This window comes from Rattus norvegicus, chromosome 2 (genome assembly GCF_021556685.1).
Source record: "Rattus norvegicus strain SHRSP/BbbUtx chromosome 2, alternate assembly SHRSP_T2T, whole genome shotgun sequence".
Classification (NCBI taxonomy): Eukaryota; Metazoa; Chordata; class Mammalia; order Rodentia; family Muridae; genus Rattus; species Rattus norvegicus.
This window is the reverse complement of record NC_141535.1, coordinates 145,783,132-145,855,220: the sequence shown is the minus strand read 5'-3', so window position 1 is coordinate 145,855,220 and position 72,089 is coordinate 145,783,132. Positions and strand designations below refer to the sequence as shown.

General features: G+C 37.8%; 1 pseudogene; it reads left to right on the top strand.

Moving 5' to 3' along the window:
• Window positions 1-14,540: 14,540 nt before the first annotated feature.
• Window positions 14,541-22,901, top strand: Tgif1-ps1 (TGFB-induced factor homeobox 1, pseudogene 1; annotated as a pseudogene).
• Window positions 22,902-72,089: the final 49,188 nt, after the last annotated feature.

The following is a 72,089-nucleotide window of genomic DNA, read 5'->3' as shown; positions in this document are numbered from 1 at the left end:
TTCCACCAGCAATGGAATAATGTTCCTCTTTCGTCACATTCTTGCCAGCATCTGCTGTCACCTGAGTTTTTGATCTTAGCCATTCAGACTGGTGTGAGGTGGAATCTCAGGGTTGTTTTGATTTTCATTTCCCTGATTACTAAGGTTGTTGAACATTTCTCTAAGTGCTTCCTCTCAGCCATCCAGTATTCCTCAGTTGAGAATTCTTTGTTTGCCTCTGTACCCCATTTTTAATAGAGTTATTTGATTATCTGGAGTCTAACTTCTTGAGTTTTTGTAGATATTTTATATTAGCCCTCTATCAGATAGAGGGATGGTAAAGATCTTTTCCTAATCTGTAGTTTGCTGTTTTGTCCTATTGACAGTGTCCTTTGCCTTACAGAAGCTTTGCAATTTTATGAAGCCCCCTTTGTTGATTTTTGATCTTAGAGCATAAGCCATTAGTGATCTATTCAGGAAATTTTCCATTGTGCCTACCTGTTTGAGGCACTTCTCCAGTTTTGCTTCTATTAGTTTGAGTGTATCTTATTTTACATAGAGGTCCTTGATCCACTTGGACTTCAGCTTTGTACAAGGAGATAAGAATGGGTCAATTTGCATTCTTCTACTTGCTGACCTCCAGTTGAACCAGCACCATTTGTTGAAAATTCTTTTTTTCCACTGGATGGTTTTAGCTCCTTTGTCAAAGGTCAAGTAACCATAGGTTTGTGGGTTCATTTCTGGGTCTTCAATTCTATTCCATTGATTTACCTGCATCTCTCCCTAGCAATACCATGCAGTTTTTATCACAATAATATAGTATGTAGTATATTATTATTATATAATATAATATAGTTGAGGTCAGAGATGGTGATTCCCCTGGAATTTTCTTTTCCTGTTGGGAATAGTTTTTGCTATCGTTGTTTTATTGTTTTGTTTTGTTTTGTTTTTTTGTTATTCCAAATGAATTTGAAAATTGCTTTTTCTTACTCTATGAAGAATTGAGTTGGAATTTTGATGAGAATTGCATTGAATCTGTAGTTGCTTTCCTCAAGATGGTTATTTTTGCTATGTTAATCCTGAAAAATCCATGAGATGGAGGTCTTTCCATCTTCTGAGATCTTTGATTTTTTTCTTCAGAGACTTGACATTCTTATCATACAGAATTTTTACATGTTTGGTTAAAGTCAAACCAATGTATTTTGTATTGTGTATGACAATTGCTATAGTGTCGTTTCTCTAATTTCTTTCTCAGCCTGTTTATCCTTTTTTTCTGTTAACCAAAAGTTTGCTAATTCTTTTTTTTTAATCTTTATTAACTTGGGTATTTCTTATTCACATTTCGATTGTTATTCCCTTTCCTGGTTTCTGGGCCAACACCCCCCTAATCCCTCCCCTCCCCTTCTCTATGACTGTTCCCCTCCCCACCCTCCCCCTATTACCACCCTCCCCCCAACAATCACATTCACTGGGGGTTCAGTCTTGGCAGGACCAAGGGCTTCCCCTTCCACTGGTGCTCTTACTAGGCTATTGATTGCTACCTATGAGGTTGGAGCCCAGGGTCAGTCCATGTATAATCTTTGGGTAGTGGCTTAGTCCTTGGAAGCTCTGGTTGGTTGGCATTGTTGTTCATATGGGGTCTCAAGCCCCTTCAAGCTTTTTCAGTACTTTCTAAGATTCCTTAGATTTCCTGTGTACAGTAAATACAACTTAGTGACCAAGACAGTCACTAACTCAGAGTAAAAGGCTGAAAAAAAATTTCCAAGCAAATTGTTCCAAGAAACAAGCTTGAGTAGCCATTATAATATCAAATAAAATTGACTTGAAGCTATCAAAAAGAGAAGAGAGAACACTTCATACTCATTAAAGAAAAAAATCTAACAAGATGGGACAAAGAGAAAGCAGTGCTAAGAGGAAAACTCATAGCTCCGAATGCCTCTAAAAAAACAAAAACAAAACAAAACAAAACAAAAAACAAACAAACAAAAACTGGAGACAGCATACACTAGCAACTTGAGAACACATCTGAAAGTATAGAAAAAAAAGAAGCAAATATACCAAAGAGGAGTAGATGGCAGAAAATAATCAAATTCATGGTTGAAATTAACCAAGTAGAAACAAAAGGAACGATACAAAAATCGATAAAAACGGGAGCTGGTCTTTGAGAAAGCCAACAAGATAGATAAACCCTTAGCTAGTCTAATCAGAGGGCACAGAGACAGTAACCAAATTAACAAAAGCAGAAATGAAAAATAACAACAAATAATAACAAAAGCTGAGGATTCAAAAAAATCACGAGATTCTACCTTAAAAGGGGGAAAAAAAACCCACATACTTAACAAAACTGGAAAATCTGGATGAAATGGACAATTTTCTAGACAGATACCAGGTACCAAATCACAATAAGATAAACCATCTAAACAGTCCATAACCCCTGAAGAAAGAGAAACAGTCAGTAAAATCGCCCAACCTCAAACAGCCCAGGACCAGATGGGTTTAGTGCAGAATTTTATCAGACTATTAAAGAAGACCTAATTCCAATATTGTTCAAACTATTCCACAAAACAGATACAGAAGGAACACTACTCAATTCAGTCTATGAAGCCACAGTTATACTCATACCTAAATGACACAGATACTCAACAAAGGAAGAGAACATCAGACCAACACCCTGTATGAATATTAATGCAGAAATATTCAGTAATATTCCCACAAACTGAATCTAAGGACACCTCAAAAGGATCATCCATCATGATTGTTGTTATCAGGAACCACATTAGCCTCCAGCAGTGATGTCAATTGGTCACCATACATTCCCAGCATACATTTGGTTCAGCTCCCACCTTCACATGGGAGCAGTTATGTCACAGTTCAAATAAAAGGCAGACACTTTCTGCCCCCCTCCTCTTCTCTTTTACTGCTCTTCTCCCTCTTTTGACCCCCTCTTGACACAATTGTTCCCAATGAACCTTTCAAAGTGGAACAATTATTGGCCTGGTATGGTGTCGCAAGCCACAAGTCTAACATAACAATAACCAAGTACACTTGATCCCAGGGATGGAGGGATGGTTCAATATAAGAACATCCATCAAACTAATCCACTATATAAACAAACTGAAAGGGGAAAAAAAACCACATGATGAGAAATCATTTGACAAAATTCAATAACCTTCATGATAAAAGTCTTGGAAAGATAGAAATTCAAGGCCCATACATAAACATAGTATAGCAATATACAGCAAACCATTAGCCAACATCAAACTAAATGGTGAGAAACTTTAAGCAACCCCACTAAAATCAGGGACTAGACAAGGCTTCCCACTCTCTCCCTACCTATTCAATATAGTACTTTAAGACCTAGCCAGAGCAATTAGACAACAAAAGGAGGTCAAAGGGACACACATTGGAAAGGAAGAAGTCAAAATATCACTATTTGTAGATGACATGATAGTACACTTCAGTGATCCCAAAAATTCCACCAGAAAACTTCTAAACCTGATAAATAACTTCGGAGAAGTGGCTGGATATAAAATTAACTACAAAAAATCAGTAGCCTTCCTGTTATCAAAGGATAAACAGGGGTTTTTAGCTGGAGCTCGAACCTCTCTGATCCCAACCCACAGCTCCCTGCTCCCAAACCCCAGGGGAGAGAGAGCTCACCACCTGGACAGGTAGGCATTCCTAATACTGCATAATGGGAGAGAACACCAATCCTGCCCACCCCTGAGCACATCCCTGGCTCCTCCCAAGAGGAAACTGTATAAGGCCTCTGGGAACAGGAAGATAGAGGCACTCAAGAGGCAGGTCCCCTGCAGTCGAGACACCTCCTGGACCTAAAGGGACCTGCTCAACAGCTCCCTGCAACCAAATCCCATGGGAGGGAGAGCTAAACTTTCAGAGTGGCAGACATGCCTGGGAAGCCAGAAGAGACTACACTCTGCCCACATTTCTGACTCCAGAGGAAAACACCTAAAGCCATCTGGAACCCCAGTGCACCGGGGCCCCAGGAAAAGGGGGCCCAGGTCCTCCTGGTTGCTACCCTCAGGGAGAACTCAAAAGCAGCCCCCCAGGAGCAACTTCAGCCTCAGGACCACAGGGAAGACCAACTTTTCTGCTCTAAGCGACCTGCCTGGTGGACTCAGGACACACGCCCACAGAAACAGCTGGACCATTAGACAGGAAAGACTACACCCCTGAAAGCAGAACACTGTTCCCATAACTGGCTGCAAAAAAACAGGAAAGCAGATCTACAGCACTCCTGACACACAGGCCCATAGGATGGTCTAGCCACTGTCAGAAATAGCAGAACAAGGTAACACCAGAGACAACCTGACAGCGAGAGGCAAGCGCAGAAACCCAAGCAACAGAAACCAAGACTATATGGCATCACCGGAGCCCAATTCTCCCACCAAAGCAAACACAGAATATCCAAACACACCACAAAAGCAAGATCTAGATTTAAAAAAATATTTGATCATGATGATGGAGGACTTCAAGAACGACATGAAGAACTTCCTTAGAGAAATTCAGGAAAACATAAATAAACAAGTAGAAGCCTATAGAGAGGAATCACAAAAATCCCTGAAAGAATTCCAGGAAAACACAATCAAACAGGTGAAGGAATTAAAAATGGAAATAGAAGCAATAAAGAAAGCACAAAGGGAGACAAACCTGGATATAGAAAACCAAAGGAAGAGACAAGGAGCTGTAGAAACAAGCATCACCAACAGAAAACAAGAGATAGAAGAGAGAATCTCAGGAGCAGAAGATTCCATAGAAATCATCGACTCAACTGTCAAAGAAAATGTAAAACAGAAAAATCTCTGGCCCAAAACATACAGGAAATCCAGAACTCAATGAGAAGATCAAACCAAATAATAGGTATAGAAGAGAGTGAAGACTGCCAGCTCAAAGGATCAGTAAATATCTTCAACAAAATCATAGAAGAAAACTTCCCTAACCTAAAGAAAGAGATGCCCATAAACACACAAGAAGCCTACAGAACTCCAAATAGATTGGACCAGAAAAGAAACTCCTCCCATCACATAATAGTCAAAACACCAAATGCACAAAACAAAGAATATTAAAAGCAGTAAAGGAAAAAGGTCAAGTAACATATAAAGGCAGAACTATCAGAATCACACAAGATTTCTCACCAGAGACTATGGAAGCCAGAAGATCCTGGACAGATGTCATACAGACCCTAAAAGAACACAAATGCCAGCCCAGGTTACTGTATCCAGCAAAACTCTCAATTAACATAGATGGAGAAACCAAGATATTCCATGACAAAACCAAATTTACACAATATTTTTCGACAAATCCAGCCCTACAAAGGATAATAAATGGTAAAGCCCAACATAAGGAGGCAAGCTACATCCTAGAAAAAGCAAGAAACTAATCGTCTTGGCAGCAAAACAAAGAGAAGAAAAGCACACAAACATAATCTCACATCCAAATACGAATATAACAGGAAGCAGCAATCACTATTCCTTAATATCTCTCAATATCAATGGACTCAACTCACCAATAAAAAGACATAGATTAACAATCTGGATACACAATGAGTACCCTGCATTCTGCTGCCTACAGGAAACACACCTCAGAGACAAAGACAGAAACTACCTCAGAGTGAAAGGCTGGAAAACAACTTTCCAAGCAAATGGTCTGAAGAAGCAAGCTGGAGTAGCCATTCTAATATCAAATAAAATCAATTTTCAACTAAAAGTCATCAAAAAAGATAAGGAAGGACACTTCATTTTCATCAAAGGAAAAATCCACCAAGTTGAACTCTTTTTTTTTCTGTATGAATTTCTTTCTTTCTTTTCTTTTTTATTAACTTGAGTATTTCTTATTTACATTTCGAGTGTTATTCCCTTTCCCGGTTTCCGGACAAACATCCCCCTAATCCCTCCCCTTCCTTATGGGTGTTCCACTCCCCATCCTCCCCCCATTGCTGCCTCCCCCCAACAATCACTTTCACTGGGGGTTCAGTCTTAGCAGGACCAAGCTTAGCTTCCCCTACCACTGGTGATCTTACTAGGATATTCATTGCTACCTATGAGGTCAGAGTCCAGGGTCAGTCCATGTATCATCTTTAGGTAGTGGCTTAGTCCCTAGAAGCTCTGGTTGCTTGGCATTGTTGTTCATATGGGGTCTCGAGCCCCTTCAAGCTCTTCCAGTTCTTTCTCTGATTCCTTCAACGGGGTCCTATTCTCAGCTCAGTGGTTGGCTGCTGGCATTTGCCTCTGTATTTGCTGTATTCTGGCTGTGTATCTCAGGAGAGATCTACATCCGGCTCCTGTCAGCCTGCACTTCTTTGCTTCATCCATCTTGTCTAATTGGATGGCTGTATATGTATGGGCCACATGTGGGGCAGGCTCTGAATGGGTGTTCCTTCAGTCTCTGTTTTAATCTTTGCCTCTCCCTTCCCTGCCAAGGGTATTCTTTTTCCTCATTTAAAGAAGGAGTGAAGCATTCACATTTTGATCATCAGTCTTGAGTTTCATGTGTTCTACGCATCTAGGGTAATTCAAGCATTTGGGCTAATAGCCACTTATCAATGAGTGCATACCATGTATGTTTTTCTGTGATTGGGTTACCTCACTCAGGATGATATTTTCCAGTTCCAACCATTTGTCTATGAATTTCATAAAGGCATTGTTTTTTTTTCTTTTCTTTTTTTTTTTTTTTTTTTTGGAGCTGGGGACCGAACCCATTGCCTTGCGGTTGCTAGGCAAGCGCTCTACCACTGAGCCAAATCCCCAACTCCAAGGCGTAGTTTTTGATAGCTGAGTAATATTCCATTGTGTAGATGTACCACATTTTCTGTATCCATTCCTCTGTTGAAGGGCATCTGGGTTCTTTCCAGCTTCTGGCTATTATAAATAAGGCTGTGTAATCCTAAATATCTATTCTCAAAATGCAAGGACACGTACATACATAAAAGAAACCTTACTAAAGCTCAAAGCACACATTGCACCTCACAATAATAGTAGATTTCAACACCCCACTCTCATCAATGGATAGATCATGGAAACAGAAATTAGAGACATAGACAGACTAAGAGAAGTCAAGAACCAAATGGACTTAACATATTTATAGAACATTCTATCCTAAAACAAAAGGATATACCTTCTTCTCACCACATCATGGTACTTTCTCCAAAAATGACCACATAATTGGTCATATAACAGGCCTCAATAGATTCAGAAAGATAGAAATAATCCCATCTGTCCTATCAGACCACCATGTGTTAAAGCTGGTCTTCAACAACAATAAGGGAAGTACGCCCCCATATACATGGAAATTGAACAATGCTTTACTCAATGATAACATGGTCAAGGATGAAATAAAGAAGGAAATTAAAGACTTCTTAGAATTTAATGAAAATGAAGGTACAACATACCCAAACTTTTGGGACACAATAAAAGCTGTGCTAAGAGGAAAACTCATAGCTCTGAGTGCCTACATAAAGAAATAGGAGAGAGCATATATAAGCAGCTTGACAGCACACCTAAAAGCTCTAGAACAAAAGGAAGCAAATGCACCCAGGAGGAGTAGAAGACAGGAAATAATCAAACTCAGAGCTGAAATCAACCAAGTAGAAACAAAAAGAATCAACAGAACCAAAAGTTGGTTCTTTGAGAAAATCAACAAGATAGATAAACCCTTAGCCAGACTAACGAGAGGACACAGAGAATGTGTCCAAATTAACAAAATCAGAAATGAAAAGGGAGACATAACTACAGAATCAGAGGAAATTCAAAAATCATCAGATCTTACAATAAAACCTATATTCAACAAAACTTGAAAATCTGCAGGAAATGGACAATTTCCTAGACAGATACAAGGTACCAAAATTAAATCAGGAACAGATAAACCATTTAAACAACCCCATAACTCCTAAAGAAGCAGAAGATGTCATTAAAGGTCTCCCAAACAAAAAGAGGCCAGGTCCAGATGGGTTCAATGCAGAATTCTGTCCGACCTTCATAGAAGACCGCATACCAATACTATTCAAATTATTCCACAAAATTGAAACAGATGGAGTGCGACTGAATTCCTTCTTTGAAGCCACAATTACTCTTATACATAAACCACACAAAGACACAACAAGAAAGAGAACCTCAGACCAATTTCCCTTATGAATATTGATGCAAAAATACTCAATAAAATTCTGGCAAACTGAATCCAAGAACACATCAAAACAATCATCCATCATGATCAAGTAGGCTTCATCCCAGGCATGCAGGGATGGTTTAATATACGGAAAACCATCAACGTAATCCATTATATAAACAAACTGAAAGAACAAAACCATGTTATCATTTTGTTAGATGCTGAGAAAGCATTTGACAAAATTCAACACCCCTTCATGATAAAAGTCCTGGAAAGAATAGGAATTCTAACCATAGTAAAAGCCATATACAGCATACCAGTAGCTAATGGTTAAACTAAATGGAGAGAAACTTGAAGCAATCCCACTGAAATCAGGGGCTAGAAAAGACTGCCCACTCTCTCTCTACTTATTCAATATAATCCTCAAAGTCTTAGTCAGAGCAATCAGACAAAAAAAGGAGATCAAAGGGATACAGATTGGAAAGGAAGAGGTCAAAATATCACTTTTTGCAGATGATATGATTGTATACTTAAGTGATCCCAAAAGTTCCACCAGAGAACTACTAAAGCTGATGAGCACCTTAAGCAAAGTGGCTGGGTATAAAATTAACTCAAATAAATCAGTAGCCTTCCTCTACACAAAAGAGAAAGAAGCCGAGAAAGAAATTAGGGAAACAACACCCTTCATAATAGACCCAAGCGATATAAAGTATCTCGGTGTGACTTTAACCAAGCAAGTGAAAGGTCTGTATGATAAGAACTTCAAGCCACTGAAGAAAGAAATTGAAGAAGATCTCTGAAGATGGAAAGATCTCCCATGCTCATAGATTGGCAGGATTAATATAGTAAAAATGGCCATTTTACCAAAAGCAATCTACAGATTCAATGCAATCCCCATCAAACTATCAATTCAATTCTTCAGAGAGTTAGACAGAACAATTTGCCAATTCACCTGGAATAACAAAAATCCCAGGATAGCTAAAACTATCCTCAACAATAAAAGGGCTTCCGGGGCAATCACTATCCCTGAACTCAATCAGTATTACAGAGCAGTAGTGATAAAAACTGCATGGTATTGGTACAGAGACAGACAGATAGATCAGTGGAATAGAATTGAAGACTCAGAAATGAACCTACAAACCTGGTCACTTGATTTTTGACAAAGGAGCCAAAACCATCCAATGGAAAACAGATAGCATTTTCAGCAAATGGTGCTGGTTCAACTGGAGGTCAGCATGTAGAAGAATGCAGATCGATCCATTCTTATCACCCCGTACAAACCTTAAGTCCAAGTAGATCAAAGACCTCCACATCAAACCAGATACACTGAAAGTAATCGAAGAAAAAGTGGGGAAGCATCTCGAACACTTGGGCACTGGAGAAAATTTCCCGAACAAAACACCAATGGCTTATGCTCTAAGATCAAGAATCGACAAATGAGATCTCACAAAACTGCAAAGCTTCTGTAAGGAAAAGGACACTGTTGTTAGGACAAAACGGCAACCAACAGATTGGGAAAAGATCCTTACCAATCCTACAACTGATAGAGGGCTTATATCCAAAATATACAAAGGACTCAAGAAGTTAGACCGCAGGGAGACAAATAACCCTATTTAAAGAAATGGTGTTCACAGCTAAACACAGAATTCACAGTTGAGGAATGCCAAATGGCTGAGAAACACCTAAAGAAATGTTCAACATCTTTAGTCATAAGGGAAATGCAAATCAAAACAACCCTGAGATTCCACCTCACACCAGTCAGAAAGGCTAAGATCAAAAACTCAGGTGACAGCAAATGGTGGTGAGGATTCAGAGGAAGAGGAAGACTCCTCCATTGTTGGTGGGATTACAGACTGGTACAACCATTCTGGAAATCAGTCTGCGGGTTCCTCAGAAAATTGGACATTGAACTACCTGAGGAACCAGCTATACCTCTCTTCGGCATATACCCAAAAAATGCCCCAACATATAACAAAGACACATGCTCCACTATGTTCACAGCAGCCTTATTTATAATAGCCAGAAGCTGGAAAGAACCCAGATGACTTCAAAGGAGGAATAGATACAGGAAATATGGTACATCGACACAGTGGAATATTACTCAGCTATCAAAAACAATGACTTTACGAAATTCATAGGCAAATGAATGGAACTGGACAATATCATCCTGAGTGAGGTAACCCAATCACAGAAAAACACACATGTTATGCACTCATTGATAAGTGGATATTAGCCCAAATGCTCAAATTACCCTAGATGCACAGAACCAATGAAACTCAAGAAAGATGACCTAAATGCGAATGCTTCACTCCTTCTTTAAAAGGGGAACAAGAATACCATTGGCAGGGGATAGGGAGACAAAGTTTAGAACAGAGGTAGAAGAAACACCCATTCAGAGCCTGCCCCACATGTGGCCCATACATATACAGTCACCAAACTAGATAAGATGGATGAAGCAAAGAGTGCAGGCTGACAGGCACCAGATGTAGGTCTCTCCTGAAAGACATAGCCAGAATACAGCAAATATATAGGCCAATGCCAACAGCAAACCACTGAACTGAGAATGGGACCCCTGTTGAAGGAATCAGAGAAAGGACTGGAAGAGCTTGAAGGGGCTCAAGACCCCTTATGAACAACAATGCCAACCAACCAGAGCTTCCAGAGACTAAGCCACTACCCAAAGACTATACATGGATTGACCCTGGGCTCCAACCTCATAGGTAGCAATGAATAGCCTATTAAGAGCACCAGTGGAAGGGGAAGCCCTTGGTCCTGCCATGACTGAACCCCCAGTGAATGTGATTGTTGGGGGGAGGGAGGTAATGAGGGGAGTATGGGGAGAGGAACACCCATAGAGAAGGGGAGGGGGAGGAGTTGGGGAAATATTGGCCTGGAAACTGGGAAAGGGAATAACAATCGAAATGTAAATAAGAAATACTCAAGTTAATAAAGATGGAAATAAAGAGATAATCAGAAACAGTGATTGTTGCTTCCTAGTATTTTTGTTGTTAGAGGTGAAATTATGTTTGTGTGGGTATCTTCCTTTGGGTATGTGGAATGAAGGGTGTAGTTTCCTTCCTTGTGTTGGAGTTTTCCACATATTATCCTTTGTAGGTCTGGTTTTGGGGAAAGATATTGTGTACATTTGGTTTTGTCATGGAATATCTTGTTTTCTCCATCTATGTTAATCGAGAGTTTTGCTGGGTCTAGTGACCAGGGGTGGTATTTTTGTTCTCTTGTGGTCTGTATGGCATATGCCCAGGACCTTCTGGCTTTCAGTCTCTTGTGAGAAGTCTGGTGTGAATCTGAGAGTTCTGCCTTTATATGTTACTTGACCTTTTCCCCTTACTGCTTTTAATATTCTTTCTTTGTTTTGTGCATTTTGTGTTTTGATTATATTGTGTTAGGAGGAATTTCTTTTCTGGTCCAATCTATTTGGAGTTCTGTAGGCTTCTTGTGTGTTTATGGGCATCTCTTTCTTTAGGTTAGGGAAGTTTCCTTCTATGATTTTGTTGAAGATATTTACTGGTCCTTTGAGCTGGGAGTCTTCACTCTCTTCTATACCTATTATCCTTAGGTTTGATCTTCTCATTGTGTTTGAATTTCCTCGTTGTTTTGGGTTAGGAGGTTTTTGCATTTTTCATTTTCTTTGACTGTTGTTTCAATGTTTTCTGTGGCATCTTCTGCACTTGAGATTCTCTCTGCTATCTCTTGTATTCTGTTGGTGATGCTTGCATCTATGACTCCTGATCTTTTTCCCAGGTTTTCTATTTCCGTGGTTGCCTCTCTTTGTGATTTCTTTATTGTTTCTACTTCCATTTTTAGATCCTCAGTGGTTTTGTCAATTCCTTCACCTGTTTGTTTGTGTTTTCCTGTAATTCTTCAGGAGATTTTTATGTTTCCTTTGTGAGAGCTGCTACCTGTTTACCTGTGTTGTCCTTTATTTCTTTAATGGAGTTATTTATGTCCTTCTTAAAGTCCTCTATGATCATCATGAGATGTGATTTTTAAATCCAAATCTTGCCTTTCCTGTGTGTTGTGGCACACAGTACTTGCTGCAGTGGTAGAACTGGTTTTTGACAACACCAAGTAGTCATAATTCCTGTTGCTTAGGTTCTTGGACTTGCCTCTTGCCATCTGGTTATCTCTGGTGTTGGTTAATCTTGCTGTCTCTAACTGGAGCCTGTCAGCCCTGTGAGCCCGTGAGCCTATGATCTTAGGTGTGTCATCACTCCTGGAAACCAGCTTTCTCCAGGTGGTATTTGATTCTGGAGAACTGTGCCACTGAGTTAATTCTGAGGTGTGGACTGAAACAGGAAGGATCCTTTCCCCAGTTGCTCTGCAGTTGTTGAACCCAGTAGTCTCCTGGCAGGTCCCCTTTTGGCCAGATTTTGGATCAAAATTGTTTGTCTTAACTGTGGACTTAGGGGTGACAGAACTCCTGGAAGACGAGCTCTCTCCAGGCTGGATTTTGGTCCAGAAAGCTGTCAACATTCTGCATTTTAATCTCTTCTCTTTGAGGCAGAATGCTTCATCTTTGAGGAAATGGCTATACAATATCCTTTGACATATGGGATTGATTTTCGATCAAGGCAAACTGGAAGAAATGTGTAGTTGTGTGCCATATTGTCTCTCTACAATTTTGTTTTCTTATTTATTGCTCTGTACTCATGAAGATCTTTCATCCCTATACAAATTAAGGTTTTAATTTGTTAAAGTGTAGACTTAGATACTATTAAATTATTAAACCATCCAGAATTAAGGGTCTCAAAAAGGATGTACATTTTTTTCTCTGTTATGCAACATACCAGAAACAAGAGCTATACATGACAATCAGGTATAGTCATGAAGATATCTTTCAGTATCACACATATATTTTATTTTGAACATTCAAATCTTCACAGACTTCATGTTTATGCTGTTCCACATTTCTATCAGGAAAGAAAAGAGGGAAAAGAGTGACTTTGATCATAGAAAACTGGTGGCAGAGCTGAATATAGCTGCAAAGGAAGCTGAGAAATAGAGTTTCTACATGAGAAGTGATTTTCCTGCTGACATTTATGAAAGTAGATAGTGAGAAAAATTTAAAAAATTTAAAAGTGACTGAAAATAATGTCTCTTTTATATGTATGTATTTACTTTATATAATATATATGTATATATATATATGTGAATCATGTTTAAAAGCAGCTAATAGTAGTGATTGATCTGTTTTGAATAGGTTATCTACACTAGAATATAATGAAAATGGAGAGTATAAATAGTTGTCTTATATAATGAATTGTTTGTTATATTTTCAAGATCTTCTTGTTAGTAATATATGAGATATATAGGTCCACAAAAATTTGAATTTTAGAAATTTGAGTAAATTCTATTACTTGTTTCAAATGCTGTGAATTTTTATCCAGTGTATAATTTGATGATTGTAAGAAGAGTTTAATTCCAAGTAATTGTTTTTTCTCTCCCCGTAGGTTATTGTAACATAGTCATTCCTATATTTAGCTTTTATAAGGCTCTTTGTATAAGAATAGTCGTGCATAATTTATAATATTCTAGTCTTTATTATTTGTCAAATATAAATATATGCTGACAACTTCTACTCCTATGTTTGGCTGTTCTGTCACTGCTAGCAAAAAAAGTGGGCAGAGTGCAAAATATAAAAAGATGCTACATTCAGTTTTCTGAGGCTGTTGTAAAAACAATAATACTACCACAAATTCAGTAACTAACAATACAGAAATTTATTCTCTCCATCTGGAGGCTAGAAAAGCTGGAGTCTCTGTGGCCATTTTCTCTCTGAAGGACCATCTGCCTTTTGCCTCTTCAGCTTCTGGTGACTGTCTTCACATTTCTGGGCTTGGAAGCTGCTCTCAGATCACATGTGCTTTTCCGTGTTTGTGTCTTTATGGTTTCTATCAAAACATCATAATGACACTTTCATTGTTTTGATGGTCTACCAAGATGACTCAGGATTATCTGCTTATTTTAATATCCTTAGCTGTATTATATTTGAAAAGGTCTTCCTGTCCAAATAGGGTAATGGTTATAGTTTCTATAGACTATGTGAATTTTCATTTTCTTTTATGGACAGGAAGACTTTCCACAATACATTCTCTGTGCTATCATCCATTTCACATGGGGAATTCACTCACCTCATCCTAACATCCAGCAAAATATCAACACATTACAGGTCAGTTCAACTTAGCTTCTTATGTAAATATCAAAAGCTCAAAAATCTCAAATACCATTAACTCAATCAAAAAATAATTATGTTCTCACTGTGATTCATCCTAGATCAAAATGTCTCTCCATCTTGGAACCTTTAAAAACTAGAGGAACAAAGTATCCTGCTGAAATAAAAATGAGAATTTCAGAATCTGGATCAGTGAGGAAATATTCAGAGGACCAAGAAATAACTATGGCTTGGCACAGTGTGCACTATGAAGAATCTAAAGAAAGGTAATGCTGACCATTCAATAACCAGTTCTTACATGTCCATACCAAAATCCCTTGAATGTTCATCAAAAGTTATGAACTGGAAATATTTGGCAAAATAGAGAATGGTCAGAGACATTCTTGGGATGCAATGTGAAGAGAGGATAGTAATTAAGACACCCTGGAAAGAGACAATTGATAAATAAATTAGAAATGCAAGCTATAGAAATGTTGTAACTATTAAAAAAATAAAGATTAAAAGACCTGGAATAAATCTCAAAATATTTACCTCAAATATCAGTAGCCTAAATTGTTCCTAATTCTTTTTAGGATTTCCTTGGTTGCCCTTTTCTAGGAATAATTATGTGTTTACACACTCAAATCTTTCTGCCAGAAATGTGTATCTCAAGGTATAAAGTGAATGTCAAATATTAATTTACACTCTTTACACATTTCTAAGATTCTAAGACATTGGAGAGAAATAATGTTTTTAGTAGTCATAGGCATTACTTAACAAAACTGTATCATAAGAGTAACAGAAAATTACTTTTCCATTCTTCTCTGGTCCTTTTATAATGACTCTTCCCAGATATATCCAAAATTTGGTTCTTAATCGTACTTTTATAAAAATAGTGAAATCAACTTTTTTTTTTATCCAGGCCCATAGCTCCCTCCCAAATTCCGTGGGAGAGAGAGCTGAACAACCAAAAGTGCGGGCAATCCTGAGACTGCAGGACAGACTGCCACTTTTGCCCACCTTTGCCCACATTCCTGGCACAAGAGGAAACTGCATAGTGCCTCTGGACACAGTAATATAGGAGCAGTCAGCTGTAGGAGCCCTGAATTCCAGGTCTGCGCCCAGATCTGAACTGTACTGGTCAAACAGCTCCCTGTATCCAAATCCCGTTGTGGGGGAGGGGGAGTGCTGGACCCTCAGAAGGGCGAACACTCCTGAGAAACCAGAGAAGACTACCCTCTGCCCACATTCACAACTCAAGAGGAAAACTCCTAGTGCCATCTGTGCCCCCTGCGCACAGGGACTTAGGAGCAGTAGGGATCGAACCCTGCTGGTTGCTGCCCTTGTCAAGAACTGAAAGTCAGCAGCCAGAAGTGACTACACACCTGAGAACCAAATACCAAAAGCAATCTACAGATTCTACAGACCAGGATCAGATACTGGGTCTTGTTACCCTGTGACTTTCTATTTAAGCATTGCTCGAAATCCCAGTACAGTCCTTCAGTAGAATATAATCCCCACCCTACTCAATTTCCTAGTTGTATGATAAGAACCTTTGTAGAGACTATCTTTATCAGCAGAATGTCTTTACCCTTAGCCGTTGCATTTCTTTATATTCTGGGAGTTGTTTTGAGGAGCTAGCCTTTTGTGGTACAATTGTTTTGTGTAATTTCTATTAATTTGGGATTGTCCAGTATTTCATGGCTGGTTTCAGATTGGCTTTGACTGAATTTGAGGGATATGATTGAACTGACTGTGTCATCCTATAAGATCAGTTTGTGTTCTCTATGCAATTATAAAGCACACATTTTTTTGACCTTGTACATACAGTTACCACAATAAGTTTGAGATATATCCATTGTAGTTTGCATATTAACATTTCAATATTTTTATTGTTAAGGAAATCTATGCTCTAAGACATTATTGTACTTTATTGATGCATTGCTGGTGAATATCTGATTTCCATCTAGGTTTAGGGTATTCTAATGAAGCTTCCACGAACATGTTGTGTGTCTTTGATTGGACTTACCTTTTCAAATTTCTTGGGTAAATATAAAAGGAGTTAAAGATATATTACTACTAACTAGTTGATGAAATTATTGTCAAAGTAATTGTGTCATTTTCTGTTGCTCTGAGAGGTATACAAGAGTTCTGAATGTGCTACACTCTCCCTAGTACTTGAATGTGTAAGATGTTTGAAATGTTGAGCCATTCCAGTGGCATTTTACTGGGTGTAATTAAGGCATTCAATATACACTAAGCTATAATTAAGTAGCTTTGCCTTTTCCTATATACTATGTTTACCATCCATATATCTTTTAATTAGAAAAGTATGTATTTCTGACTATTTTGCCTGTTTTTTGGAACTCTTTTCCTCCTATTGGGTTGCTTTGTTCAGCCTCAGTATGAGGCCTTTGCCTCGTCTTAATGTACTTTGTGTTGTAGAGTTTGGTTCTGTCTCTTGGAAGTCTGCTCTTTTCTGAAGGGAAACAGATGGGAAATGAATATTGGGGAGAAGAGTGATGGGAAAGGGAGCTGAGAGGAGTGGAAAGATATCAAGCTGTGGTCGATATATATATTGAATAAGAGAAGAATCTATTTTCAATAAAAAATGAAAAAGAAAAAAAGATTTTTCTGGTGAATTTGGGTTATTTTCTTATTAAGTTCTAAGGTTCATTCTCTACTTGAAATATAAATTCTTTTAAAAAGCATGAAGACCATTTTTTTGTAAAGTATAGCTTTTAAAAGGTACTTTAAAGAACTAAAACTCTTTTTTAAAAATTGTATCTATTGTTGTATAAATGGAAAGTTTCTAAGGTCCGACCTTTGCTTATCTCCGGAACTAGGTTTCACAGAGTAGTCTGTACCCCGCCCACCATGACTCAGCTTTATCTGTTGTACTTTTCCACTTCTGTGTCCACATGTTTCTCTTCACCTTATACAAATTGCTCTCTTGGCTTGATGTGATGCTATCTCTGACACTCAGGGGTAGCCAGATTTTTGTCTTGGCTTAATAAATTTCTCAAGAGAGACCTTGCTTTGTGTATGGCTCCCTGATAACTCTTTGTCTTAGTTTGGTTCTCCATGGCAATTAAGAGACACCATACCATGGCAATTCTTATAAGAGAAAGTGTTTAACAGTAGCTCACTTACAGTTTTAGAGGTTTATTCCACTATCATCATTGTGGGGTGCATATCAATGTACAGGCAGACATGGAACTGGAGGACCTGAGAGTTCTACATCTTGATCCATAGGCAGCAGAAGGGGACTGTCCCACTGGGCATGGATTGACCATAGAGAAGGCCTCGAAGCATGCCTCCACAGTGACACATTTCCTCCACCAAGGCCACACCTACTCCAACAAAGCCACACATTTTAATACTGTCACTCTCTATAGACCTATGAAGGCCAGTAACATTTAAACTACCACATTCTCACTCTCCTGAAATGCCTAGGTAACCTTTCATTTATTATTTGTATATGTGCGTGGGCCTGCATATGCCAGACCCTCATGTAGAGGCCAAAGGATAAGTTGGAGTCAGTTCTCTCTTTCCACTCTGTGGACACTGGGGATATAACTTGTTCTGGTGGCTTGAGAGCAGGTCCCTCTATCTGCTGAGCCATTTATCTGGCTCAGGATTACTATGGTTTAAATTTAATATAACATTAACTAAATTTGCTGAGTTTATTCTGTGTCCTTGAAGTGATTTTATAAACTTTGAGCCTACATTTACCTCTATGTTGATTCCTCCAGATTGAAACATTCCATCTGGCACGGAAACACCTTAAGGTCAACAACTCAAAATAGCTTCAGGTAATCTCTCAAACTCATCAGATTCCCTAGGCCTCTGAGTCCCCAAGATTATGCAAACAACAACAACAACAACAACAACAAAAGACCACTGAGAATCACTCTTATACAAACCAAGTATCAAAAAAGATTCTGAGATAATATCAGCTGCCTGAGAGAAGCAGAGACTGCAGGAGTTGCCTGGAAGAGGATAGCCCAAGTGAGTCACTTGGGAAGAATGCTGTCCAACCTGCTGAGCTGCCTGCAGCTGTGCAGTAGTTTCCAGGTTCACAGCTTTTGTGAACCTACACTCATTCTGGGAGGGACTTTGTTGATCCAACTGTCTTTTAGTTATTTTGGATCATGTAAGTAACTAGTCTATATTGTTTCAAGTAACCCCCCAAAAAATCTCCTTGGTTGACCAGGCTGAACTGGTAGTATCCTTACTTTGGTCTGCCAAGGAATCCCTATCTGGAATATGTAGATGTATGTGTATTGCATCTTCCCAAAAAAGTCTTGTCCCACAACATTCTGTGATTAATTTACATTACATCCATTACAATTATATTATATCAATATACATACACATATACATACCTAAACACACACACACACACACACATATATGTGTGTGTGTGTGTGTGTGTGCATGTGCATGTGCATATATATGTAAGTGATAAAGGTTTGAGCCATTTTCCACATGGTACTTTATTTAAACATTAACTGACCATCAACATATGCTTTCTGTTTTAGAGTTTTGTTTTTTATAGTTGCTTAGCATTCTTTTACAAAAGAAAACTGTCTAGTGTTAGCTTACATATATTTGCTTATTTAGTTCATACTTCTTTATGTGATGAGCCTCTCTGGTGACTACTGACATTGATCTCTGTATGAAAACTCTTCTCACCTGACTAGACCTCATGTTTGACATGATCTGCTCTTCTCCTGGAAGAATATCACACTCCCCCTCCCCCCTCTTATACTGAAGCAAGGCAGAGCAAAGCTATGCAAAGGACTCTCTTTCTCTCCTACACCTTTGCAAATATGTTCTTTGTCCTCATGTCTTTGGGATTGAATTGTCTTGCAAAAAAAAAAAGGTAGATGAAAAAGATGAAGTAGGAAATAAGAAAGAGGAATAATGGAATCGAATAAAAGTAATAATATTTTGTTTTTATCTTAAATAATATTTGGATCATGGTTGGACTTTACTGTTTTTATAGTAGAAAATTATCCTCAGGGCATGAGTAGCCTTATAGTTAAAATAATTATCAATAATCAGGGCATTAGTGATTTATACAATGATGGTTAATGCTAATTATTAAGGGAACAAAACTTAGAATCAGTTGAGAGAGCCCTGAGCATGCCTGTGAGGGATTTTCTTCATTACATTAATTGATGTGGAAAGGCCCGTAGGGGATCTTGACATGAACAGAAATGGAGATGGTGCATGGACTGTCTGAGAGTGGAGAATGCTAGTTGAACACCACCATAAATGCATTCCCCTATCTTCACTTCTCCCTAGAGACATACTGTGACAAACTCCTTAAGTGCCTTCTACTGTGCCTCAAGTGCCTCTTTCTTGAATGAGGGACTGAGGGACTGAACTTGGAAATGTGAGCTAAATAAAACCTTTCTCTTTCTTTCTTTCTTTCTTTATTTCTTTCTTTCTTTCTTTCTTTCTTCCTTCCTTCCTTCCTTTCTTTCTTTCTTTCATTTTTAATTTTACTTTCTATTTCCCCCAACTAAATCATCTATTTGTCCCTAAAGAAATGATTGAAAAAGACAACTCTAGACAAAGAAGACTTAAAACAGTATTTTTCATGTTACATAACAAAACCGACCCTATAGGAAACATAACAATAATGCTCATGGTTGGGTCTAGCTGTAGAGATGTGAAAATCATTTGTACAAATTTCTCTTTTTTAGAGATTTATTTATATTATGTATAAGTACACTGTAGCTGTCTTCAGACACACCAGAAGGAGGGTATCAAATCTCATTACAGATGGTTGTGAGCCACCATGTGGTTGCTGGGATTTGAACTCAGGTCCTCTGGAAGAGCAGTAAGTGCTCTTAGCCACTGAGCTCTCTCACTAGCCCCCAAATTTCATAACCTAAAAGAAAGAAGGAGAAAAAGGCAAAGACAGAATTCCAAACACCTTTAGAAAGGGGATGTAATGACAATCCAGAAATATCCCAGAGTCCTTCAATAAACCAGGGAAAAGTCTTGAAGATGACCTTGTCCTGGAATGTCAGACCTTAGACGTCACCAGTTGCAGGCAACAGTCCTGAGGTTGATTTTACCTGCAAGCTGTCTTCACTTCCTTTAGCTTATGGGTGTCCTGTTAGGACTGGGGCAGAGGGCTCCTATGTGATCTGCTCATGCAAACAAACAGCACGATTGGAGGTCTGGTGGTTTCTTTAGTTGGAATATTTTGTCACAGCCAAGGAAAAGAAACTAAGACAGAAGTGAGGCCACTGCTATCATACTATCATATTCTGATTTGAATTTTAAAGTTTTGGGCTGGAAAAGCCATTGAATGAGAGATGCTGAGTTTAATAGGCGTTTCTCATGGGAACTTGGAAGACAGTATTGCTGAGAGAAATGTAGACTGTGGAGATTTAGCTCCTGCGAGTCTGGAGGAGACCTAGGACCCTATTTGGAACTGAGCTGGGGTCATTATGTACTATTTTGATGAAGAATCTGGCTTCATTCTGCAATGTCCCATCATGTCCTGAATAACTCAAGTGAAGTTACATATAAAGATAATGGACTAATTTGTTTGATGATGATAGGTATATAGATAGGGCTAAAGTTGTGTACCAACCATGCAGACAACAAAACAACTGTAACTGTTAATGAGCTTATTGTTGTCATTAAGACCAACAAGATGCTCTGCATTTGGACAACAGGAAGGAAGTTATTTCCTTAGAGCAAGCACATGGAAGTTTACATAACTAATCCAAGTCAGGATTCGACAGCATTGTCCACATGGCCTTGGTTTCAAAAGCCTTAAAGATGAAGAATTGAGGAGGTCATGGGGAACAAGTGATGCCAGGCAATGTGGCAGGGCTGAAAGTCCTGTGGAGAGGCTCTAAGAGGCCATGGAGCAAAACTGTCAATGAAGCTTAAATGGCAGTGGAGAGACGGGTGGACTATTGGAGCTCACAGGACCACAGGCATGCAATAAAGGTAGTTTACAGGTTTGGAGTGGAGCCTGCCCCCCAGAGTCTTCACTGCTGAAAGCAGGAAAACTGAAGGGTGGAACCAGGAGATTAGTTTATGACCTCCTGGTAACGGAAATGAAATAGCAGATTTTTTTTCATTTCCTACTGGCTTTTTGGTTTTGTTCTAGTTTGATAATTCCTTTAGATCCCAAAATTCCCCCTTCTGGGAATAAGGACATTTACTCTGTCATGAAATATTGGAAGTATAGATCTTGATTTTGAGGTTTAGGAGCTCACAGGTGAGGGATTTTGGATTTTTAAAGTGTTGACTGTTAATGAATATATAGACTGTTAAACTTGAATTGTGTTTTATATTACGAGAAAAACATGAGATCATTATTAATAAAGGGTGGAGGGTTAGAGCTTAAAAATCAAGTCTTTAGGGATCGAATGACAGGTACAAAGTTGTGATGGGTAGTGATAATTATAAATCTGATAAAGTCCATAGTTATCTGGGAGATAGGCTTCTGAGCATGCCTGTGAAGGAGTGATTGTCTTGAATACACTAGTGTGTGTGGAATAATGACCGTAACTACATCAAAGGATCCTGGACTGTGTGAGAAAGAAAGTGGTGTAGTCACCCACTGTTCTTTAGTTCTGACAGCAAATGAAGTGCGACTAGTTCTCTAAGTTTCTTTTTCTGTGATTTCTCTGCCTCAAAACACTGTAGTCAGGAATTGTGAGAAGAGTAAATTCTTTTTGAGACCCAGACCTTGGCTGTATTTTCCAATGGAATAAGGTTACCGCAGCCACCTCCTAACACACACCCCACTGGATTTCTCCCTGTTTTCTACTTTATAGAGTTTTGTGTATGTAGTTCCATGGGAGAACTTGAAATATACAGAATTCTTGACGACTCCAGGTACTTGGCATTGCTGCAGCATCCAGCAGTGACCTGGAAGATAAAGACAGCCTGGACATTCCTCTGCACCTTTCCTCTTTAGTGGCCTCTGGCAACAGGAGAGGCAGTCCACCCAAGGAGTCTGTCCATATTCTGCGAAGCTGGTGTATGAACAGAGCAAGAGAAAACACTGAAGACACACCTGTCCACACCCGTTCATCAATGCGTGCTGAAGGCTCCTCCCTGACTTGCTGAGAAAGGATGGCAAAGATCGAAATCAGTTCATGATTTCCTGCCATAGGGACAAGACTTCAGAAGCTAGCTCTATGGAAACTAAAACAGGTATCAAAAACTTCATGGCAGCTCTTGAAGAAAGCCCGTTTCATTCCTGCCCTGCTGGACTCAACTCGACACTAGGGAGTGTCTCCTAAACCTTCCTCTCCGGGATCTATTTTGGCTAACCTTACATTAGAGATCTGCCATACCATCTTGACTGCATTGAAAAATGGGTCTCTCTCTCTCTCTCTCTCTCTCTCTCTCTCTCTCTCTCTCTCTCTCTCTCTCTCTCTCTCTCTCTCTCTGCCAGATGGCTAGCATGGGAGAGAACATAGATACAAGCATGCTTGCAAACCCAAGAGTGGTCTTTTCAACTCTCCTACCTGCTACTCTGTCAAACTTCAACTAGAATTTTACCAGATTCCAGGTTCTAGTGGATGTTGCATTCAAACAGGCAGCTAAGGTGAATCTTCAGGTCAAATTCACAGCTTAACTGTTTTTTCCCCCAAACAAAACCCTTCTCCCAACACAGTCCTGATTGTTGCCGGGGGTGATGGCAAGAGACATTTTTCTATTAATATTTGCACATGGGATTGCTCAAACGAAGCTTCCAGTTATTAAGATGTCTTTAATGGAATACAGTCACTCTAAGAACTGCAGACTAAAGCTACTGTAGAAACAAAGGGTTTTCTTTTTAAAAGGTTTCTTGGTAGATCTTTCATAATATGAGATGGTTCTCATTATCATTTTATCTTCTCTCCACTTATTTTAAAGGATTTTTTCAGAAGTTCTAGCATCTTTCTCTCCTCATATAGAACAAGATGCCAACATACAATCTAATGAATAAACTTTTAGGGGTTTTGCTTGTTTGTTTTTTAGATTCAACAAATCTAAAGTCTGCAAGTATGAAAATAGTTGTGGATTTCTCTTTTCAAGACACAATAAAGTGTTTTCTTAAAAAAAAATCCTCTTCCCTTATAATGCTTTTGTCAGAGTATTTTCTCAAAGCAATCAGAAAATAATATTATTCACACTGTATATTTAAATTAGTTGGCACCTACAGAAGTCAAAACACCCCAGCTTGTCTCATTTATTTATTCCATTTATTCTTTACTAGTTGGTTTGCTCTCATTTCTTGACCATAGTTTTTAACCACAAATCAACATTCATGATGCAGAAAATGTGCTAGAAGTAATGTCTCACAGTCAAGTTTAAAGTTGATTTGCCTAGGAACTCTTAGCAAAATTTTGAGGCCCTTTTCAGCGAAGTAAAAAGACTTTTATAAATGCTTGGACAAAGAGCTACAGAGGTCAGTAGTGTGGCTATGTTTGTCCGTAGAGGCTGATGTCCGAACACATCGCACGAATTTGTATTCAGATAAACCTCAATATCTGAGGGTAGAAGAGACCTGGAAAACTTTAGCAAAAACATAAAGTTTCCTTCAAGTTGAGTATTGCTTCTTGTTACAATGTAGACATATGGGTTCTAAATAAGTTTAAACATTACGACAAGGACTAAAAAGAAAGCAAAAAGAATCCCATTGTAAACATTTTATTTTGCCATTTTTATGTTTACTGTCATAGAAACATGGCACAAATTACCATTAAATTATTTTAACAATTTCCAAAGGTCCCGAGGAATAATTTTATTTATTTTGGCTTCTACAATATAACTTCTAGTCTATAAACAATGCCATAAAATTTTAAAGCCAAGGACTATAGAATTCCAGATGAAGAACAATATGCATGTAAATAGAGATATTAAGTATAAACGGGTGAGAAAATAAGTAAGAATTTTCACATTTCAATGAATACTTTAATACTCAAAAAAATTATGTCCCCTTTCACTGAAATTCCCAAGTATGAAAACTTGCTTAATTTCACAAAGACAGACTCATATACAGAAAGTTTTCTTTAAAAATAACTCAGACTATGGAAAACAGAGCTTTCACTTCTGTGGTAGGACAATAAGACTCAGGTCTTTGTGCATGGTCAGAAAACGTCCTGCCATTGAGCTCCACTCACTCCAAGAAAGAAGTATTCATTTTTAATAAGATGAATGCGAAAGTCTGTGCTCTCAGGACTAATAAGCAGTGTGGATTATTTTTACAGCTGTCCACACATTTAGTCGGTTATTTACTTACAGATAACACAGAGATCACATGCATTGATTAGACAATCTTTAATTTTCAGGTGCATTTTATGACAGAGTTATGAAATACGGGTTTAAACAGTGACCGATTATTCTCAGAGGGGAATTTTCCTATGGTCAGCCCATGACTTTGTTGTCTTTCTCCACTGACCATCAGCGCAGCAGGAGCTGGACACGAGCAGTGAGTGAGACCAGTTGCTGTACTGACCGACTTCCTAATAGGATGTTTAAAACTTTGTTCGAGAGAGAGGATTTTATAAACAAAAGTTTCCCCGTTTTCCTCTGTTTAGAACTAGATCAAATCACTCCATTATAGTGTTATTTAATATGTAAATTACATTACTAGGTATAAAATAAAGTGCTAATACTTTTTAAAAGAATATAATAGGTCATGGGAAATCACTTATAAAATTCCCAATGTGTGACTATTAGAACATACTTCTTGTAAAGAAGTTCTGAATGTGGATTATTAATGAAGGGCTGTGGAAGTATGACCTCAAACAAATCTTTTAGTACTCCTTTTATATCATTTCAATCACTATGTTACCTCAGAGTTAAATCTCCCAGAACCTCAATTTTCTTAAAATTAAAAAACTCCCCCCTCCTCCGCCACACACACTACATATAAACATACTTTTATATACACTCATGCATACATCTCACCTCAACACACAATACACACTACTTGTATACATATTTACATGTACACACATGCATACATACATGTACATAAATACATATGTGGTTACAGCTAAGATTATAGTTTTTCTGTTATGATTGGCACAGTAGTAAGTTGTTAATGCCTAAGAAACTCTTAAGTAATATTTCAATGGAAAACGTTTTGGAAGAACTCTGAAGAATCTGTAACATTGACCTGATGAAAGAGAGAGGCAATCCAGTCAAAGAGACATTTCTAATGAAAAGAGGCAATGAGAAAGCATTCTGGGCCATGCAAGTTCACTAATGGTCTATTTACAGAAAATAAGCAAAGTCTCAGAGATGAAGGCTGAAAGGTAGTTATTAGAAAGTTTAAAATGCTACCTAGCATGTGATATGCTGATTACTTTATTATGTATAAAAGGTTGTTAAATATTTTCACTGGATAAAAATGTTAAGAGGACTTCTGATAAAATAGCAGATGTATATATTACTTTGGGGTTGTGAAGGAGAAAGTCAGAACCTAAAAATACATGTCTAGCTGTGCTTATGTCTTTCTATCATATAAATCTAATTATGCTATCCCAAAGAGGCTGTTTCTTGATGGGAACAAAGGATACTACGAAACAACGGAGACAAAGGCTCCTGACAGAAAGAAAAGCTGACAGAGCACAGCTGTGCAGGAGAAGGGGAGCAGATGGGAATTCCAAAGCAGAGAGAACTTCCTTTTGTTACACCGTGAGACGCAGAGGTCAGTGGTGTGGCACCATCTTAAGAGCAAACCTATTGTTAAAAAGATTTTATATAGAACTGGGTAAATCACTGGCCTTGTGTATTCACTTAAAAGTTCCGTTACTTTGTACAGAACGACAGCATTTCCTACTCTTCCCTGACATTTGGTGGCACGTGCTTATCCCATGATAGAGTTGTCTATGCACCTCATAGGGTGGACTTTGCTCCTTAAAAAAGTGCTTGCTTTAGTTTTTATGGTGTGAGAGAATCAGAACCTCACCTAGATGTTATTTAAGTAATATGCTGAGTGAACAAGGTGGGGAAACAGAGGATTCTGTGCTTTAATACACCCACCAGTAAGTTCTTGGGACAGCTTTTTACTAAATGGTCTGAATCAGAGCATCTTTTTGTCTTAAGGATTTTCACAGAGAGATACTTGCTATGATAACAAAATTGTGGTTTCCCATTCATCTGACAAGTATCCTAAACATACTTATGACTTGTGAGCTATCTTTAGTTCTATTTTAAAGTTTATTATGGTTCTGACCTTAAACTCCTCACAGTTAGGAGATGCTGGACTGTATAAACAGAGATAGGGAACTTGGTAGCACCATGAGTCCTAACTCTCTGTTCTGGATTGTGCATGAGAAACTTTGAATTGCAACCCAGAACAAACCTTTACTCCCAGAAGTTGTTCTTGTCAGGATATTTTATCAGAGAAATAAAAAAAGAAACTAAGACAATAATACACCTTAATAAAATTCCAACCAAAAGAATTATTTAACAAACATTTAGAGTAGTATCTCTGACAATATTCTAAAATTTGGTAATATAAAATTATTTATTCCTCATGTTTCCTTATTAAAAAGGAGGATTTAATGCTCAGGTTTTTTTTTCTCAATGAGCCTTTGTAAGGAGGCTTGACTGCACACCCTAGTCACACTTTCACTGTCTGGACTCCAAGACAGTCTCCAAAAGGAAGGGTCTGAATTATGTTGGAACCTATAAAGAACAACAACCTTTAAAGAAAATTAAAAGCCTGCTTCTTTGGTTCTGTAACCAATTTTGGAATGTTCTTCTGAGTTCTTCTAAGTCAATCTAATTTATGGCTAGAAGCATCATGGTTACTTCAGTATGCAGTTAATTCATTTAAACAGCTTTGGCTTCCCTCTCAGATTTGGATACATCCAAAGATGGTATAAAATACATTCTCTTTTAGAAGAGTCATTGACCTTGGCCTCTCTGACTGTTAGCCCTTAAAAATGAGAGTCCTTGCTATTATAAAGCTAGGAAAGAAATGTGTTTAACAAACAACAAAACGAAATGCTTAAATGGGATCTCAGCAGAGTCTGAGTAAGGAAAACAAAGCAGAATAACGTGGTTGTTTATTAATTGGCTTTTTTACTTCTTGCAACCCACAGCACTCTTACTTGCTGGGGAGGGATTTCATGTTTGACATGAGCCTTTCGTATTGTAGATACAGTTTAGTCATATAGTAACAGAGACATCATCTGAGATGTGCCCTATACATTTATGGTGCAGATGCCATCAATTTATGTGCTGTAGTTTCATGCAGTAGCTGCACAGCAGGGATACTCACACAACATCACAAAATCATGTGAATAATGGATTCTACCACAACACCATGTTAGCCATCAAATCCACACAAAGGAATTGATTAGTTCTCTTGTAAAATTTTGGGGAAATTATGTAGAAGATCAAACCCAAGACCTTGGACAATACTTGACAAATACTATACCACTGAGCTACATCCTTAGCCCTCAGCTCCACCGTAAATGTATGGTGCAACTTCTGTCTATATGGTTGTGCTTTTTCATCAGCCAAACTGCCAATATGTGACATACATAATTTGACGGTAAGATGGTTAGATGGAAAACGTGGACTGGAAATAGACTGAGATTTTAAAACACTGCAGGGAGTCTAAAATATTTTATTATTTATAATAGCCAGAAGCTGGAAAGAACCCAGATGCCCTTCAACAGAGGAATGGATACAGAAAATGTGGTACATCTACACAATGGAATATTACTCAGCTATCAAAAACAACGAGTTTATGAAATTCGTAGGCAAATGGTTGGAACTGGAAAATATCATCCTGAGTGAGCTAACCCAATCACAGAAAGACATACATGGTATGCACTCATTGATAAGTGGCTATTAGCCCAAATGCTTGAATTACCCTAGATCCCTAGAACAAACGAAACTCAAGACGGATGATCAAAATGTGAATGCTTCACTCCTTCTTTAAATGAGGAAAAAGAATACCCTTGGCAGGGAAGGGAGAGGCAAAGATTAAAACAGAGACTGAAGGAACACCCATTCAGAGCCTGCCCCACATGTGGCCAATACATATACAGCCACCCAATTAGACAAGATGGATGAAGCAAAGAAGTGCAGACCAACAGGAGCCGGATGTAGATTGCTCCTGAGAGACACAGCCAGAATACAGCAAATACAGAGGCGAATGCCAGCAGCAAACCACTGAACTGAGAATAGGTCCCCCGTTGAAGGAATCAGAGAAAGAACTGGAAGAGCTTGAAGGGGCTCGAGACCCCAAAAGTACAACAATGTCAAGCAACCAGAGCTTCCAGGGACTAAGCCACTACCTAAAGACTATACATGGACTGACCCTGGACTCTGACCCCATAGGTAGGAATGAATATCCTAGTAAGAGCACCAGTGGAAGGGGAAGCCCTGGGTCCTGCTAAGACTGAACCCCCAGTGAACTAGACTATGGGGGAAGGGTGGCAATGGGGGGAGGGTTGGGAGGGGAACACCCATAAGGAAGGGGAGGGGGGAGGGAGATGTTTGCCCGGAAACCGGGAAAGGGAATAACACTTGAAATGTATATAAGAAATACTCAAGTTAATAAAAAAAAAAGAAATACTCAAGTTAATAAAAAAATATTTTTGATATCCTATTGATCAATGGTAATTACCTGATTTTGTTACAAGGTGCTGAACTGTGGCCTAGTATTTTGAGCTAGTAAAATTACTTCTTTGTACTGAAGTACAAGATTGTCCCCATACAGACTTTCAGTGTCATAGGGGAGAGTGCCTACTGAGGACTGGCAAATCTAGGATGGCCTCAGGGTCACTCATAGAATGAACCAATAGTATGAGCACACTGCTGTATCCAACTAAAAGAAGAGTGATACCAGGTATAGAATGAAATTCAACCGCAGACATTGTGGCATGTTATAACATGACCAGTCAGTCATTCCTAGCTCCATATATGGTGAAAACTTCTTGTGGCATGAGTAGTATAATTTGCTCTTCAATGTCACAATGAGCAAAATGTAAAATCTCCTCTTTGTCTTTGTATGTGCAAATTAGATGAGGATAATAACCACAGATCACATCTTCATATAATTTTAACTTATTCCTATTCTTAACCAGCTCAATAGTCTTTCTTTCAACTCACACAACCGACGGTGTCATATTCATTTCATTTTAAAATATCCCCTTTCTGTTGATGGGACCTGGTTTTCCAGGTTTCCTTTATAGAAGATTTGGCAGAACCAAGGGCTTCTCCTCCCTTTGGTGCCCAACAAGGCCATCTTCTGCTACATATGCAGCTGGAGCCATGGGTCTCTCCATGTGTACTCTTTGGATGGTAGTTTAGTCCCTAGGAGATCTGGTTGGTTGGTATTGTTGTTCTTATAGGGTTGCAAACCCCTTCAGATCCTTCAATCCTTTCTCTAACTCCTCCAACGGGGATCCCATTCTCAGTTCAATGGTTGTCTGATAGCATTTGCCTCTGTATTTGCCATGTTGTGGCAGAGCCTATCAGTTGACAGCTATATCAGGCACCTGTTACTATGCTCTTCTTGACATCAGCAGTACTGTCTGAGTTTGGTGACTGTATGTATATGGGCTGAATCCTCAGGTGGAGCAGGCTCCGAATGGCCATTCTTATAGTATTTGCTCCAAACTTTGTCTCCATATCTCCTCCTACAATATTTTTGTTCCCCATTTTAAGAAGGACTGAAGCATCTGCACTTTGGTCTTCCTTCTTCTTGAGCTTCATGTGGTCTGTGGATTGTATCTTGGGTAATTCGAGCTTTTGGTCTAATATCCACTTATTAGTGAGTGCATATCATGTGTGTTTTTCTGTGATTGAATTTTATTTATTGTTTAATGAAATAAATAATTAACCACTAATAAAAATAGAATAAAATTATAGTATTACATCTAGTCTAAACATCAAAATTAATTTCTTCAGCTTCTCTTATTTCTTTGTCCCCGGATTGTTTACTCTTTAACCGTAACTGTGAAACTCAAAATAAATCTTAAAATTTCATTTTCATATAATTGTTTTTCTAATAAAGAATGGCAAGTGCCCTAAAACCTGAACTTTCTACTTGAAGTTCATTTCATTACAGAAGAAAGGTTTTATACTGTCATTCAGGTTCAGCAATGAATTACCTCAGTGCAAATTCATTAGTATATCTAGGACCATCAAAAGTCATTTTTCCCTCATGTAAACATTTTTAGATGTTATAGCAGAGGAAGCCAGCATCAGATCAGATCTTATTCTTGATTCATTTGAAAACATCAAGAAGTATGGTGGAAACTTTGAAAAAGTAGAAATGTAAATAAGATGTTTATTTGACTTTTAATTTTATTACTAAGTTTAGTGGAGATGATAGAGAGTACTATGCACATGGAGGCGAGATGATGTGTCTAATGATGTATACACTGGGGTGCCATCAGAGAAGTTTTGGATGATAAAGTTATATTCAGGAAACAACTTATCTGATTAATCAGTATTGTGGATATAGTGCCTAAGACCTGTATTGCTGCAAAAATACTTAGTTCTTTTTTAAACAGAAAAATTAAGGTAGCAAGAGTGAAAACAAAGCCAAATTACAATAATGGATTTGTATAAAACAATGAAATATTTTTAACACCTCAGTGGAAAAAAGATTTCCTTCAGAGAAAGTGGCCAGGGCACAGAGAAGTCATGCAGCTTTCCTTGCTGGAACAAGGCTAGGACATATATTGTTATAGACAAACAAAGCAATCAATTGATAGAGCTCATATTGGAGAAAAATATGCAAAAGTCTGGTGCATGGTGGCCTAAGATAGGTAAAGCAAGATGCAGATTTGCAGGGGAAATGGAGCTGTAGTATTTCCATAGTTTAAAAAAGGCTACTAAATATGGATATAACATGGTAGCACAGCTTTACACTTAGTGCAACACCTTAACAAAGATTTTTCAAGTTCCTAATATATGCTAGGCAAATATTTACCATGAAGATGAAGGCATAGAAAGGTACCTTCTATTGTAGGGAACTAAAGTACTAGTAGTTCAATAAAAGCTATCAAGTGAACAATAATTTCCCATAGTAATAGAGTGTTTGGAGAGAGTAAACAGACCCAGAAGTAGAATTAACACAATGTGGCATTGCGGATGCAATGGCTAATACTGGCAGGGGATTAGTGCAGAAAAGGGATGGTGAGTTCCAAAAGTAGGCAAGCTTGCAATCTGAATCAGAACCAATGTAGCCTTAGTGAGAGAGCCAGTGAAAAAGACTAAGAATTCAGTGTCATCTCAGATAAAAAAAAATTGTCATTTACTTTGCATAGTTTAATGAATATCTTAAGCAAAATAATAAGCATCACATAGCTGTTTAAAATAATACTGCTTTTTAAAAAATATACATTTGATATCTCTTCCATGGGCACACCGTGTTCTCTGATTTGAATTGGAGTCTTATTTAGTGTTTTGTCAGACCATGCAAAATGTTAACCCAGAGCAAAATTTGAAGTTAAGGATTGGTTTCTCCAATAGCTTCACATTAACTATAAGCAATCAAAAAAATTCTATTAATAAAATATAGGCTTCAAAAGCTTCAGGCGTTGTTTTAAGTCAAATAGCATCTGTATTTATGGAAGTATTGGTAGTATGACTTGATAATTGGTAATTATAAAACAAGAAATGAGTTAAGTCTATGAGATTTGAGATAGTCCATCACCTATATAATAACTGTAGATACAACAATCTCTAGGGAAAATGGCACTGTTTACATGTATTTCCACAGTCAGTTGTCCAAACTAATATAGATGTTGTTTTAAAGATGCTATTGAAATGTCAGTTCCAAAATTTGTCAATAGAATTTGTATGATCCAATTTTTTATGAAAGATTGATCACTGAAATAATTAAAATAGTGCTCCCTCTTGTGAATGATGAATAAATATTAATCACATTTCACTTGAGTAATACTCTTCAAAGAACTAGACAAACAAATTAATCCCTATTAATCAGTCTATTAAAATTTAGTTTTAATTCTAAAATTAAAGCTCTCATTTTTTTGAGGAAAGCAAAGTAATCAAGGAGACTTAGACCTTTAATGTAGATATCTTGTTTTTCAAAGACACTATAAAGCTAAGATATTTGCATAGCAAATTATATGAATATATATATTCATATAAATTAGACAGACAAGTAGGGACACATAATGCCTCAGGCCAAGAACTTAACACTTAGCCCATGACAGATTCATACTCATAGAATCCTTCTGTCTTAGTCTGTCATTTGTTATGATTACAGACATTAGCTTCTAATACTAACTAACAATGAAGATTTTAAAAGTACAAGTCGATTTATGGATTGGGGATTGTGATGGTTTGTATATATCCATCCCAGGGAGTGGCAGGTTTAGACGATGTGGCCTTGCTGGAGTAGGTGTGTCACTGTGGGTGTGGGCTTAAGACCCTCGCCCTAGTTATCTGGAAGTCAGTCTTCCACTAGCAGCCTTCAGATGAAGATGTAGAACTCTCAGCTCCTCCTGCATCATGCCTGCCTGGATGCTGCCATGTTTCTGATGATGATGGACTGAACCTCTGAACCTGTAAGCCAGCCCAAATGAAATGTTGTCTTTTACAAGACTTGCCTTGGTCACGGTGTCTGTTCACATTGGTAAAACCATAACTTAGACAGGGATGAAACGATTCATTGATGACTACTTTTCTTTTGTCTTCAAATATACATAAAATTACTTAATGTACTAAAAGTCAAAGAATCTAATCTTCATTTAAAGTATTTTTTTAGACTTTATTTCTGGATTTAATGATATAAATTCTTGGAGCACATTCTATTTACCTCTGTATTTTCATTCTATTGTCATGGCATACATAAAGAGAACTAACATATGCTAATAAAGAATTCCATTTTATATGAAGAAACAACTGTTTTTGTTCACTGAGAGCGTCTAAGGAACCATCTTTTGGAGGAGTTTATATTGAAATTATTTATTTATATTCCCTCTACATAGGAGATTCATTGTGTTTAAAGTTTAAAAATATAGTTGATTTTGAATCAGTATGCTTTGTTTTTAGAAAGAAAATTATAAAGCATTCATTTTCTATCTATCTATCTATCTATCTATCTATCTATCTATCTATCTATCTATCTATCTATCTATCTATCTATCTATCTTCCACATGGAGAATTAGAGTCTGTCTGAGACATCTTAAACCTATTACTGATAATATAATGTACCACACAATGAACAACTTTTCTTTGTAGGCTTCAATTTTTCAAAATGTACGTTAGTAAGGGTTCTTAAATGCTTAGATCTCCTTTCTAGCCAACTTACCATATGTAAGTGAAAAGAAAGGTTAATAGAAAATGGGGGATGTGTACCTTTTAGAAGTAGTTCTTTGGGGCAATTCCAATTTCACTGTAAGGATATTAGCAGTTGAGTCCAAAACAACAAACACAGATCAGCAGCAGCTGCGTCATCCAGAAGAAACTGCAAGTCCCCAGTGAATTGGCATGAGGAACAGTCAAAGTATCATGGAAGGTCATTGGTGAGTGTTTGTCTAGGAAGTTAAAACCAGTAAAGATCAGCGAGGACCAGCAAGACCAGCAAACATTGCCAGGCGTATCAATGGAAGGGCGTCTTCTCACTCTCTAGGGGTTATATTTATACTTTTTCTAAAAACATATCTTCTCAACATCTACTCCAGCAAAACATCACATGTTCTTTCACAAGACAACTTCCAGAAAATACTATATATCTATTCCCCACAAAACATCCTCTCAAATGTCTACTTCAGCAAAATATCTCTCATAAGACAGCTTTCAGAAAAACATCACATGACACAGCTGAGTCTCCAAAGAAACCAAATATTTCCCACTTCACTGCCCCCCTGATTTTTTTCTTGGTTAGGCCTTCAAGATGTATACTAAGTTAGGTTCTTGGCACATTACATTTCTAATAGCTAAACATAATTCTTACTCATTATGCTGTTATATGATGGTCAATAATTTTTGAAATTATTACTTAATGTCTTGTAAATATTTTTATTATTTGGGTACTCTCAGGTGGAAATTGCTAAGGATCATAGACACAGACTCATAGACACACAGTGTCCCTCCCTCCCTTTTCCTTTCCTCCCCTCTCCTCTCAGCTCCACCCTCCCTCCTTCCCTCCTCGACTGCCTCCATTTCTTCCTCCCTTCTCCTTTCCTCTCTTAGTCTCACTTTTTAAGCTAAGACAAAATCTGGCTATGTATGTGTAGCCAGGTAGCTTTAGTCTGGTGGCTTGAATCTTGTCATCCTCATGCCTTAGTTGTCTGAGTGCTGGTAATTACCTTCCAGAACATCTGGTTTGGGTGTCTTTCACCTAAAATTTGTGGCATAAATACTTACAAAGACAAATGGCTAGGGTTTTGTCCTGTGGTTACATAGAGATTATTGTAACCATGGAGTGATCAGTATTTTGGAAAGTTCTAGATTATATTTGATTCCTAGGAGTGAAGCTTGGTTCAGCTGCACATAAGTCAAAGAAACTGAGGATGAAAGGTATGTAAACTCCAGGACATGTTGCCACCAGTGGTTCATATATGCAACAGCAATAAAATGAAGCGTTCTTATAAGTGGAGATGGAGATTCTTTTTTTGTTTTTGTTTTTGTTTTTGTTTTCGGAGCTGAGGACCGAACCCAGGGCCTTGCGCTTGCTAGGCAAGTGCTCTACCACTGAGCTAAATCCCCAACCCTGGAAATGGAGATTCTTAACAAATATCACTGTATACATTTTTATTTGCCACTTATCCTTTTAATATAAAGCCATTCCTATTGGAGTGAGTCAGGATGTTTGGCTTGCTTAAAATCTGAAGGTCAGATTTTTTAAGGTGTGCACTGTGATATGAATATGAAATACTCTATAAGTTCATACACCTGAACATTTTGTCCACAGTTGGCAGTGCTGCTCCAGAAGGTTGTAGGATTTTCAGGAAATAGAGCATCACTCAAGGAATTGGAAATGAGCAAGCCTTGATGACTTACAACCCAGCTCCAATTTTTGTTCAATCTGTTTCCTGACTATAGATGCAATGTTATAAGCAATCTTGGGCATCTGTCATCATGTCTTTCCTATCAAAAACTGTATCCTTGGGAACTATAAGCCAATATAAAACTTTCTTTCCTTAAGTTGCTTATTATGTTGTACTTAGTTATAGCAATGAGAAAAGTAACTAATAAAATGCATCATCTCCTTCCTCCTCCCCCTCCTTCTTTCCATTTCCTCCTTTTCCTTACTTTTTTCCTTCTTGGGTTTTTGAGTCAGCATTTTTCTGTGTAGCCTTGGCTGTTCTGGAACTCATTCTGTAGTCCGGTTGTGGTCAAACTCAGAGACATGCATATCTCTGTCTTGCAAGTATTGGAATAAAATATGTGCACTACCTCCACCCAGCATAAAGTGTGTCCATAAGCCCCCATCCCATCCCCCTCTTCTTCTTCTTCTATAAGAGTGTTCCCCCTCCCCAACCACCCCTCTTTCTGCTCTGAAGTCATTGTTTTTAATAGCTGAGTAGTACTCCACTTAAACTCATTTATATATGTACTATATGACATATTTTTTAAATGTATTTCAGTTATTTTATTTGACTGAAACTTTTCTGAGTTCTTATAAATTATATACATATAGTCAATTTTAATTTCTTGTTAAATTTTAAAGAAAGAATATACATATTTCAGCATATGTTTCTAAAATCTGAGAAAAATCACAAAGTATAGTGAAATATAATTGTCTCTCATAGTCCACAAGAGATCAGTTCCGGGACTCCTTATCTAAAGCTGCCTGGTACACACATGGAAACCATGTGTGTTCTTCCGAATGCTTCAGATCACCTCTAGATCACTCACAACACAGAGTGCAATGTAGACATAGTGTGATGACTTCTATACTCTTCAGGGAATAAAGACAAGGGAGAGGTCTGTTCCCCCTGCTAATTGTGGACACAGTTTTTATTTTAATTCTTTTTTAATGCAAGGTAGGTTGAATTAGTGGAAATAGAACCCAAGGATGTGGAGGGCTGACAGTACATGTATGAGATCTAAAATAAATGTTAGGAGGGCCTGCTGCCTTGTACACTGTGTGGACAGTGTAGAGCAGGATTATCTAAAACAATTATTTATATTTTGTTTCTTCTTATTACTCTTACACAAATACTGGTAAAGCATTAGAAAAAGGGAAGCTCAAGAAAATTTTGTAATCTTGGGAAAGAAAGGCAGATTTTATTAGCCCAGAGGCAATATTCATAGTGGTTGGGAGCAAAACTGAGTTGTATACATATCTGGGAACAAATCCAAGCTCTGTCCTTTCTTGGATACAAAGCAATTCGTTTTCAAGATCTTTACTTTTCCCAAGCATTACCTAACCTAGAAAATACCTAACTCTCAGAGTTACTATGAAATTGAAATGAGGCATTATGTATTGGTCTTTTTGTATTACATGTATTTAAGTAATCATTTGCCATTTGTTATACATTTTCTAAGTGTCCCAAGTGATCTCCTCATTAAATTATTTTGAGTCATTTGCCATAAAAAAATACAAATCCGATGGCATACACGTTACCAGAGTTAGACAGACACCAGGCTAGCAATCATTAACAGATTAACTCATTTGGTTTTTAAGTTCCCTATTCAAAAGCATAGCTCTAAGCCATAGCATAAAAATGCTATTTTGACTGAAGGAATGAACAAGTTTTTATAGTGGAAGCGGATCTTGAATAGACACCACTGGGAACTCCAGGTACTGAAAAAACCTTGAAAGGCATGGTAGAAAATATGGTTTAAAATGTCGCAAGAGTTTTTAGTATTCCCATGCTCTTTCATGATTCTAGTGATGTGAGCTAATGTCCACATCAATTTCTTAAATCTCAACTTGACTTGACTAGTTGGCCAGTTTTATGTAACCCATGATTTTTCTATAATTTTGACACCATCACCACAGTCCCAAGCTTCCTTCCAAATCTTTTGGAGTATTTATTCTTGGGGTGACCTATCAGGACAATGAATTGGGATTCTTTGAGAAGCCCTTGCCACCGAAATGTTCAGGAACAGGTATTTTGCTCTCCAACTCTGTTCCCAACTATAATGGTAAGCATGTAAGGGCATAGTTTGTATGACTTCAGATAACTGTAGCTTCACCAGACATAAAACTGTAGCCACATACAAGACCAATCATGAAGAGTGCACAATTGACAGCCCACAGAAGCATATAATAAAAATGCAGCCATAGGTCACTAAATCATGGTACGTTTTGTTGGCAAACCAGAGATAGTGCAGTAGAGTTCCAAAGTATATTTAAATGTTATCTAATGGGGATTTGGAAGAAAGTAAGCACAGGCAGTTTTTTCTCTCAATGACTGTTTCCCCCAGACCCAATCTATTCATACTGAGGGCAGAGTTTGGACATAGCCAAATTTTGATTAATATTAATATCAATGTTTTAATAGAATTTTAGCTTCATATCATACATTATTAATCAGTCAAGGTTTTTGGGGCTAGACAGATAACACAGTTGGTAAAGTAATTGCTTGCAAGAAAATGGAGATGCAGTCAACTCCCAGAACCCATGTTAAGAAAATATGGTTCTGAAAATACATACTTTCTTTTTCTTTTATTTGATATTTTTTATTTACATTTCAACTGTTATCCCCTTTTCCCATTTCCCTTCCAGAAACATGCTATCCCATCCCCCCTGCTTCTATGCAGGTGCTCACCCACCCATCCACCAACTCCCTTCCTCCTCTCTGCCCTGTCATTCCCCTACACTGGGGCATCAAGCCTTGATAGGACCGTGGGCTTCTCCTCCCATTGATAAGCCCATACTCTGCTACGTATGTGGATGGAGCCATAGGTAGTAATCTCAGCATTAAAATGCATTAAATACAAGCAGGTTCTTGAAGCTTCCTGGCCAGAAAGCCTAGTTTACTTGTTGATTTCTAGCCCAGTGAGAGTCCCTGACTACAAGTAAAAAAAAATGTAGTTAGCACTCGGGAAAAGATAGCTGAAGTTGTCCTCTGGTCTCCATGAGCACATATAAGTATGCACATCTTAAAAACACATGTCTCCAGAGCCTCCTGAAAAATGCATGCATACATCAATATACAAACATAGAACTTATTAAGATTTCAAAAGCATTATTGAATTACAACATGTAGAGTAAAATTTCTTGAGGCATATTGGAAGGTCCATTGAATTTTTCTGTTTTTTTTTTTTTATGCAAGGTACCGTTCTCTCTCTCTCTCTCTCTCTCTCTCTCTCTCTCTCTCTCTCTCTCTCTATATATATATATATATATATATATATATATATATATATATATATATATATTTGTAGGTTTATTGCCACGACAGGGAGAAAGCAGAAAAAAGAGAGAGAGAACTAGCACATGAGGTGTGTGTGTGTGTGTGTGTGTGTGTGTGTGTGTGAAAGAGAGAGAGAGAGAGAGAGAGAAGAGAGAAGAGAGAAAAGGGTATTATTTTTATTTATTTTCAAGACATACACAGATAGTTAAAGGATAAAAAGTAAATGAAATAACCATGCAAAATGTACTCAAATACCACTTCATGTGGATTTTGCTGTAACAATAAATTCTATGTGTAGTTTCTCCTGCCTTTATTATTTTATACTTGCAAGGACAGTTTATTACAAACATATTGCCCAGGGTATTTCAAGCTTTAGAAATATATACTGGCTATAAGTTATCACTTAAAATAAGTTTCATAAAAATCATTAGCAGGTTTTTAGCGGGAGTCCCAATCTCGCGCTTCCTGCCTCCAGTTCACTGCTCCCAAACGCTGTGGGAGAGAGAGCTCACTGTCCAGACAGATGGGCACTCCTGAGACTGCAGAGCGGAAGAGACCACCAACACTGACCACCCCTGCCCACATTCCTGGGCCAAGAGGAAACTGTATATGGCCTCTGGGTTCCCGTAGATAAGGGCACAGGAGCAGCAGGTCCCCTGTGTCTGAGACAACGCCAGAACCTGAAGGGACTGACCGACAGTTCTCTGCACCCAAATCCCGTGGGAGGGAGAGCTAAACCTTCAGAGAGGCAGACACGCCTGGGAAACCAGAAGAGACTACACTCTGCCCACATCTCTGACTCCAGAGGAAAACACCAAATGCCATCTGGGACTCTGGTGCATGGGGGCTCCCGGAGAGGGCAGCGCAGGTCCTCCTGGTTGCTGCCCCTGCGGAGAGCTCATAAGCAACACCCCACGAGCAAACTTGAGCCTCGGGACCACAGAACAAACTTTTCTGCTCTAAGTGACCTGCCTGGTGAACTCAGGGTACAGGCCCACAGGAACAGCTGAAGACCTGTAGATAGGAAAACCAACACGCCCGAAAGCAGAACACTCTGTTCCCATAACTGGCTGAAAGAAAATAGGAAAACAGGTCTACAGCACTCCTAACACACAGGCTTATAGGACAGTCTAGCGACTATCAGAAATAGCAGAACAAAGTAACACTAGAGATAATCTGATGGTGAGAGGCAAGCACAGGAAAACAAGCAACAGAAACCAAGACTACATGGCATCATTGGAGCCCAATTCTCCCATCAAAACTAACATGGAATATCCAAACACACCAGAAAAGCAAGATCTAGATTCAAAATCATATTTGATCATGATGATTGAGGACTTCAAGAAAGACATGAAGAACTCCCTTAGAGAAATGCAGGAAAACATAAATAAACAAGTAGAAGCCTACAGAGAGGAATCACAAAAATCCATGAAAGAATTCCAGGAAAACACAATCAAACAGTTGAAGGAATTAAAAATGGAAATAGAAGCAATCAAGAAAGAACACATGGAAACAACCCTGGATATAGAAAACCAAAGGAAGAGACAAGGAGCTGTAGATACAAGCATCACCAACAGAATATAAGAGATAGAAGAGAGAATCTCAGGAGCAGAAGATTCCATAGAAATCATCGACTCAACTGTCAAAGATAATGTAAAGCGGAAAAAGCTAATGGTCCAAAACATACAAGAAATCCAGGACTCAATGAGAAGATCAAACCTAAGGATAATAGGTATAGAAGAGAGTGAAGACTCCCAGCTCAAAGGACCAGTAAATATCTTCAACAAAATCATAGAAGAAAACTTCCCTAACCTAAAGAAAGAGATACCCATAAGCATACAAGAAGCCTACAGAACTCCAAATAGATTGGACCAGAAAAGAAACTCCTCCTGTCACATAATAGTCAAAACACCAAATGCACAAAATAAAGAAAGAATATTAAAAGCAGTAAGGGAAAAAGGTCAAGTAACATATAAAGGCAGACCTATCAGAATCACACCAGACTTTTCGCCAGAGTCTATTAAAGCCAGAGGATCCTGGACAGATGTCAAACAGACCCTAAGAGAACACAAATGCCAGCCCAGGTTACTGTATCCTGCAAAACTCTGAATTAACATAGATGGAGAAACCAAGATATTCCATGACAAAACCAAATTTACACAATATCTTCCTACAAATCCAGCACTACAAAGGATAATAAACGGTAAAGCCCAACATAAGGAGGCAAGCTACATCCTAGAAAAAGCAAGAAACTAATAGTCGTGGCAACACAACAAAGAGAAGAAAAGCACACAAACATAACCTCACATCTAAATATGAATATAACAGGAAGAAATATTCACTATTCCTTAGTATCTCTCAACATCAATGGTCTCAACTCCCCCATAAAAAGACATAGATTAACAAACTGGATATGCAAATAGGACCCTGCATTCTGCTGCCTACAGGAAACACACCTCAGAGACAAAGACAGACACTACCTCAGAGTGAAAGGCTAGAAAACAACTTTCCAAGCAAATGGTCAGAAGAAGCAAGCTGGACTAGTCATTCTAATATCAAATTAAATCAATTTTCAACTAAAAGTCATCAAAAAAGATAAGGAAGGACACTTCATATTCATCAAAGGAAAAAATCCATCAAGATGAACTCTTAATCCTAAATAACTATGCCCCAAATACAAGGGCACATACATATGTAAAAGAAACCTTACTAAAGCTCAAAATACACATTGCACCTCACACAATAGTAGTAGGAGATTTCAACACCCCACTCTCATCAATGGACAGATCATGGAAACAGAAATTAAACAGAGACATAGACAGACTAGGAGAAGTCATGAACCAAATGGACTTAACAGATATTTATAGAACATTCTATCCTAAAGCAAAAGGATATACATTCTTCTCAGCTCCTCATGGTACTTTCTCCAAAATTGACCATATAATTGGTAAAAAAAAACTGGCCTCAACAGGTACAGAAAGATAGAAATAATCCCATGCGTGCTATCAGACCACCACGGACTAAAGCTGGTCTTCAATAACAATAAGGGAAAAACACCCACATATATGTGGAAGTTGAACAATGCTCTAATCAACGATAAACTGGTCAAGGAAGAAATAAAGAAAGAAATTAAAGACTTCTTAGAATTTAATGAAAATGAAGGTACAACATACCCAAACTTATGGGACACAATGAAAGCTGTGCGATGAGGAAAACTCATAGCTCTGAGTGCCTGCAGAAAGAAACAGGAGAGATCATATGTCACCAGCTTGACAGCACACCTAAAAGCTCTAGAACAAAAAGAAGCATGTGCACCCAGGAGGAGTAGAAGGCAGGAAATAATCAAACTCAGAGCTGAAATCAACCAAGTAGAAACAAAAAGGAACATAGAAAGAATCAACAGAACTAAAAGTTGGTTCTTTGAGAAAATCAACAAGATAGATAAACCCTTAGCCAGACTAACGAGAGGACACAGAGAGTGTGTCCAAATTAACAAAATCAGAAGTGAAAAGGGAGACATAACTACAGATTCAGAGGGAATTCAAAAAATCATCGGATCTCATTATAAAAGCCTATATTCAACAAAACTTGAAAATCTTCAGGAAATGGACAATTTCCTAGACAGAAACCAGATACCGAAGTTAAATCAGGAACAGATAAACCAGTTAAACAATCCCATAACTCCTAAGGAAATAGAAGCAGTCATTAAAGGTCTCCCAACCAAAAAGGTCCAGACAGGATTAGTGCAGAATTCTATCAGACCTTCAAAGAAGACCTCATACCAATACTATCCAAACAATTCCACAAAATTGAAACAGATAGAGCACTACCGAATTCCTTCTATGAGGCCACAATTACTCTTATACCTAAAGCACACAAAGACCCAACAAAGAAAGAGAACTTCAGACCAATTTCCCTTATGAAAAATATCATAATCGACGCAAAAATACTCAATAAAATTCTGGCAAACCGAATCCAAGAGCACATCAAAACAATCATCCATCATGATCAAGTAGGCTTCATCCCAGGCATGCAGGGATGGTTTAATATACGGAAAACCATCAACGTGATCCATTATATAAACAAACTGAAAGAACAGAACCACATGATCATTTCATTAGACGCTGAGAAAGCATTTGACAAAATTCAACTCCCCTTCATGATAAAAGTCCTGGAAAGAATAGGAATTCAAGGCCCATACCTAAACATAGTAAAAGCTATATACAGCAAACCAGTTGCTAACATTAAACTAAATGGAGAGAAACTTGAAGCAATCCCACTAAAATCAGGGACTAGACAAGGCTGCCCACTCTCTCCCTACTTATTCAGTATAGTTCTTGAAGTTCTAGCCAGAGCAATCAGACAACAAAAGGAGATCAAGTGGATAGAGATTGGAAAAGAAGAAGTCAAAATATCACTATTTGCAGATGATATGATAGTATATTTAAGTGATCCCAAAAGTTCCACCAGAGAACTACTAAAGCTGATAAACAACTTCAGCAAATTGGCTGGTTATAAAATTAACTCAAATAAATCAGTAGCCTTCCTGTACACAAAAGAGAAACAAGCATAGAAAGAAATTAGGGAAAGGACACCCTTCATAACAGACCCAAATAATATAAAGTACCTTCATATGACTTTAACCAAGCAAGTAAAAGATCTGTACAATAAGAACTTCAAGACTCTGAAGAAAGAAATTGAAGAAGACCTCAGAAGGTGGAAAGATCTCCCATGCTCATAGATTGGCAGGATTAATATAGTAAAAATGGCCATTTTACCAAAAGCGATCTACAGATTCAATGCAATCCCCATCAAAATACCAATCCAATTCTTCAAAGAGTTACACAGAACAATTTGCAAATTCACCTGGAATAACAAAAAACCCAGGATAGCTAAAACTATCCTCAACAATAAAAGGACTTCAGGGGGAATCACTATCACTGAAGTCAAACTGTATTACAGAGCAGTAGTGATAAAAACTGCATGGTATTGGTACAGAGACAGACAGATAGACCAATGGAATAGAATTGAAGACCCAGAAATGAACCCACACACCTATGGTCACTTGATTTTTGACAAAGGACCCAAAACCATCCAATGGAAAAAAGATAGCATTTTCAGCAAATGGTGCTGGTTCAACTGGAGGTCAGCATGTAGAAGAATGCAAATCAATCCATGCTTATCACCCTGTACAAAGCTTAGGTCCAAGTGGATCAAGGACCTCCACATCAAACCAGACACACTCAAACTAACAGAAGAAAAACTATGGCAGCATCTCGAACACATGGGCACTGGAAAAAATTTCTTGAACAAAACACCAATGGCTTATGCTCTAAGATCAAGAATCGACAAATGGGATCTCATAAAACTGCAAAGCTTCTGTAAGGCAAAGGACACTGTGGTTAGGACAAAACGGCAACCAACAGATTGGGAAAAGATCTTTACCAATCCTACAACAGATAGAAGGCTTATATCCAAAATATACGAAGAACTCAAGAAGTTAGGCCGCAGGGAGACAAATAACCCTATTAAAAAATGGGGTTCAGAGCTAAACAAAGAATTCACAGCTGAGGAATGCCGAATGTCTGAGAAACAGCTAAAGAAATATTCAACATGTTTAGTCATAAGGGAAATGCAAATCAAAACAATCCTGAGATTTCACCTCACACCAGTGAGAATGGCTAAGATCAAAAACTCAGGTGACAACAAATGCTGGCAAGGATGTGGAGAAAGAGGAACACTCCTCCATTGTTGGTGGGATTGCAGACTGGTACAACCATTCTGGAAATCAGTCTGGAGGTTCCTCAGTAAATTGGAAATTGAACTACCCGAGGATCCAGCTATACCTCTCTTGGGCATATACCCAAAAGGTGCCACAACATATAAAAAAGACACATGCTCCACTACGTTCATAGCAGCCTCATTTATAATAGCCAGAACCTGGAAAGAACCCAGATGCCCTTCAACAGAGGAACGGATACACAAAATGTGGTACATCTACACAATGGAATATTACTCAACTATCAAAAACAATGCTTTTATGAAATTCATAGGCAAATGGTTCGAACTGGAAAATATCATCCTGAGTGAGATAACCCAATCACAGACAAACATATATGGTATGCACTCATTGATAAGTGGCTATTAGCCCAAATGCTCGAATTACCCTAGATGCCTAGAACAAATGAAACTCAAGACGGATGATCAAAATGTGAATGCTTCCCTCCTTCTTTAAAAGGGGTACAAGAATACCCTTGCCAGGGAATAGAGAGGCAAAGATTAAAACAGAGACAGAAGGAACACCCATTCAGAGCCTGCCCCACATGTGGCCCATACATATACAGCCACCCAATTAGACAAGATAGATGAAGCAAATAAGTGCAGGCTGACCGGATGTAGATCTCTCCTGAGAGACACAGCCAGAATACAGCAAACACAGAGGCAAATGCCAGCAGCAAACCACTGAACTGAGAATAGGACCCCCATTGAAGGAATCAGAGAAAGAACTGGAAGAGCTTGAAGGGGCTTGAAACCCCTTATGAACAACAATGCCAACCAACCAGAGCTTCCAGTGACTAAGCCACTACCTAAAGACTATACATTGACTGACCCTGGACTCTGACCTCATAGGTAGTAATGAATATCCTAGTAAGATCACCAGTGGAAGGGGAAGCCCTTGGTCCTGCTAAGACTGAACCCCCAGTGAACATGATTGTTGGGGGGAGGGCGGCAATGGGGAGAGGATGGGGAGGGGAACACCCATGAAGGAGGGGAGTGGGAGGGGTTAGGGGGATGTTGGCCCGGAAACCGGGAAAGGGATTAACACTGAAAATGTAAATAAGAAATACTTATGTTAATAAAAAAATAATAATAAATCATTAACAACTGAATGAATATCAATTGTGGAACCATGAAGCAAATGGTCAGTTTTGCGGACAGGAATTTTAAAGGAGAATTATTTGCTCATCGAAGAATACAATGGGTTAAGAGGGGTGCTAATAGAAGTTGATTTTAAGGATTGTTTCAGCAGATTGGAAATCATGATTAAATACTCCCTCCAGACAGGAGAGAAGACAGAGCCAAGAGTCATTGATAAAGATTGTCTTGGGGTTGGGGATTTAGCTCAGTGGTAGAGCGCTTGCCTAGGAAGCGCAAGGCCCGGCCCTGGGTTCGGTCCCCAGCTCCGAAAAATAGAACCAAAAAAAAAAAAAAAAAAAAAAAAAGACTGTCTCTAATACCTGAGCTTGTAAGACTTGGTTTTCAATTCTCTTTTTCCCCTCTGTAGGGTGGTTCCTTCCTAGAGTATGCAGCAGATTTCTTAGAACCTATTATACCCACAATTCGGATTGTTACAATTAGATGTGTCAGATGAAGAAATACATATATCATTCTAACTACCCATAATGTTGGGAAGTTTACTAGAAGAAAGGGCGCAGAGCCTTGCATCTGTTCCTCACAGGTTCTATATACGATCTGGGCAGTTTTCACAGACTGACTTGCTATACTTTCTCTTATCTGGAGAGCAGGGATAGCTCATATATGGTGATATCCCCTTTTATTTATTTCCTCCATGTTCCACATCCCACCATTTTTATCCATTTATTATATGTACAATAAACATATATAATACATAACACACTGTAATATTCACATTCATGCATTAATATAAATTTCCTAGTGATTTACACAAAATTATTCTCTTTCCTATGAATTGAATCACATTTGCAATTATAGGCTAAGTTGGGTTAACTATTAGAATACATTTTATTGCATCTTTACAATTTTGGTTTTATTCTGAAAATAATACCCCAATCAAAATCTTTTCTTCTATGTCTTAAATGAAATACTGGCCCCAATTTAATGTTGATTCATGTCTATGCCTCCCTCTACATCATATATATATTAATTACATCCCCCCAAGTTAGGAAACAAAGTAATATTTAGCCACAGAGATTATTGAGAAATGATTTATTGGATAGTTGTTTTCATAGGTTAATGGAAGACACATTTGTAAGGAACTCAGAGATTTCAAGCTAAGTAGGCTTTAAAAACATGTTTAAGGTATTTGTTTACATGAAATAGCTACCATTAAAGTGGTTGGGACTATGTGTTCTTAGGGAAGGACTTTGTAAAGGACATTGTGGATTTGATTACATTATTATAAGAGAGTAAACAGTGCTCATAATGAAAAGTACCACCACTTCTATACTTCTTTTTATTTTCCTAAGAAACTAATATGTACCACCATCTACCTTTTCCCACAGGGGAGGAGATAAGCTCTTGTTATCTGTTATCCAGTGTCTGAGGACTAGGCCAAACCTCAGAAGGGACTAGTGGGAACTGATGGTAACTATTGCTCCTGGGATACTGTCAAAGAAAGTGTGGAACCCTGAGAAGGCTCAGGTACTGAAACATGATCTGTAGGGATTTGAGGAGATTAGTGTGTGTGGGGGGGATTATCAGGAGAGCTGTCCCCAGACTCTCAACATTTCTGAGACTAACACCCCATAGAGGGGTCTAAGTGATGAGTCACATGTCACAAGAGGACAAAAATACTTTGAAGACATGCCTGTTATCCCTCACCCACTGCTACCGCTGCTCCATCACTACCACTCAGGTTGTTGTGGTCCTGATATAGCCATCCAAACATTCAGGGGATCCTTTCTTGCCATATCTAGACTCTGCAAGAAGTCTCAGTACCTGATGTTGAAGTATCAGCATTGGGTAGTGACTGTCATCCTCTTTGTGGTGGTTTGAATAGGTTTCGTCCCCATAGACTCTTGTTTTGAATGCCTGGCTCACATGTAGGGGCACTACTAGGAAATGTGGCCTTGTTGGAGGAAGTTTATCACTGTGGGGGTGGGCTTTGAGGTTTTCTATGCTCAGGTTCCACCCAGTGCAGATAAGAACCTTCTCCTGGCTGCCCGGGCAGACAGTCTCCTCCTGACAACCTTCAGATCAAGATGTAGAATTTTCCTTGGCTCCTCTAGCACCATGTCTGCCTGCCTGCTACCCTGCTTCCTGCCATGATGATAGTGGATGGACCTGTGAAACTGTAAGGCATCCCCAATTAAGTGTTTGCCTATGTAAGAGTTGTCTTGGTCACAGTGTCTGCACAGCAGTGGAAATCCTAGTGAAGACTTCTTTTAACCTGCTAATGGAGAGGGCAGTTGTGTCTCATGTGGGGTGAGAAATCTCTTGCTCTGGATGAGCTGTGTGCTGATCCTCCTTTGATTTCTCTCTTGAAGACAATCCTAGCCAATTGTAGGCAGTGTGTGCACAGACATCAAAAGTCAGGAAGAACACTCACAAGGGAAACAAGGGAAGCTACCTTTCCCATGTAGATACCCAATGGTAAAAGTGCTTGTCCAAGTTAGAGGATGTTCAGGGCAGCTGATGGCTTTCAGCAGCCTTGACACTCTCATCTTTGAGTGAAGCTCACTGAGAACAAAGACACACATCTAAAGTTGCTGTTAGTAAGCTTGAATGATAACTGATTTCTAAAACGTGGCATTCATTTACCCCTTACCTGGCAGTGTTTGTATATATTTGTGGTAGATTCTTTGATGCTTTTAGACTCCAAACACATCTTTCTAATGCTGATCAATATAACCTGAAAATGGTCACATGAGAGCAATTCGTAAGTTGATATGATAGTTTTGTAATTTCCTACCTGAACATTTTGAAGATCAACAAGTTGTTGACCTTTAATTAGACTAAAACAAGAATGGTTCTGCTGCAAATATCCACACATGCTATAAACCTCTGCTTCATTTGTTGTTTTAGTTGCTTATACTTAAGATATATTTTGGAAGAAACCTTCGTATTAAACTTATGGTATCCGGGAAAGGGAATAACACTCAAAATGTATATAAGAAATACTCAAGTTAATTAAAAAAAAGAAAGCATGCATGATATTAAATTCACGCTCAATGCCATTGTGCCTCAAAACAAACATCAAACATTTTAAATAATAAATTACATGTTATTTATGGCTAAAAAAACTTATGGTATAAATAATTGTGGTTTTACTTATACAATTAATGTTATATGTCTTTGTTTTTAACTATATTTGCAAATTTTATTAGCATATATTCATTATACAGATGTGTTTTGTTACAATGTTTTTCATGCATCTGTATCACAAACTTTTATCATATTTAATCTCTTTGACTTTTTCTTGTTATTATTTAAAAATCTAGACTTCACCAGAAAATACAGTGTATGTCTTTCTGGCTCTGGCTTGCTTTGTTAACATGATGATCTCCATTTGTAGCCTTGTGTACAAATAACAAAAGTTTTTTCTTCTTTACAGTAGATTAACAACATCACAATACTCACTTAATCATGTATTATTTGTCCATTCATCTGTTGCCTGGCACTTAAACTAATCTCATGACTTGGTTGTTGAAAATAGGCATGGAGGGAAGAGAGATGAACACTTATTTTATATTATTAAATTGTAGATGTGTACTAACTAAAAAGCCTCACGAGTCTTAAATTGAAAATCAAAATATTGTAGCTCTGTAAAGATATAGGTAGTTTTAATGCCATTTTTCATACACTATGGAAGAATTTTGATCTTAGGGAAGAATAACCAAAAATCATTTCCAAAAGGAAACATTTATGGATTGACCTTAAAATAAGGTGGATGGGTTTTGAGAAGTAACATGCTACTATGAAGCTAATGTGATTCTGGGCACCCATATAGTTATATTCTGGATCAATTTATTTTTAAGGAAAGAAACTTTATTACCTCTGAAGAGAAATGAAAGAGGATATAATACATAAACAATCCAAGTAACTTCTAGGCACAGAATTGTCTCATCCCGCCTTCTTCATTCCTCCCCTCCTACCCCTATCCCCAGGTACCTTTCCTTTTCTGCCCATTTTCTATTTTATATTCTTACACTTCTCTCCTCTTCCCAATCTCCTTGTCTGAGAGTTTATAAGAAAGTCTGAATCATAATACCTATATAAGTAGGCATATCTAACTGGAACTAGATCCTAGACCCCAGGTCAGTTCATGCAGATCTCATGTCCACAACCTCCTCCAAGCAGTACAATTCTCTGGAGGCCAAGCATTCAAACACAAGGGGCAGATATTTCAAGTTCAAACTCTTATCACTCAAGTGTCTCCAAAGCCTCTGTGAATGGTTCAATATCTGACAGATTGTATCACATCAATATCCATAGGATTTTCTTTCCATTCTGCCTGGCTCAGCTTTTCCTCTTTGTGGCTTTATCTTTTGGCAAACTTGTACCAAAGTGGATAAAGATTAACCCTGGGAAGGTGCTTGAACTATAAACTCCAGTGGTCAATATCTATTCTTCGAAATTCCTAACACACAATTTTTATTGTCATGCATGCTCTTTGTAGGACAGAGAGGTAATGTTCCTACATTGCCAAGTCTTTATCAGACACCATCTTTGGTTTAGAGCTGTGTGTACTCTTCCACATGAGTCAACTCTGGCTGACTTAACAAACCAAAATGTCACAGGAAAAGTGGAACACATTAAAAACAGAGATGTCAAATAAAAGCCCACAGAAAATCACACGCACCCAAAAATCACAATGTTATGTCCCGTGTTGAGTGCCATTCAACTTACATCTTGATACACAGGAACTTATGTGGTTAAACTCTTTTCTCTCCAGTCTCTCCCCAGTATCTATAATAAGGAGGAAGGTAGCCATAGGCAAGTGAGGAAGAAATCCTTTTCCCCAGAGTAAAGTGTTCACCTTTGTGGTCATGGATTTCGAGTCTCAAAAACTGTCAGAGAACATGTTTCTGTGATTGAAGCCACTGAGGCTGCGAAGCCAATTTAGTCAAATACACACAAGAAATTATAGATAAAAATGGCATCAGTTGATCCTTTACTGACTCAGGATGATGGAAGTTTCAATTCTGCTATGGTGGGCTACTGATGTAGGATCTGTGCAAGAAACTGGTCATCGCTATCCAGCCTCAAGTCTGAGGAAGAGTCTGCTACATTCCCAAGGAGCTTCTGGGTGTTGTTGGAATCCTTGGTTGTCCTGAGCTCCCACCATTCCAGTCACTGACTCTCGTATTACGTGGTCTTTATTGCCTAGGCTTTCTCTCCTTATAAGGACACTGGTGATTAGGCTGACACTTACTCATTATGAGTCGTTTTAGTTTAATTATATCTGCAAGGATGCCTTTTCCTAATAAACTCATATGTGTGCCTGTGTCCATGTTCCTGTGTGTGTAGTTGTGATTCTGTGTGTGCAGAGGTCAGAGGTCTTCACTAGGTGTTTTCTATTCATTTTCCAACTTATCTTTCCATTGTTTGAGAGTTTCAAACATGTGAAATTCAAGAGATGTGTTTTTATCAAATTTTTATCCCTATTGGTTCCCCTTCTATTACCCTTACAACATTTTCCCCATACTTCATTTTTTTAGCTTACTTAATCTATGGACATAAACTATTTCCTGAAGAATGTGTAGCCTTTTAGGGTCCATGTTCCTTAATAAAAGTGACTCTCCCACTCCCAGAGGAATATGAGCATACAGAGCTATGACTACATTTAATTGGCAAGAAACCAAGCTAGACAAAAATCTCAGCATGGATGAAGGAGAGAGGTTCATGAACTCCTATGTCACGTTTGAGACAGAGCTTCTCATTGAATTTGGAATCCATACATTGTTTAAACTGACTGGCCAAACCTAGCATCTCCACTCATATTGGCTGAACCATTACCTCACCTTGAAGTCGCATTCTTCCATGCTGGGTTTGACATTAACATAACTTATTTGGTAAGCACATTTCAACTCACAATATGGCATTATTTAAATCTTTGAAAAAAAGTGATATTAAAGAGGGGAAGATCTTTTCCTTTCATCATTTTACATTACTGGCTCCTATTAATAACAGGAATAATTTACAGAGGAACATTTGAGAATACTAATTTGATGTTGATGTTTGCCATGACAACGTGGTTTTATCAATAGTGCTCACATATTAGCAATGTGCCACCTATATAAACACTCAACATGCATTTACTCTTCCCTAATCTATATTCCCCAAAATGGTTTGTTGCTACTGTTGCCTTCTCTGTAAGTCGAGCTAGGTATTACATGCTTAGTATCATCCCACTCTGCTGAACTACCTGTTTAAACAAATCACAAAGCATGACAGAGGACAGAGCCCAGAGGCAAATATTTTTAGCTTCTTCCATTTAAAGTCATCCTTTAATTGAGACAGAGTACACGTTGCTTCAAGTGGTAGGTCACAACACTCCTATGAACCTTCCAAAGGCATATCCAGAGTGAGAGATCTGAAGTTTCCCATCTAGAGGCATCCGCGCTGTGTGTGGAGTTCACCTGCCTTGGTTAGCTGCAGCTTCAGCACGAGGCTTTGTGTTTTCTTATTCTCTTTTCTTCTTCAAAGCAACTAAGTGTTCTGATACCACTTCTTATAGATTTGAGAAATTTGAGCTAAATATTCACATGTTAAAAATAATTCTGTTTGCGGAATGTATCTGAGGTCTCTTTTACAGGAGCAAATTTCATATAGTTAACTCTAATCCTGGCAAAAAGCCTATGGCCAGGGAGTCCATAGATCTTGGGGCAAAATCCACTATTGCTATTTTGTTAAATCACCATACTGTTAAAGTTATGTTTAATTATTTATGCTTGTAGACATAGATTTGAGCTGTTTTCAACCTTGATTGGAGTATACCTTTTTTTTTTCTTTTCAGTGGGTCATAGTCAACAGAGAACTGTATAACTGGCTAATATGCTGAGAATAAGAGAAAGTTCATCAGCCCTAAAAAGCACATCAATATCATCTCCCACTGCACCGCCAAGGTCCTACATCACAGAAGAGGAGGCAGAAAGACTGTAAGAGCTGGGGGATGGGGAGAAGTCCTACTGTCATCCTGATGAGACATGGCCACTGCACTCATTGAATCATAGCAGCTGTGGTCATTTGCGCAAGAACTGCATAGACTTGAACCAGGACAGATTCCAGCACCGATGGATAGAACGAGCATCAAGAATCATCCTGTACTGAGGATCCAGTGTCCCGGGAGAGTTGCTGGAGAAGGGAGAATTATTAATTTTATAAGGTGGGGCCACTGATATATTTCCCATGCTTCAGTGTTTGTCCTACACTCTTGGGCAGCACTGAGTGGGATGTGAGAGTGAGAGTTAGATGGGAAAATAAAAGTTATTATATACATGCATGAAATAATAATAAAGAAAAGTTAAAAAGTAAGTGTGCACAACAGGCTTCAAAGGTTTTACATAAATGTACAACAAGTATGTGCTGCTTGAAGGAATGATTATCATCATGTTCAGGTTCTTTCGTTTCCTCAGTTTCTTAAGTACAATACCTTAGAAAACTGAGCGTCAATTAAAACATATGATTCAATTCTTATTGGTGGAGGTGTGTACAAAGACCAGGATAAATGAATAAAGAGGAAGGAAAGAAACAGGAAGGAAGATGGGTATGAACCTACATGTCAGTGGCTTCCTAACAAAAGAGCTAGCACAACTTTAGTGATTATAAATGAGAGGGCCCAAGTAGGAACAGGAATGGAGCAGGAGTGTGAATAACTTGTTAGATACTGGGGTCAAGAACTCACGTTGCGGAGCAGGTTCCATGCAGTTACCATAATGGTTTCCACATTATTGACCTAGCTAGATGTTAGGAACAGGGGTTTTCTCTTACTGTGCACTGAAAACACCTCTTGTAGTTCTGATTGCATGGACCTGATTGTATACATCGTATGGACCAGGTTTAGACCTTATCTGGCCAAATTCAAAGGCAGGTAGCTCTGCTGCATACAGTAGGAGTCATTAGTTAAAAGAGGCTATCTGCCAGTACAGCACAATAGGTCTGATAAACTATATGGTTGTGGATATTCTGACTGGGGAACAATTGCTTTTCTCACTAGTATTCGTAGGGGAGAGAAACAAACATGGGGAACGGGAATGCCAGAGTTGTGTGGAGAAGTAGTCTGAAAAGGTTTCAATAGACTTCATTGGAAGACTGAGCTGCAACTCTGAGCCAGCTGAAGTTGAAGGCCCGAGTGTCAGAGAGAAGGGAGCAACACGAACAGAAATCTTCAGAAGTCTGCAAATGTTAATGCCTATGACTGTAGTAATAACACACATGTTCACTGAGGTAACAGCTCAACATGTTAGAAGTCAACATGCCTGCTGTGCAAGAATGAGAGAAGTTCTTAATGCCATTAGCCAGAACAGAACACTCATAGCTCAAAGGGAGTTCAGAAGAAGTATTGTTTAACATGTAAGAGGAAACCAGTCATCATAAACAGACACGGGATACAAGAAATGTTAATGTCAAATCTTCCAATAGAAGAAAAATGGTACCAGATGGGGACATCAACTTCTATGCTTCATGTAAAGCACTAGAAACCACAAAAGCATGGAAATATATAACTTTATTTTTTTTACCATTTCAGACTTTGAAAATATAGTCTTGGCTATCTGAACATAATTACAATGTGCCATAGGGTTTCTGACATGTTAAAAGTTTCAATATTGTACTCCACGAGGATAAAGGCAACACAGCTTGGAATTACATGGCCATATCTTGCAGACATCAGTCAACGTTCAGGGACTAGAGAAATAATAAAACCAAAAATGTAATTAATTTAGAGAGTTATGGAGAAGGATGAAGAAGGAAGTGAATAATAAATGAGGAAACTAAAAAGCCAGTGTCAAGATAGTATATAAAATATAAACATAAGGATGATTACATTAAATGTAAATGACCTAAAATACTGAGTAAAATTAGCTATCAAATTTGATTAATAGACAACCTGAACTACGGGAAATATATTTCAACAGTAAAGATACAACTGTGTTAGAAAAATTGAGATAAGGGGACAAGAGATGTTGTAGCTCAGTATGGCACATGCAAGGCCCTGGATATAATGCCGGGCACCTAAACAAACCAAACAACTGGCACTGATACTGAGAAAGATAAAGATTATCTAATGGCACCAAACAATGTAACATGGTATTACTACTTCCAGACATTAATATGTTTCCTTCATAATGACATAGATGTTAACTAAAACATAGCTGATAAAATTTTCATAAATTGATATGATTAGTAGTTGAAATGGAATTTGAGAACTTACAAGATATAAACAAATATTCAGATCTATTTCTGTACTCTAGTAATAACTATTCACCAAGTCAAATTTTACAAATTATATGTTTATTAATAACATAAAATGCAATAGTGTATATATTTAACTAAAGATCTCCAAGGCTTCATACTAAACCTATAAAACTCTGCTAAATGAAAATAACAATGCCCAATAAATGGAAATGGGTTATCTCGATCAGTTGGGTAATTTTATCTGTCTCTCCCTCTTTCTTAACACCTTTTAGTCCTTTCTCCTAAATTTTACATTCAATGGTTTGCAACCTCATAGGAAGGACAACAATATCAACCAACCAGATCCCACCAGAGCTCCCAGGGACTAAACCACTAACCAAAAAGTACACATGGAAGGACCCACCACTCCAGCCACATATGTAGTTGATGCCTTGTCGGGCATCAACGGGAGGGGAGGAGAGGCCTTGGTTCTGGGGAGGATCAATGCCCCAGTGTAGGGGAAAGCCAGAGCGGGTAGGTGGGAGTGAGTGAGTGGGTGGGTGGGGGAGTACCCTCATGGAGGCAGGAGTTTAGGAGATGGGATGGAGGGTTTCTGGAGGGGAAACAGGGGAAAGAGATGATATCATTTGAAATGTAAATAAAGAAAATATCCAGTAAAAGAAAAGAAAAAAGAAAAACATTAAAATATCAAAAGATCTTTTTGAAAACTAAATTGAGTCCCAAAAAGATGGCTATAAGCATAGACATTGTTGCCTCTTAAATGTTGCAATTTAAAGGTGGGAGGAGAGAGTGGATTCCACAAACTGTTCTCTGGTTGGCACGTGCCTGCCATGGTACTCATGCCCTTATCCATATGTTCAGTAATAAATAAACAAACAAATTAATAAATACTACAAAATTATTTTTATTTAATATTAAATATATGATAAAAAGCTCCAACAGTCCAAATTATGTTGTTTTGTTTTTTGGTTTGTGTTTTTTAATGTTGGTGTTGTTATTGTTGTTTTCTCTCAGTCTCTGGGTACATGAATTGATAAGATAACATACCTACAAACTATTTATATTTAAAAGGCCCCATGTCTTTAAAACTGGAAGAAAATAAAGTTTTGGTGGGCTGTCCAGAAAGCTAGCCATGGGAAAGTCAGTGTTTCCTGTCAAGCCTGATCACCTGAGTTTGATCGCACAGAACAGCGGGAGAGAAAGCAGGACACTACAAAGAGTCCTCAGTCCACGACACATGCACCACTTGTGCCTCAGTTGACTTCCCATCAAATACATAAATGTAAAACAATACAAAACAAAAGAAGGAGAATTTGGTGACCCAAACCTGTACTTAAGACTTGAACAGCTACCATTATGCTGTTTTAACTTTTTTTTCATTCAAAAAGTAGGTGATTCCACCTCCACCACACTTAATGTTTGATTGGACAAAGGTGTACATTTGGTGTAGTTTTGTGGTTTTAAAAGCAGCACCCTGTCTCTCTTCTGCTTCCTTCTCTTCCTTTTTCTCAGCTACTGCTATAGAGCCATGCCTGTCTGCCTTCTGCCATGCTTCCCACCATGAGAATCACCGAACTCTAACTCTCTGGAACCTGATCTTCCATGAACAGTTTCTTTCAAAGTTGCTTTGATCATGGTGTCTTATCAGACTACAGAAAAGTAACTAAGACACGCGAGTCTCACTGAGCTCTCGTTTTTTGATCTTAGGTTTGATATTTAGGGCATATATCCAAATTGACTTTGAACACTAACATTGCCTGTTTTTAAGACTCATGAAAGTATAAAAACAAAAAGCTATATTCACATAAATATAATGAAGTGAAACAAAGAATGAATGCGTATATGTAATACTGATTTTGAAAGATGGCAAATCATAGAGTATCATTTTATTTCTATAAAATTATTTATATAAGTATTGGAGGCGATATGATACTACTTCCTATGATAGCAAGCAAACCAAACAAAGCCAAGCAAAAGAAAGAGGTTTGTTACTTTGTATCCTATAAAATTAGCATACAAAGTATCAGAGTCAAATGTACAAAGCATTAAAAATGTAGCACTAAAGGTATCTGCAACTTGAACTAAGAGTATTAGATATGGAGCCAAGGGTCCTACATGTGAACCAATCTTCTTCAAAAGTACACAGCAATCGAGGGCATGGCTAAGAGACTTAGAGAAATGAGCCAGAGAGGAAGAAATCATTCCTACTTCCAAATCTACTTACTAAGAATTCTCAAAAGTACAATTGTAAATAGAAAAATAAATATGATTCGCAAAATACTCGAAGCAATGGGAAACACAGTGTGAGGAAATTCTCACAGCAGCCTATAATAAAGTTAGAGTAAAAACACGAGATACCAATCAGAATGGCTAGAAATAAAAGGATTGATTAATATCAGTTAAATCATGTTGGCCATGAAATAGAAGGAATGGAAATTTGTAAACTGGTGAAATTGAAAACTAATGAAACAGATCTGAGAAAATTTGATCATTTTCAATGTTTATTATATATTTGTGATATGACACAGTCACTCCCCACTCAAGATTTTCTCAAAATAAGTGGAATACATATTTATACAGGAGTTATATGTTTAGATTCTTTTTATTTTTAATATCTCCAGGCTGGAAACAAGTCAAATGTCTACCAACAAGTGTAAAAATTAATAAACTGAGGGATTCAATAGAATACTTTTATATAATAGCATGTAGAATTCAATTTATGCTACAAAATATGTATATCTCAAAATATTTATTCTGAATAAAGAAATTCAGGTAAGAAGATTGTGTGTGTGTATGTGTGTGTACTTGTGTGTGTACATGTGTGTGTAAACTACCATTACAGTTCTAGTTATAAACAATTATAAACCTTAGAAACTAAGTAAGGTGTCATAGAAAACATAACTGATTTCTTGGAGACTGAAAATAGACAGGTAAGATTGAATGTGATTTACTCCAGAGACACCTTGAAGGCTAGGAATATATTTGTTATCTTGATAATGGTGATGGTTTGTGGAAAGTAGTTAAAAATACTGACATATTTTGAATGGGTTCAGCATATTTTATGTTGTTTCAAAAAGCAAATTCAAAAGACCAAGGACTCACAGTGACTTTTAGGAAGAATTAGTAAAGGATAAAACACACATGATCTATATCATTTAAATTCCTGCTAATTCAATAGTGAGAATGTCAAACATCTTTGCATATAGAAATTTCTTATCTATCGGGAAAACTGACAATGTACAGTAATTAACAATAAAGATCACATTTGGGGCAAGTATATACAAAAGGTATGAACACTATTTTTACTATTTGTGCTTTAAGTGTACATACTGATAGCCTGTACACTGTGATAATTTGGCATGTGCAAAACTCAACTGAGATTGGTTAACAGTTATAAAACAATGTTGGCTAGCATATAATAATTACAATATTTATCAGGCACATCATGGTATGTCCATATACTTATAGAATATCTACTGATCAAATATGGATCACTAATATTTCTAATTTGTTCATAAACATTATTGATCTGAAGCATATCATAACGCTGCTACTTTTAAAGAGAATATTGATTGTCACACTTCAATGACAGTGTATGACATAACTTTTTACACAAGAATTCTTATAGGTAATTCTAATGAGTATTATCATCTCTTACCCATTTAAGCTTTTACTGACATTAATACTGTCCTTGAAACTTTATTTTAAATTTTAATCCTTTGGTTCTTGTCTGCATTTCAAAATGCCCCTCAAATTCCCATCCATAGATGTCTTGCTTATTTTCTGGTGCTTTCGGAAACGTGTCAGATTTTCTTGAACTTCATTAAAATTACCACTTCCTCCACAAAACTTCACCTCATATTCAGTTTTGAAGTAGGTTTTCAATAAATGGATTTCCCATCTATGAACTGCCCTTTCCTTTATTCTAATAGGTATGCCCAGTAAGATGAGCCATCTTTGAATGATAAACCTACAATCTTTCTAGAAGCTTGAAATGTATGTGCATTGCAATTTCAGCAGAGGCAAGCATCGGCCCTCACTAAGATATAATCGAGCTAAAATAATACATTTATGTGCCATTTAGCTCAGAGATGAAAGTTATTCCAATTTTCATCAAACTACTTTTACTATATAATCCTTGTATTGAAATGAAATTTTTAATCTCATGTTGTGTCCATGCAGGTTATCATAAGGAAAATACATGGTCCTGTTGAAATGTAGTGATTTGGCCAACTCATGGTGAATTTCCCCTTGTGTTTTGGTACACAACATGGCAAGCTTGAAAGCCGAGAATACTGAAATCTCAGCTGTGACAAGACACTGGCCACAAAGCTTAAGGTTCGATTCCATTGCCAGATACTCAATTAACTAAGAGTGGAGGGGATCCAAATATTTGAAAAAAACACAAACAAAAAACAGCATTTCAAATAGCTGTCAAGCGGTAAATACTAGGGTTGTTTGGGAATTATTTCTCCTGTGTCTTACCATGTAAAGTAATATTTCAGCAAATCATCATCATGTTTCCATATTTAGATACTCAGAAAAGGTCAGACATGTTATTCCTTTATTGTATCAGCCATTGAAATCATGGCCTCAACTCCTGTGACAGCATTTCCTTCTGACAGATCCCACAGCCACAGCATTTTGGGTCTTCATCTTCCTCTTTTAGTAAGTATTTTTAAATATCACTATGTAATTTACATACCTTCTGGGGAGTAGCCTGCCATCACTCACTTACCTATATTTTTACTGGGGAAAAATAATTATTACATTAAAACATGTCAGTTCACATGCCCCCAGAAAGATCAGAAAAGTAAAGGACACTTTGACTTCCTTTTGCTTCAGCTCCTTCTATGATGACTTTTAATCTCGTGACTTTCTCTTTTTTCTTCAAATTCTGAATATGGGCCACTAGGTAACATCTGTAAAATGTCAAGTTAGTGAGCATTACTCAACTGTGTGGAGCAGCTAGCTGGTTTACTTTGTTACTGTGGTTCCCACTGAGCAACTGCAGGGAAAGTCATTCAATGTGATTGACTGCAAATAGAATTGTTGTATGACTAAACCTTTTTTTTCAGTAAAAATGATGTCCAGAAGAAATAGTTATGAAATAAATCACAATAGTTCAAATTCTGCCACTGATATAGCTGAAAGATGAGAAGATAATTAGAAATCAATCTATTTAAAGAGCTCTTTACATCTTTCCTAATGATGCCAAATTGAGAACTTCCAATTGTTGACAAACTTAAAACAAATTGAGGGTTAAATGCTGAATTAGGAAAGGAATGCCGGGTTGAATGTGATGCCCTGATATCTTAGGTAAATTTCCTATTGTTTCCCCTGGTCATGAGAAAAAAAATAAGAAAAAAAATTACCAAATCAAAGCCCAAAGCCTTAAAAGTCACATGATTCCTCAGAAGGGAAAGAATAATAGAGGTGATGGGAACATCTGTTAACATAAACTTATTTTCTCTTCCAAGCAGATGGTATGCCTTGCAGGTAGAGGCTGCCTCATATGCCTTTGTCATGGTGGCACTCAGTTTACTGTTCAGCAGTTGGTAACATTTCAGGAAGTATTTGGCATTGTCAGTAAAAATAATGAAGATGCAGTTATTTTAATTTTAAATGGAAAATTCTGAGATTATTTTGTAATAAAAGATAATTGCTATACCTTTCTCAATATGACAACAAGTAAATTCTATGAAAGCATGAAGAGTTTTAATTGTTTGAGTCATGTTGATGGAAATAAACATTCTCTTAATAGCCTAATCTATTTGAAGAAAATCTTACTGCTATGGAAGTCATTTTTATATGTTCCTGTGAGACATAGCAGAGAGATTTGAATTTGTACTTTGAGTTCTTGCAGTTCTGTATCCAAGATGTCAAATCATTGCTCAATCTTGACTTTTGCAGGAAGATACAATAATGCCAATGGCAGAGGGGAAGACACCATGTTTATAAGCTGCCAGTGTTTATAGCAATAAGTGCCTGGATCAATGAAAATTAATCATGTTGAGCCATTTGCTTTTCACAGGAGGAGCAGATAACTTCCTCTTACGCACACTTAGCTGTTGGTGACTGGGCCCTCTTTGTTCCCTTCAGATTCTCTATTCACATGATGACTTATTTTTATTCTGTGTAAACAAACTATTCTAAATGTCATGACTTTAAAAGAAAGAGACACTGTATAAAAAGTATAGAAACAAAAGACTAAGCATTGATTTCCTTTATGAAACATCCATTTCTAATTATAGTTTTCAGCAATTTAAAGAATGCTAAGAGAATCTAAAATTAGGACAATTTTTCAAATGAAGAAAATGCTTTACAAGATGTCTCTGCTGGAAGATGAAAATACTTATTTGTCCATTGTGTAGAATTGAACCTAGTCTTTATGGCCTTTCTAAGAGGCTCAACAAGACCTTGAAGATTTCTCTTGATATATACTTTCCTCCCTAACTTTCATTTTAGATTTTATAGTTACTCATTTTTCTCTTAAAATAATGCATTTCATATATATATGTATATATATATTAAAACATGTACATATCAATGTATTAGGTTGCAGTTATAGTGGATATTTTCTCTGACAGAAAATTACCGCAAAAATTGGATATTCTTATTGATTGGCAATATACTAATAACTCATGAAGAGGATATAGAGAGGAATGTTCCAATGTTTTTTACGAATCTTTTATTCATGATAAGTTTGTTTAAATACTGGGCATATAAAGAAAGAATCTTATGTTGCTAGATAGTACAACAAAGTATTTATTGCCAACTAATAAATCCTATAGAACTTTTAAAGATGACTGTAGGTTCTGAATTAAGAACTGAGTTACATTATGCCATTACATATTCCCAAGCATGATAAGAATCTGCCTTTTGGCTCTGAGGAAACTATAAGCCTCTAGGGATTTCTGAAGTTTAAAACTGAAATGCCCCCTTCAACCATTTTACAAAAATCAAAAAAATTAAAAAAATCAACATTCAGTTGACATATAGTGCCTTATTTTGTTCACAGTTGGTGATCTTAATTAAACTTGTGCTTAATTATATTTTGAAAAATGCCATGAAAAGGGGGTTTATTTCATCATGACTGACTAGCACCATATGTTTTAAATAAACTCTTCCAATCTCACCTTAACTGTTATCATACAAGAGCAACTTTTTACATTTCAATTTAGCATTTGCAAGGGAGCAGTCAACAAACACAGCAAATGGGAGTCCTTTGAGATGAGCATCTCAGTGTTTTCAATACAACATAAGCCTTTCTGTTTGTGTTTCTGTAAAACTGTAATCTCAGATGATGCCACAGAACCTCCATTTTTTTTATTAACTTGAGTATTTCTTATATACATTTCGAGTGTTATTCCCTTTCCCGGTTTCCGGGCAAACATCCCCCTAATCCCTCCCCCTCCCCTTCTTTATGGGTATTCCCCTCCCCATCCTTCCCCCATTGCTGCCCTCCCCCGAACAATCTAGTTCACTGGGGGTTCAGTCTTAGCAGGACCCAGGGCTTCCCCTTCCACTGGTACTCTTACTAGGATATTCATTGCTACCTATGAGGTCAGAGTCCAGGGTCAGTCCATGTATAGTCTTTAGGTAGTGACTTAGTCCCTGGAAGCTCTGGTTGCTTGACATTGTTGTACATATGGGGTCTTGAGCCCCTTCAAGCTCTTCCAGTTCTTTCTCTGATTCCTTCAACAGGGATCCTATTCTCAGTTCAGTGGTTTGCTGCTGGCATTTGCCTCTGTATTTGCTGTATTCTGGCTGTGTCTCTCAGGAGAGATCTACATCCGGCTCCTGTCGGCCTGCACTTCTTTGCTTCATCCATCTTGTCTAATTGGATGGCTGTATATGTATGGGCCACATGTGGGGCAGGCTCTAAATGGGTGTTCCTTCTGTCTCTGTTTTAATCTTTGCCTCTCTATTCCCTGCCAAGGGTATTCTTGTTCCCCTTTTAAAGAAGGAGTGAAGCATTCACATTTTGATCATCTGTCTTGAGTTTCATTTGTTCTGGGCATCTAGGGTAATTCGAGCATTTGGGCTAATAGCCACTTATCAATGAGTGCATACCATGTGTGTTTTTCTGTGATTGGGTTACCTCACTCAGGATGATATTTTCCAGTTCCAACCATTTGCCTACGAATTTCATAAAGTCATTGTTTTTGATAGCTGAGTAATATTCCATTGTGTAGATGTACCACATTTTCTGTATCCATTCCTCTGTTGAAGGGCATATTTTCAAGTGAGTGCTAGGCTTCCAAACTGAGGTCTCCATGCTTCTATGACAAGCACTTACTGGCTGAGCTATCTCCACATGCCAAGTAGACATCTTTTGTCTGTGGATTTATCTCCTGTGCATAATTATCACAGAAACATAAGACAAATTGGTAGCTAAAATAGACAGATCTAAATAATATACTCATACAAAGGAAGAGAATTTATATTGACATTGGAAATCTCTCCACCATTGGACTTACCATTGGCAAGACTTGCTGAAATATAATTTAATTACTTGAGATAACTGAGTATGGAAAAATAGACTCCTCCGGCTAACAGGAGTTCCTTATCCCACTCTGGGTACGTGCGTGATAAAAAAGATTTAGGCTATACAGATAACCTTGCTTCCCTTTCCCCAGCTTTTCTTCTTTCCTAATAACAAAGCGTTGGCAGTGTACATGTCCCTGCACATTTACTAACCTTTCTAAAGTCTATAGAAGGAACTTTCCCTAGTGTCATTTAATGGATTTCAACTTGGTAAAATACCATCTGTAAGCCATGAAGTCAGGCCTGAGCGGGGGAAGCAAAGGTCAAGAAATTAATTCAACACATCTTTCAGCTTGCTTCCAATAGCTTGTGTTATACAATCCCTCCCATCTCCTATTCAACTACCACAAAACCCCTCTGGAAAGAGCTGAGCTCCTGTTTTTCTTCTTTTTTTTATGGAGGCAGCAGAGTGAATTTGAGCTTCCAGGAGGGAACCACTAGGAACTGCACGCGTGACAGGCGTTCTCCCTGGTTCTGGTTCTGGTGAGGTTCTAGCTATGTCCTGGTGTGAATCTGAGACAGAAATTTAAAAGTTGCTAGACCTCCGGCAGCCCTGTGGCTCAGAAAAGGAAATTGCAGTGACTCCTCTGGAAGCATGCTCTAAAGAACCATGAAACCCCCCGCCCCCACCCCCCAGAGGAAATGGATTTGGGGAAAGAAGACTTGGCACGGTTCTCACATTTAGTCATGCTCAAGTGCTAAAATGGCAGGGCTAAGATACGGACACACAGAGGAAATGAGTTAAAATGCAAGAACAGTGCTCCATGACCAAAAGCTGAGAGGAATATGGGAACCGAATGCAGCCTACAGATCATCAGAGCATCGGAACCACTAAACAAAGGCTTCAAAATAACTAATTTAAGTTATCAGTAAGGCAATGAAAGGCGAAGAGTTTTAGAAAAAGTATGGGAAGATATGAGTTCTAACAGACCTGACTTCCTGTTGTACAGATTGTATTTTATCAAGTTGGCTTTTCAAAATAAAAAAAACAATCTCTAGGCTGAAAATGCAGAGCCCAGGCATGAAAAACAGAAGTCCTACGCTAGTGGATAGACAAAACTACGCAGAGAGAAGATAGACCTACAGAAAACAAAAAGATCACAAACCCTACACTGAATTACAGAGAAGAAGGATGGGAGAAAACACTGAAAGGAGATTAAAGATGTAGGCTTGTTGAACGGGTGAGATGCGCAGAAGAGGAAGGCACGGGGCAAGCTGGCCAAAAAAGGAGAAAGTCGGCCGAGGTTTTTCATGCTGCAGTAAGACACGAACATGCAGGCTTTCTCAACACTCTTCCTCAAAAAGTCAGAAAATATAAAATTAAGAAGAAATCTTAGTAGAATCCAGTATACATAAAGAAAAAGTGGGGTGGGCTTGCTGTTGTTCTGATTTCCTCATTTTTTTTAAAAAAAATATTTTATGCGCATTGATTTTTGTTTGTTTGTTTTGTTTTGTTTGCTTACATGTATGTCTATGTGAAAGTTTTGGAACCCTGGAACTAGAGTTACATAGTTTGTGAGCTGGCATATAGGTGCTGGGAATTGAACCCCAGTCATTTGGGAGAACAGCAAGGGCTCTTAAGTGCTGAGCCATCTCTCTAGCCCTTAAGTTCTGTGTCAACCTTCTAGTTTGTAGAATTTGATTATTCACCCCTTTATCAACACCATAGAAACTTTTTAACATATCAAAAGGATATTTTGATTTTGAATCCAAGTTTTATTGTATTTATAATGATACAGCAAATGGTTATTTTATATTTCAGAAGAACAGTTATATTTTTATGTGAGCTTTGAAGAAGAATAATGCTGAACATTGTGGTGTCTGCCTGGAATCCCAGCACTCTGGAGGCTGAAACAGAAGGATCATGAGTTTGAGAGGCAATCCTGACCCACCATAGTAAGGTGCAATCAAAAGCAATGAACCAACCAGAACTACAGAGAGAAGGAAAAAAGAAAACACAGTCCTGTTGTCCTGCAGCTATGACCAACTTGACAAACAATGCTTAGCAGAAGATTAGCCTGGAGACAGCAGGGAAGTCATGCCATGGTCCTCTGTAATATCAGCAGGTAGAAAGAGATTTAGCAATAGCAAGGGAGTATTGCAGCCCTAACCAAGGGCCAGACCAAAGACCAGAAGAGGGTGTTGGATCTCCAGGAACTGGGACGCAGACAGATGTGAACTGCTGGAAAAGCAGTGCATGTTGTCACATGCTAACCCATCGCTCTTCCTCCATCACGTACACTTGAGTATCTGCTGGACAACTGCTCATCTGCAAGGCTCAGAACAAGACCACTGGGCTCTGCTTTAAAAGAGTACACATGGGCTGGAGAAATGGCTCAGCAGTTCACAACCATCTGTAATGAGGTCTGGTGTGTCTGAAGACAGCTACAGTGTACTCGTATACATTAAATAAATAAATAAATAAATAAATCTAAAAAAAAGAGTACACATGGAGCTACCGATGGCTGCAGCCTCATATGTAGTAGAGGATGGCCTTGTAGGACATCAATGGGAGGAGAGGCTTTTGTCCTGTGAAGGCTCAATGCCTCAGTGTAGGGGAATGCTGGGGCAGGGAGGTGGGAGAGAGTAGGTGGGTGGGTAAGGGAACACCCTCATGGAAACAGGGTGAGGGGAGATGAAATAGGGGATTTACAGAGGGGAAATATGGAAAGGGGATAACATTTGAAATGTAAATAAAGAAAATATCCAGTAAAAGAAAAATAATCTGGAAAAGAAAAAGAAAAAAGAAGGGAAGTTGACTTTAAATGAAGAAAAAAGAGAATATATTTAAATTTGGGGAACTGTTTAATATCAGGCTGATTTTAAAATGAGTGACTATGTTTTTCTCTAACATATAATGGAATTAAATACAATGCTGCTGGCATGGAGATCCCATGGTCACCACACTCGTCTACACTGCAACTGGCTACCATTCTCAAGACAACTCACTCAGTGCTCCAAATGCCAGCTTTCACATCCATGATCAAATAGAAGAGAGAAGAGGAGAGCAGTTAATCCCTACAGATCCTTTTTCACAATGTCGTCCTAGAACTCCCATTAATAACCCATCAAGAAAAATTACAGTAGACTGTTGACTTGCATTAAGCTCCTCTCCTCGGCACATCAGAACAAACTGAAAGAGGCCATTCATGGTATAGTTCCACAAATGAAGCTGTTTGATCTTCCAAGATGTGAGGAGATTGAGGAATGACAGCTAATTCCCCAGACAAGATAATATTTACTAGATCAAGGAATTTCCCTCTGCTCTTTTACAAGAAGAGCAACTGAAAGAACCATATACTTTGTCCTTTTGCTTTTTCAGAACTTTTTTGATCTCTAAAGCCAAACTCTTCTGCCCAGAGAACTGGAATAGTATTTTGTAAAACAAGTAAAATCAGACTCAAGAATGATAAGTAGAATCTAGTAAAAAAATCTGTAACTTAGTTTTCTCTTTTAAAAAGACATTGCATTGAATTCTTCATATGAAACAAGTAGCTGCTGGAAAGGCTGGGCAATATTTGCCAGTGCTGTAAGAACTCCACTGATGTTACTTTGTTTCTGATGTAGAAACAGAGTGGATATTGCACTGAGGTCTTGGTGGCTCTGTCTCACATGGAAATCCAATTATGCTTGTTGTATATGACTGTCCCGGTAGAGATCTTATGCATTACATTATTGCTAACTGTTCCTTATGAACTTGGGGCCATGAGTTGTTAATGACGAGATGAAAAAGGCAATCATGTTGACTCAGAGTCTCTTTTTCTATGGCCCAGTGTTGAACATTCCTTCCTTGAGTTCCTCCTGACTTGGGCACCTATGCTGATTCTAAAACTTGTTTATTTTGAGTAGTAAAGTTGTGCAGGCATCCTTGTCATGTGATGTCTTCAGTTTCACTTGAATTCTTCCTTTTGTCTGTTTAGCATTCCTTGTTGCTTATTTTCCAATTTTATCTATTCTTTCACAATTTTGGGCACTCCTTCAGGTATGCTCTTTGATAATAGTCTCTTTCAATATCTCCTGTTATTCCCTCACAAGCCTCCCTCCCACTTTCACGCCTTCTGTTGTGTAGACTACCTTCTGCATGGACATGCCTGGGAGGTATTTCCATGAGCAAGGACAATGCAGTCCTGTCTATAGCACTGAAGAATCTGACGCTTCTTACCTCAGTAATCATTACCTGTGCATAGTTCACATCACAGATGTCCACTAATTGGAGAATGGATAAAGAAAATGTGATACACACCGGAACATTGACACAAAGTTTTACACTCAGAAGGGTGTTTAAGCATTCTAAGTAGAATAAGACAGAATATCAAAATATTTTTAATTTCCTTTTCCTGGGGACTAATTATGTTTAAAACTATAGTAAAGATTTTTTAGCTACTTATACTTACTTTTTTATGAGAATGTTTGGTTTATATCTAGAGGTTTTTGTTTTCTATGAGGTTGTTCTCTCCTTGTTTAGTTTTGAAATTATGTAATCTAGACAATAATTCTCTCCTTTATGTACAACTGGCAAATATCTTTTCCTATCTGTATGTTGCTTTCTAGTGTTATTGGGAGTTTTCTTTGCTGTATAGAAGTCTTCTAATTTTATCATATACATTTTTGTCAATTGTTGCTGCAGTTTTCTGAGTAAGCAAAGCCCTACTCCTGAAGACCTTACCATATATTTATATCTTGTAGATTTTTTCTTAACTTTCTTACTAGCAATTTCAGAGTTATGGTTCTCACACTGAAGTATTTGATCCACTTGGAACTGATTTATGTATGGGCTGAGAGGGAAGGATTTAGTTTCAGTTTTGTACATATAGACATCTAGTTTTCTTAGTTAAAGAGGCTGCCCTTTCTCTACAAGTCAGGTGGCTTTCATTATATGCCTGCATAACTAGGTCTTTTATTCCATTCCATTGAGATATGTGTCCGTTTTTATGCCACTGTCATCCTGTTTTATTACTATAGCTCTAAGTATAACTCCAAAAGTATTCTTTCCTGTTCTAAAAATAAATTATGTGCATGAATGTTTTGATTGCATGTATGTCTGTACACCACATGTATGTCTAGTGCCAGAAGTGGACTGAAGAGTACGTTATATTTTCTAGGACTGGCTTTATTGGTGGTGTGAGATGTGGGTGCTAGAAATTGAAATTCTGTCTTTCTGAAGAGTATCAAGTGATGTTAATTGCTGAATGGTTTTTCTATCCTGTGCAATGGTATTCGTTTTCTTGAATGCCACTCTGTCTATTCTTTTTTTCCTTGTGTTTCTGTGTGAATTTTAATGTGTTCTTTTTTTTTATCTTTCTAGCAATGATGGCCCTGGAGTTTTTATTGGTGATATACTGAATTTGTAGATTGCTTTTGGTAAGATGTCTATTTTCACAATAATGGTTATTCTAATCCATCAGTACAGAAGAGTCTTTTCATTTTCTAATATCTCAGTTTTTTCCTTCATTCTCTTAAAATTATTGTAGAGATATTTTATTTAAATAGTTTTTGGTCATGTTTATTCCAAGGTATTTAATTTTTTGTGGCTATTGTGAAAGATCATGTTTCAATATTTTATTTTTCAATATATTTGACACTTATAAAAAGAAAGATTACTAACTTTATGTGTTCATTTTGTATCCCGCAATTTTCTGAGTGCACTTATCATCTGTGGCGCTTCTGATGTAATATTTAATGTGTTCTGTACATACATACAAACATATCTACTGCAAATAAAATGGTCTGACTTCTTCCTTTGCTGTTTATATTGTTTTAAATTTTTATCTAATTTCATTTATCTAGCTAAGAATTCAAGTACTACGATGAGTACGAATGGAGATAGTGAATGCTATTGTCTTATTTCTAATTTTAGTGAGAAGACTTTTCATTTCTCTACATGATGGTTGCAATAGGTTTATCATATGTCTGTGGATTTTACTTTAAATGTATCTTGAAATTTGCCAAAGGTCTTTTCTTTCTCTATTAAAGTGATCATATGATTTTTTTCCTTAAGGCCATTTATGTGCTGAATTACATTTACTGCTTGATGTATGTTAAGTCATCCTTCCATGTCTATAATGAAGACAACAAGATCATGATGATGTGTTCTTGAATTCAATTTGCTAGTATTTCTCTGTGAATTTATGTTTTTCTGTTTGTTTACTACGTTAGAGAAGGTGGGGCATTGGAGAATGGAGCCAATAAATGAGAAGGGCTAAAGACCCATAAAGTAGCCAGCTTTATTCAGAGCATCAGACAATTTATACTCTGACAGTTAAGCGGAATCACATGTCTAAAATATACCACTACAAGGGTAAGCTGTACATAGTACACAACCTGTACACTGAAAAAAAATGTCTTTTTCAAAGAGGCACATGAATGACACCAGCTGAAACAGACACTATTCTATCTGCTACAACTGGAGATGCACAAATATATCAAAAAGGAAGCATTTGCACTTTGTTTTCTTTCACCTTGCTAGTGAGTGCGTTCCTTCACTAGCATTAGAGATTCCAGTGTACACTGAAGACCAGCGGAGACACTCAGCCTTGGAGACTAAGCAACCACTAGATTCTTGGACTTTCCATTCACTGCCAGCCATTGTTAAATTAACTGGACTGCAGAATGCAAGTCATTCTAATGCATCCCCTTCATATATATTTTATAAGTTATATTACTCTAAAGAACCCATACTAGTAAAATAATTGTCCTTTACTTTTTCTCTGCCCTTCCCTGGAAATGATACGACCTGTATCCCCAAGCTCCTGCTGCTTTTCTTTCCTTATAATGATGGTGTAATTGTGAAATAAAATAAACTGTTCTCCTCGAAGTTACTTATTGTCAGGGTTTATTTTCACAGCAATGGAAATAATATTAAAACATATACCACATTGGAAAAATCCAAAAAAAAGGAATATTCCGGTTTATAAGACTGTACAAAAGATAAATTTCTTAGGACAGCCTTATTCTAATATATATCCCATAGGTTTTGATACATTTTATTTTCATTCTTATTCAATTCTAGGATTTTTTAATTATTATTCTTAAATTCATTCATGGAATTTATACCTTCTTTTAATTCATTAAACATATTTATAATTGTTCTTTTAAGTGCTTTTCTCTAATTTTATCCACATGGATCTCAATAGGTACCTTTACTGTGAAGTTAATAATTTTGAAAGTGGGTATAAATATTTTCTTTGGTTTTATTCCATTTTGCTTTTAAAATGTGTTAGGAATTGCACATCAGGACTTTGTCCATTGAATATTTTGACACGTGGTTCTGGCCCAACTCTATTAGGTGGCTATTTGTATCTCTGCTTGATGGTTTTTTATCAGAAAGATGGTGTTTGAGATTCAGACATGGATATAGCTGGCACTAATTCATCGATGGATCACTTAAAGTGTTACAACATCCACTTGGGGTGACCTGACCTCCTATGTTATAACTGGGTGCTCTGAAGGAGTTGAGAATGCTGCTGCTATATAGGGATCAGATCCGGACCTCATATGTGAGTGGAGCTCTACATCAGTAGGAGTATCATATGCCAGAGCTTCCTGAATCACTAGACTCTCACATCATGACTAGGATGGATCTCTTTGTGATTAGGGAAGGAGTACCAGAAACCACTGGGGCTCTCTGATCTCTAACCTCAGAAGTTGGTAGATTTTTTTGGCAGTCTGATCGTTCCAGTCTCTAATATAAGAGGTTGGTACTCTTTCCAAATGACTTCTTCCTGGGGTAAGCGATAATATAGTTACTGAAGCACAAATTTCTAATCTTAAAAGTGGATAATTTATTTGTGAAGGTAATTAGTGACAGTTAGGTTTTCAAGTCACTAGAGCATTACTCTTTAGACTTAGAAAGAAGTAAACAGTCCTTTTTGCTTCTCTTCAGTGCAAGCATACCATGGTCCACTGATCCCTGGCCCGTATCCTTGGTAGTGGGTCATCAGTAGTCTTGTATAAGTCTGCAAATAATATAATTTGGACTAGAACTGATTTAAAATAAATTTTACTAAAATAGCCCTTTTGCCTACCAAGAGAGGACTCTCTAAGTTCAGAGCCTGCCCCACATGTGGCCCATATATATACAGCCACCAAAACCAGATAAGACTGATGAAGCTAAAAATGCATGCTGACAGGAACTGGATATAGATGTTCCTGAGAGACACAAACAGAGCACGTCAAATACAGAAGTGAATGTTAGCAGCAAACCACTGAACTGAGAACGGGACCCCCTTTGGGGGAATTAGAGAAAGGATTGAAAGAGTTGGGGGTGTTGCAACCCCATAAGAACAACAATGCCAACCAACCAGAGCTTCCAGGGACTAAACCACTACCCAAAGACTATACATGGTCTGACCCAGGGCTCCAACTGCATATGTGGCAGAGAATAGCTTTGTTGTGGCATGAGTAGAAGGGAAAGCCCTTGGTCCTGCCAAGGCTGGAGCCCCACTGCAGGGGAATGTTGGGGTGGTGGTAAGAAAGGTGAATGGGGGGGGCACCCTTATGGGGAAGGGGGAGGGTATAGGGGGCTTACAGACAGGAAACTGGGAAAGGGAATAACATTTGAAATGTGAATGTAAATAATGAAATATATCCAATAAACATTTTAAAATAAAAATAAAATAATAATAATAAAAGTATTCTTGTCTGCTGTTAGCAATTCAAAGGACCAAGAAAGTTCTAGTAACTTCTAGTCTCCTCCTTGTTATTTAAATTCAAAATTCCTCATGCTCCTCCTTTCTTTCCTTTTTCACATTAATTTTTTCTATCTATTCTTTAGTAAATAACCATTTCTAACCATCTATAAGAGCTAGAATGAAACTTCAAAACTTGTTTTGTAATTATAGTTTTG